The following is a 72,089-nucleotide window of genomic DNA, read 5'->3' as shown; positions in this document are numbered from 1 at the left end:
TGTACACTTAATATTTATAAAACCCATGATGAACTAACCAAAAATCATCAGACAGATAGTGAAAAGTCATCCGATGGTAGGATGTACGAAATCAAAGGTAAAATAAATATTAATGTCAAAATTAATATGATTATGAGGCGGGCATTATCTGATGACATCCAAAAGTTTTTAAGATTTGTATATATCAGGAAATTATTCAAGTCTTTAAGATAATAAATGCTGTCAATAAATTCAGGTGGAAACACTAATTTTGGGTGAACCTACTCTTCTCGTCTTAGTCGGGATGGGAAGTTTTGGTTTATCCTTCCAATTGAATAGAAAAAAATCTTGTAAGTGCAGGTTCACAATTCGCCATTTCTCCTATATTTATTATATTAGAAAAAAGATATTTTTAATGATATTTGCACACGAGAAGCTGAAGATAATTAATATGGAAAAAAGATTAAGAAAAAAGACCCAAACAATAACAACTTTTGAAAAAACTAAACAATCTTGTCTTTTCTCTCATGTCCTATATATATCATTTCTTTCTGTTTCATTATATTATTTGCATATCTCATATCTGTTTCTCAATATAGACAATATTCTTTTTATTTATTTGTCTTTTCAGGTAGTGACCAATGTCCAGTAAGGTCGTTTGTAAAATATATACGCCGTCTGAATCCAAAATGTAATAAACTTTTTCAACAGCCAAAGTTAACAACTAAAGATAGGATACATTATGACAATATTCCCCTTGGACACAACAAACTGGGCATTTATATGAACGAGATAAGCAAGGCAGCCAATCTGTCAAGAGAGTATACCAACCATTCATGCAGGGCTACACCTGTCCACATTTTGGATGAAGAACAAATTCCCAGTAGATACATTATGAGTGTCACTAGTCATAAATCAGAGGCATCTTTAAAGACATATAGTGGTAAAACGTGTGAAAAAAAAACCAAAAAAATTATGTCAGACACATTAAGTGAAAAAACACTCTGTAAAACATCAAAAGTTACAAAACCAGCCACTTTGTCTTCAAATATTGATTATTTGGTTCTTTCACAAAATAGTGTGACCGTTGAAACTGAGGCGATATCAACTACCTCATTTGGCTCTTTCAATTAACAGCCATTGTCTGACTCCCAAACTCAAAACCTCATTAATGATATCATTCCAGAAATGGCAGCTGATGATGATGGTATGGATGATTTATTGAAATCCCTTGAAGTTCCAAGATGTATACCAAAAAAGTCAAACTCAGTTAATGCTGTTAGTAATAACCAGAAAGCTATGCCAGTTCCAGTATTCAATAACTGTTCAAATATTACTGTCAATTACAATTTTATTCAGAAGAATTAATGAAAAAGTGTTTCAGAAATTTATTTATTGTTAAATTGTTTAGTCTACAAAAACAATAGTTAAATGTTTCAATTGTATTTGAATTGTTGGCATATTATTTATGAAATAACTTTTAAATTTCATGATATTTTTTTATTTTGGAATAAATAACCATGACATATTTCGTTCAATATGGCCAAAACAAATATAACATTGTACATCTTAAAAGAATTTTCAAATATTAAGAAAAGAACATATTTGGTAAACAAGTCAAAGAAACAATTAATATACTACCCCATCAAGATAAAATCTTAAAAAATACGGATTTTTATGCACCGACAATATTTATGAATTTATAATATAACGATTGTGTAGCCTTTGTATGAGGTCGATACAGGATATATCGATATACTTCTTTCAGGTCGATATATCCTTGCATCGGCCTCATACAAAGGCTATAATTGTATAATATATTATGTTTGCGGAGTCAAATTACTAACAATTGAAATGATATCTGATTAGTTTGTCACACACTTTAAAGTTCGTTTTACGCTAAAATAGAGGAAATGTAAAATGTTCTACACGAAGAATACAATTTTTCAAATTCAGTTTTCTTGATTTTCCTTTTTCGTTTTTACTTTTGGTAGGCATTCATAAGAAGAGGACATATCCTGTATCTATGGATGACAAAATGATTTTATGGGAGAAAGGAATATTTAGCACAAATACATTAGACGACCTAAGTTTGGTGGTGTTCTAGTATAATTGTAAACTCTGTGGTTTCCGCGGCATGGATGAACATCGAGATTTAGACGCTTCGCAATGCAAAATCATTATTGATAATGTGAAGAGCAAATGCTGCTTGAAGTGTTTTGATAGGGCATCCAAAAATGTACAAGGGATAATTAATCACCCGTATAATTTAAAACAAGCAAAATAACCATTGGGAAGACACTTAAAACCCAAAGTCATTGTAAAATTGTTCAGCACGTATCTGAACTATATTCCCAGTAAAATACCCCCTTAAGGTCGATAGGGTGTCTTCCTCCATCTTGGATTTTGAAATACTAGAAAACAAGGTCTAGATCTTTGATGAAATGTGCAAATTTTTATAGTAGTAGGTAATTCATGTATAAGAATTTTCATTATAATATAGAAAATGCCATGTTTGATCATATTTATGATTGTATTTTACAAAAATAAGAATTTTTTTGTTTGATTCATTTTTTCCAAACTTTGTCAAATAAGGGGAGGCAACTCAAATGCAAGGGCATATAATCCAGATAGTGTTACTTTTACAATAGAATGTGTTAGGAATTTACCCATTTTTACATGTAGCAAGAAAACGAGTCCGGTGACCCCATTTTTTCTTTTTCTTATCTGAAAGCATAATATTGAAGCTATCTTCTCATATTTTATCTCAAAATTCTATGGTGTGGTTTGCGTTTTATGGCGGAAAATGGGTTTTCCATGCATAATCTATACAAAATCTTGACAATTTTGAACAACCTGTAGCGTGAAAATAAGTCTGGTGACCCATTCTTTTTATTAATGTTTTTAAACAAGCAGGATATGAACTACATTTTGGCAAATTATTAAGATTCTATGGATTATAATTTAGACACCCCATCTACCTTAAACAGAAGATCGAGCGGGTAAATGGGTTTGAAAAACGAGTACACTAAATTGTCCGCACAAGTTAATGTTGTGAATAAACTTTTTTCATACTTTAAAAAGTAATTTTTGAACAAGCAGGAATAGATTTCTCAAACGTAACATATCCTACCATTCAGGAAAGGTATCATGTGTTACTACGTTATACAATAGTGGTTGTAATGATTCTGCAGTATAATCACGCAGTGGTCGTCGAAGTAACGCGGTTGAAACATAGAAATAAGCAGAAATGAAAGTGACGCTTTACAACTCCCTCTTCCAGCCATAAATGATGACCCTCTTCCAGCCATATATGATGACAAGAAAAAATTATCAGCAAATATGTTCGCGTCCGACGGACTAAAAAGCACAGTCCAATAATGACGAAAACTTTCATGTAGTTGTCATTTGTTGATGTGGTTCATGATGAGTTTCTCGTTTCACGTTTTATTTTATCTAGATTAGACCTTTGCTTTTCCCGTTTAAATGGTTTCACGCTAGTATTTTTGGGACCCTTTATAGATTGCTGTTCGGTGTGAGCCAAGTCTCCGTATTGAGACAGCATTTTGACATATAATGGTTTACTTTTATAAATTGGAACTTAGCTGCAGAATTGTGTCATTGGCACTCATACCATATTTTCCTATAGCTATGTACATAAGAGCGTAGAACGATTGAAAGTTATCTCCTTCGATGGTAAAGTTATGTCATTTGACATATAAAATACTCTTAACATTTATCGAATTGTGTACCATTAATCTATAAAATAATGTGTTCGTAAGACTCATGTTTTCTCCATTGAAAATCCTCTTATCAATAAATAGTAGATGATTGGAGTCATTTCATCATTACTATTAGCATTATTAAAATAACGACTGATAGATGGACTCATTAACGATTCGTTGCAATTTGATCATTAACGATTCATTGCAATTTGATATGATTTTTAAGCATATTCTTTTATCTTGTATTTGAGGGAGTAAATTTTAAATAGAATGTTTTATTAGAAATTTTAACAGGTTTAATGGAATAAATGATTTCAGAATGTAAATAAAAAATATATTCGATAAATTAGAATCAATTGCAATATCTATACTATTAAACGAGAAGACCTCATTTTGCATGTCGCTTCCCTTCCTTCCTCAATAAATTAATCATCATTAATCATGTCCTATATGTACCATGCATAGTCGCATTTGTCATTCATTCTTAAGATTTTTCAGATTGAGTTATTTTGGGAGAAAACGGTGAGAAAAGGTGTCCGGATATTGTTTCCGACATCAGACCGACTTTAAGTCATAGATAGGACTTCCGGTTTTAAACTTGGAATATAGTTCCCAATTGTTATATTGGGTCATGCTTCCTTAGTATTCTGTCTACCGTTTTCTTTGAAATAATTACTAGTTAAGGGGTCATGTCAGTTGCATATATATTGAAATAAGTAAAATATGTGGAAAAAATTATTGTTGAAAGTGAAAGTAGTGATTTGGCCAAAATGAAAGTAGGGTAGAAATTAGCCTTTCATTAATACACCATCGGCATGTTAACAAGACTCTCAAATGAAAAAGGACTAATGGATTGTCCTAGAAGCATATTATATTAGAATAATAATGGTCTCTATGCAATTACATTTATTTTATGTTCAATTTTTTTAATTTTAATAACTTGCTTTTACCAAACAGTTCATTGTAGCAAAGGGAAAGAATAATTGTAGTCTGAGGCCAGAAACGCGAAAATAATGGAATTTAACAGAAAGGAAACAAATAACAGACTGGAAAAAGGGAAAGACCTTTGATACCTTTTCTGAAATCTCCAGACATAAGATCTTTTTCAAAAATTCATCCTGCAACAGTTTACAAGCTGTAAATGCCCGCAATTTCACTGGTGTGTTCTAGTAGTGTAATAAATGTTGTTTCTGTTTGAGAATTTTTATTTTTTTGAATGGCTTTAAGGTGAAATAATTGCTTAGACATACACGTACCAGAACTTGACTTGCTTGCTTCTAAGGCAACAAACATTTGATTTTCAAAATCTGGAAAAACTTTTTAAACTTTTTTCCAAAAAAAAACATAACCACCCCCCCCCCTCCCTCAAATTACCTATTGAAACTTAATAAGAATTCAAATTTCAGAGTCAATTGTATGTACAATACAAGGTAAATTATGCATGACGAAATAAAGAACATGGTTTTACCATGTACTATGAAATAAAAGTCCTAATCAAATAGCAAAATCAAAAGCTCAAACTTATCAAACGGAAAGACAACTCAGTTTGAGATTTTAGATAAGACAAGGAGAGGTGAGTATGTTCATATTTCTTGACTTCATATATATCGTTTTAGGTTTAATCAATCATTTTTTTCTGGTAAATCAATCTCATTTACTCAGTCATTTGTATGTTAACAAAAAATGAATATGTACTAGTTTCTCTAATAAATATTTATTTATATCAAACACAAAAAGGATACTGAGTAATAATATTCAAATTTGATTGGTGTATGCTTAACTTCAAGTGGTTATATTTCATGCATTTTCAGGACGATAACAAATTAAAAATAAACTCTTGTAAAACAGGAATGTTCTGTAAGTGGGGTAGAGTGAAATCGGCTGGGACTGCTGAGTTCTGACCCATCGTGGTTGCGTAATTTAAAATTAATTTAAAATTACGCAACACCAAACGGACGTCCTATATTAGCAAAGGTTCAGTATATGTATCGTTACATAGTTGATACAAATTCTGGCTTTTATTCGACGGGAGAGAGCACATATTGAAGGTGTGGAAAGCTGTTTGGAAGCTCTTTTAACTGTCATACCGGGTCATTTAACAATAATGTATACTAGTTCAGAGTAAATAGGCGTCATGAGATATAAATGAACCATAATTAAAAGAGCACAGATATAGGAAGATGTGGTATGAGTGCCAATGAGACAACTCTCCGTCAAAGTAACAATTATAAAAGTAAACCATTATAGGTCAAGGTACGGCCTTCAACACGGAGCCTTGGCTTCAACTCTTTGGAATCGAGTGTCACTGATGAGTCTTTTGTAGACGAAACGCGCGTCTGGCGTAAATACAAAATTTAATCCTGGTATCTATGATGAGTTTATTTACAACCACTGGGTCGACTCCACTGCTGGTGGAGTTTAAATTCTCCGAGGGTGTCACCAGCCCAGTAGTCAGCACAGAGCTGACATGAATCGTTATTGATATGGTCATATTTATAAATTAACTGTTTACAAAACTTTTGAATTTTTGAAATACTAAGGCTTGTCTACCTCAGGAATAGATACCCTTAGCTGTATTTAGCCAAACGTTTAGGAATTTTGGTCCTCAATGCTCTTCAACTTCGTACTTTATTTTGCCTTTTAATCTTTTTTGGATTCGAGCGTCACTGATGAGTCTTTTGTAGATGAAACGCGCGTCTGGCGTAAATACAAATCTAGTCCCCGTTTCTATGATGAGTTTATTTACAACCACTGGGTCGATGCCACTGCTGGTGGAGTTTTAATTCGCTGACAGTATCACCATTCCAGTAGACTGCACTCTGTGCTGACATGAATTATCATTGATAAGGTCATATTTATAAATTAACTGTTTAGTAATACAAAACTTTTGAATTTTTGAAATACTAAGACTTTTCTACCTCAGAAATAGATTACCTAAGCTGTTTTTGGCAAAACGTTTTGAAATTTAGGTCTTCAATGCTATTCAAATTCGTACTTTATTTGACCTTTTAAACTTTTTCTTGGATTCGAGCGTCAAGGGCGAGTCTTTTGTAGACAAAATGCGCGTCTGGTGTAAATACGAAATTTAATGCTGGTATTATTCACACCGAACAAGGGCCCTAAAAATTACTAGTGTAAAACCATTCACACGGGAAAACCAACGGTCTAATCGATATAAAAACGAGAAAGACTTATGAACAACATAAACAGACGACAACCACTGAACATCAGATTCCTGCATAGTACAGGTGCAAATAATTGCAGCGGGATTAAACGTTTCAATGGTACCAACCTTTCTCCCTTTTCTGAAACAATAGTATAACATCAAAACATAGAAAGACACACCATAAAAAATCAATTGGAAGGCTTAATTCAATAAAAAAACGTAGTAACACAAATTAACACACAATGAACGAATAGATTTGATCTGTGATACAAGGCAAATACATAGTTAATGAAAATAAGGGATAAATAATTTAGGTAAAAAGTAAATAAATAGGTTTTAAATAAGGTAAAAGTATAAAACCGCTGTGAAATGATTTGATTTTTAGAAAAACATCAACTTTGAAAAAAAAACAATTACGTCATATTAAACACAGGTAAATGAAATAATTTTGTTGTAAAGTATACGTCTTCTGTGTGTATAACCTTCTGTTACCAAGAAATGTCTTTTGTGTCAATAAAACTAATTTGAAACTTGGTACATATGGGGTGAATATCATTAATAAAACTATACAATTGGTGCTCGATAACACTTCGTGTTCTTTGCGTACAGGTACCGGAACATACCAGAATTACAAAGGGCAGAATTATCTTTTCTTCCAGTTGGTTCCAATGAATTGCAGTCTTTACGAAGTCCTTAAATTGTTCAGTTTCGGATTGTGTTGTTTTATGTACCTTTGAATTGTTCTTGTATCAATTGGTAACTATATAGGTTCTGTCAAAGTCTTCAAAACGTTACGGCTTAGTTATCCTGTTGGTTTTGGTTTCGCTTTACAGGATGTACAGAATAACGATTAGCTGTATAGTTATTATGGGCTGCTGATTGTCTAGTTCTTGGTCAGTTAAAATCTTTCTTCTCTAGATTTATAGTCCCCTGTAATGAATCTTGCAGCTCTATGTTGGTTTCTTTCTAGTTGCTGTTTGTTATTTGATGTGTATGAATCCTTTACTATTGCTCCATGTCGCTCCATTGTGGATATTACCAATAAAATGAAAGCTGTTTTCTTGATGTCTTTAGGACATACTTGTAGATTTTGTCTGATGAAACAAGAGTTAAATTGACTTTCTTGACTTCATTTAAGATGTGGGTTGTCTATTTCAAGCCATCTCCTATTTATAGATACACATATGGGTTTTGATTCCTACAGGGGGCTGGTTAATAAACATACGGTCACTGCTAGTTTTCTGTCGTCCGTTAAGCTGTGAGGGATGTACTATTACGCTGCTACGTCGGGTCAGAATAGGGATGTTAAATCTGATGCCTTGTGTCAAACGAGTGTCAGGCTATTTGCACGCTTAAAACCCACACAAATTACTTTTTACAAAATGTTCAGATGTATAAGTACTTCAAAATACGGTAATAAAAAAAATACTAAATTATTATCAGAAGACTGTAGTCAATGTGGTACCTTAACAAATTTGTAACGGATATTTCTCGTTGATTTGTAGTAATGGGATTATGTCTTAATCCCGATCTATAAATAGCTAGGTTTTTTACTGAACAGCTGATGTACCCATATTTTGACTATTTTATTCATTGTGTCTGTTTAGTTAACGCATCAATGTAAATATAACGGAATTTGATGAGACTGTAATCAAAGTGAGAGGTTTAGCGCTAAAAAAACAGGTTTAATCCACCATTTTCTACATTTGAAAATGCCTGTACCAAGTCAGGAATATGACAGTTCTTGTCCATTCGTTTTTGGTGCGTTTTGTTATTTGATTTTGCCATGTGATTATGGACTTTCCGATTTGATTTTCCTCTAAGTTCAGTATTTTTGTGATTTTACTTTTTTTCCCATATATATATGAAAAATATAATTTGAGCGAATATAAATTGATTACGCATTTCTGAATCCAAAAGTCATACATGTACATAAAGATCTTATATGGAGACAATAATTGTATACATAATTAGTAGGATATCAATTGAAAAATGAAAACAACTGAAGTGAAAAGTGATCAAATTATCTTTATTGCAACTCCCTTACGCAAATATGACCTTTAATGGATTTGTTCTATTTCGAACATTTTAACTTTTATGCTCTCAACTTCTACATCACGTTGCCTTTTAAATCTTTTGGTTCAGAGTGCGTCTCAAAGGACTCGCTTTACGCATATATATTATTCATACCGTATTACTTTTTCAATGACTTATGACTATGTGTATTAGTTTATTTGTACACAAGAACAGTGTGTAATATCATACTTTGGTCTCTGTTGGATAATTGGTTCATTGGTTATCCTACTTCATCATTCTTTTTTGCATATTGGGTATTAACAATGCTAAACTTTTAAATGAATATTTGAATAAATGTGAATAGATACTGAAGCATAATACCAAGACTTCGCTTGATATAACAACTCGTATATATATAAACCACATATATATTTCATAGATACTGTTTTAGAATATAATAGTCAGGAATTAATGAATAATTAAACTTGAAATGTTCTGAATAATGGTCCATGTCTGGTTTTTATGTGTTCTACAAAATGTCATATATATGTAGGTAAATGTATATTAAAAGACGGATGGGATGTGTTTGTTTTAAATTTTAAAAAGACAAATATACAAACATCTGTAATTCACAACCGAAGGAGAAGTACAAAATGTTTACATATTTAAATTAGTTAAATAACAAGTTGAGATAAACAAACACCATAAGATGGTGAATGTGGAATGGCACCATCTAAAAAATGGATAATTAACAATAGGAAAAAAAATCTTCTCTTTTATCGCACATTTTGATTTTAAGCATCCCGTTAAAGATCCAGGAAAGGCGGTGTTCATTGTTTGCATTAGCTTTATCTTAAGTAAATTCAGCAGGATAAATCTCTGTAGTGTATATTCTGAAATTTTCATTATTGAGAGCCAATATGTCATCCAAATATCTAAAAGAGTTAATAGTTTTTTGTATAAGATGTTGTTTCCTTGAGTATTTGCTTATTTGCGTTATACTTATAATTCGTAACAATACAAAAATGTGTCCTCAATAAGTGGTGCACAGTTATTACACATAAGAATTCCGATAGCTTAACGATTTACGGAATCTACATAGCGAACATAAATGTAAAATTTCATAAAATCATAAATCATTTTGTACTTATATATTTTCATTCTGACATTTTCAATGCCCATTTAATTAAAATGGTGTGTGATGTTATTTCTTAATGAGATTATGAGGTAAAGTGGTAAATAGGGTAGAAAAATCTAACAGATTCGAAATCACCAATATAAGCATGCATTTTCTAAAGTACTTTCAACGAATTATTGACACCCCAAAAGTAATATATATTCCACTATTTTTAGGGAATTATTTGAACAATTAATAACTAGGTATTTGGTTGTTCCAAGTGTAAAGGTAAGTAGAAAAGACAGTTTAGAAGTGGAACCATGGCTTGAAGATGAATTATATATGTGGTTGTTTTGTGAAGCTTCGGCAGCCAGTACATAGTTGGATTCGGTTCTGCTTGTAATAGAGAGGGAGCAAAAATTTAATGTTTGTTAGAAATGTCATTTTTCCGAAAATGGAGTCGGATGGAATGTTGGGGAATTCTTGATTTCCTTTTGTAGAACCTCAATGTAAAATTTACGTCGAGCAAGATATCTCATATAATCCTATTTTATAATATGCATGTATCATATATGGTTTATAAAATATGCATGTATCATATATAGTTTATAACATATCTCAAATTTATTATAAGATATATTATCAAGATATTCTATCATATATATTAGAGACAGGATGTATGTGCCCTACACTTTAGAATTAAATTCATACTTTTTTGTATTATCAGAAATGTCAGTGAATATGTGTTCTACAAGAATCACCAGTCCTTCATCTTTTATCTGATACATCAGTTACTACAATAAATGCTACAGGTTGCATTTATGTAAATATTGACAATGCAATTTCCCATAGGAACTCCTTTTACAGCTAAATCTGTACAACTTTTACTATGAAGTTTTGAAAAAAATCTTATCCTAGAATTGAAAGTTCATATGCACCACAATTTTTTTCAAAGGTCAAAATATAGGGCTGTGCGGCATATTTTCAACGTTTATATGCCCTGAACTTCTCAGAGTTTAAACTTACACTAATTTTCTTAACTACCCCTACCTCGAATGAAAGGTTACCACAGATTTCAATGTAAACAATATGTACGTGTTTATTTACTGGTAACATTCCCAAGTTCTGTCTGCGATATGGAACACAGAGAGCATAACTGGGAACCAGTATGTAAACAAAATCAATTTTCTATGAATATTCAATTACTCCCCAAAAGAGGCGCGTTTTGAGAACCAGCTGTATTTACAAAGTGCAACCTACAGGGATTAAAAGTAACACCTGTGTGTAGACAATATTTGGTTTTAAATATGTACTACTTTACAGGGTTGTTTTTCTTTGCCCAGGCCTGATTGTTTGTTGTTTTATATTACAAACTCTTTGCAAATTATGTTTGCAAAATATTTCGCTCAAGCCGGTCAAAGGGTCGTGCTAAAATTGCAGTGAGGTGAGAGTTTTTTGATCCGTGTTAAAGGCGTCACTGTGTTTAGGGGTCACCTGAAGCCCGCCGTTTGGGTATTTGCACAAAGAAATAATTATTATATGGATCCCTGGTGTATGGAATAGTGTATAGTGCCTTCGTATTGTTCCTTACTGAATTTGTCACTATATTGGCACTTTCAAAGTTATCGATTTTTTTTTCGGTTCAAATTTCCTCTTAGGTTTACTTTAATAACGAGATTACCAGAAAATCGTTAGGATTAATAGGTGGGACCAAACCCTAAACAACTTTATTAATACTACAAGCCGTTGACTTGTTCATCTTGTCTATAGATTTTCAAGTTCTAGCTCGGCTAGCATTTTAGTGACTCTGGACCTGTAATCGCTTGTTATGAATCTAACTGTCTTACGTTGTATCCTTTCTAGTTGATTTATATCGGATTTGGTATATGGGCCCACATGCCATAGTCAATCTGTTTATTAACAATATATATGGGGTTTTTTTTGCAATCCTTTGAGCAAAAACGTATATTTTTTTCTTAACAAACCAAGTGTGGATAGGCTTTTGTAGATACTTTTAGATGTGTGGAGACTATTTAAGGTCTTCCAATATCTGCAAGCATAGGTTATGGATTATGTTTGACCTGTTGTAGTACATGTCTGTCAAGGCTGTACATGTTCTAGCTATGGTTTTCTATACTCAAAATATAGATAACATGTCTTTGCATTAAAGCGCATGCCTCGGTCATTGGCCCATGTCTCGCTGTAGGGATGTATAGTAATGGTGTGTATTTATGTTTCTGTATAGACGGCAAAGACGCTGACCAATGATTTAACTGCATCTGGCAGTTCGTTAATGTGGCCGAGGAAGAGATGGGGTCTCAGTACAGGTCCTTGTGATAAACCTGAGTCAACTGAAACTTCCTCTAATTCCCCTCAATCTACAACAATTTTCATCTTTCGTTGCGTTAGGAACATTTCCAATCATTTGTTGAATGGTCCTCTCACACCATATTCATTCATTGTATGTAGCAGTTTTTCGAAGATCAAACAGAATACTAGTTTGGATGTCGGCCCAGAACAAAAAAAAGGTCCAATTTCGATCAATGAGTTTGAATGTCCCTTTGGTATCTTTCGCCCCTCTTTTATCATGTGGCACGGTGTGAAATGCATTGGAGAAGTCCAGGATAGCTACACCAGTTTGTTGTCCTGCGTCAAAGGATTTCTTGAATTCATAAAGTGTGACTTACAGTTGAGTTACACATGAATAGCCCAACCTGAATTCATGGTTAAGGGAAGTAAGTATCCTGTTTTTAAGCATGTCTATATATACAGATGATAATTATGTACATGTAGCTTGCATGTTAATGATACTGATCTGTAGTTTTCTTGTGCGGGTTTACATGTATCTGCCTTTTTGAAGACACTTGCGATGATTGCATTTAGCCAGTCTCTTAGTAGTGTACCAGTATTTATGCATTTTTTGAATATTAATGTTAGTCCAGGTGCTAGTTGTTTTTAGCATTCTTTTAATATTCGGTTTGGTATGCCGTCTTGTTTTGATGCCTTTGATGTTTTACTTTTTTCAACTCCTTCTGAATTTATATCCAAGAGCGGTTTGGTGTTCTTAATATGCTTAGATGTTATTGGCAAACATGTGTTTCAAAATCAATTAAAACACTTCCGCCTGACATTAACAGTTAATATTCTTTTTGTTATATTATGTAGTTAATTATAATTTATAACGTTTTCTTTACAAACAGATTCTAAGATTTGATTCCCATGTTTCGTTCTATGGATTCGCGTGGTGTTTTTTTTGTGTGCTTTTTTATCCATCTGATGAGTAAATGTTTTCAACTTTGTTTTGTAGATTGTTTAGAAGTCGTGCTGTTATGTCACTGTCCAATGTCAGGGTGACATTTTGATGAATCCCTCCACTTTTTGTATGTGCCGGCCTATGAATAGTAAATAGCCTGTAATTCAACCACGCCATATGGCGTTTATTACTGTACGTCATACTTTTGTTTTGTTTATTGTTTTAGTACGTAAATCAGGCCGTTGGCTATCTCGTTTCAATAGTTAATCCAACCAATAGCTTCGAACGGTCATTTACGTCACTGATGAGTCTTTTGTAGGAGTTTATTTACAACCACTGGGTCGATGCCACTGCTGGAGGAGATTTATTGCCCCGAGGGTATCACAAGCCCAGTAGGCAGCACTTTTTGTGCTGACATGAATTGTCATTGATATGGTTATATTTCTAAATTTACTGTTTACAAATGTTTGAATCTACCTCAGGCATAGATTACTTAGCTGTATTGTGTTCCTCAATGCTCTTCAACTTCGTACTTTATTTTGCCTTTTAAACTTTTTTGGATTCGAGCGTCACTGATGAGTCTTTTGTAGACGAAACGCGCGTCTGGCGTATATACTAAATTTAGTCCTGTAATCTATGATGAGTTATTTACGTATGCTTGTAATCGTTGCTTTTTAATAATTATTTAGTGTACGAATTCAGTTTCGATATCAGATGTTGTGTTCAGTCGTATATATTTATTTAATTTTCTACTTGTAAAACTTAACGAATTAAGTGTTTTTCGTTTAATATGCACAGCTGGCATTAACACTGATAGTCTCGTGTTGTATGGAGAACTTCATTTACATATGTCTGTTCTTGATGAACTCATGTTGTTTGGTTTTTATTTACTTTATTTACTCTAAGAAAATCTTATTCAGTATTTTGAATGTGTTATTGCGATTGGCGTACCAGTTTCATAACTGTAAAACTGAATACTGTTATTTTTTTTAGTATTTTTATTATATGTGTAGTGTGATTTGAAATAAAGAACAAGTAAGTTCTGGACATGTTTTTATTGAGCGAAAATGAGAAAAGATAACATATGGACAAACTCATTATGAAAAAATAAATTATGTAAATATTTGTCTGCATAACAAGATATGTTTAATGTCATAATAATGTATTTTCTAGAATATTTGGTAGCTAGCACGTAATTATAGATGACAATTATTCCACATTTGGATAAGTTGGAATTGATATTTGCAAATGAAAGGTCCACAAAAACCTCATTTTTGTTAAATGTAAAACTAATACACGGAATGATTGCCAATGAGACAACCATGCAGCAGAGACCAAAGAATGAAAATATAACAACCATTGGCCACTGACCAATCTTCAACAATGATTTAAACCTGTATAGAACAGTAATCACGGTCGGTTTGAAATATTAATATATAATTAATTAATGCAATATGTACAAAATAATGAATTAGAACTTGATATATATATGAAGGATCAATAAATGTAAATGAATCCCTGCTATAAATTAATTAAATTATTTTGTTGTGGAGATACACATGCTCATAATGAAAAAGATGGACCCACGATGTGTACGACTGTATTGGAAAATTACGAATATATCAATGACAAGAAACGATTGCGAATAAACAGCAGTGGTAAATCGCATAAACTGCAATCAATTACTTTAAAAAAACAAAACAACAGTAGAATTTATCGTTTACCATTTCAAATGTCACTCTTGACTGGATTATGCTTCAATGAATTAAAATTATGCCATTTACAGAAATAAGTCCGTTTTCAGTTACTCAATCTGTCCGTTAATGTTTATGTACAAATGTATAATGTTCAATAAGATGTTTCTTTTTATTAATTTCTATTCAAACGTAGAAGGTTTATAATTCCTAAAATGCTGTCACAGTGTTCTTATCAACTGCAAGGGTTTACTAGTATTATGACAGAAATTCGACAAATCCTCAATGATAACGTAGTTCTAAATTTTTGCGTTGTGTGCACATCAACGATCTGCCAATAATTGATAAAAAGCATGGTTAAGTTTGACACCAAGCAAGGTAATACAAAATCAATACTTTCAGAGTTTTCCGACTCTACTGTTTCTTACTTTGTGACCTCATCACTTTTTACCCGGCTATGACCATCAACAGAACGATTGGAATTTGTATACAGTGACTATACAATAAATTTACATAATTGAATAAACTCTAATACTGCTAAATCAGCGTGTACAATACTGATCACGTGCCTGTTTTATTAATTATACATCGTATCCGCTAGTGTACCAGTACAGAAACAAATTGTATTGGACCCACCGAAAACAAATACTTTAATTCCCTTTGCGGCTGTTTTACGCATGACCAACACTTCGACTTACTTTTTGTTTGGACGAACCATCAGAAATCTCATCATTGAAATTTTAATTTTCTCGGAATTATCATTTATTTTGCATTTGTTTCTATGTATACTCATTTCAATTTTTGTAAACTTGAGTTTCCTGCGTTTTGTGTTGCAGAATATTTTTTCATCCTGTCTTATGCATAGTTATTAATTTTGTTCTTCAGGTGTTTTTTTTATAGCTATTTCAGTTATTACCAGAAGAAGTAACCATTTATTATATAAAGGTTAAAAGCAAGAGCTCGGTGCAGTACATATGTGTTATTATAATATACATTGTGTCAATTAGTGTTATTTTTTATAAATATAAAGTATCTATGAAAATGTACAACACATTAGAATATAGAGGCCCCTCATGGGGGGGGGGGGGGGGGTCCTAGTAATCACATAATCACCATTTTTTTGCCAATATAATCACATAATCATTAAATATTTGCTTATCTTTAGTAATCAAATAATCATAAACTAAAAATACAGTCCTAGGTAATCAAATAATCATGAAATATTTGGCTTAATAATCAAATAATCATTAAAAAAACGGCCAAGTAATCACATAATCAAAAACCCCATGAGGGCCCTCAATATATCAGCAGTTGATACTTCACAGCGTGATGGACGGAATTTGAAAGGCTTCCCTGGTAACATACCCTGAAACGAAAGAAGAAATATATTGAGCATATATTTTTGTACCTCTATTTTACTTTTGAAAATAAATAGAGTAGGAAGATACCAAATGAATGTTCAAACTCATAAGTAAAAAAAACACCTAGCAACGCCATTTAAAAAAGCCCATAAAACACAAGATCGAAAACTAAAAAATGAGCTAAACAAACCACATAAAAATCAAGGGTAAATTTAACTCCGTCAGTGTTGAAGGCTAAGCAGATACTACTCCAGGTGTGGCGTGTGTTGTGTTGCCCATATCATGTAGTGATATCACATTCAATTAAATTAGTACAGGATTATGGTAACAATAAATGGAAAACATCCATCGTCATCAATGGAACAGATATTCCTTGATGGTTAACTAATCCTTGAACATTTCGAAGGGACTACTTCTTCAACTTAAACCTCGTTTAAACAGCTCATGTGTGAGCATCGTCCCTCTTTCAAGGGAATCATTACCAGAATTGCAAGTTCTATTATTTTAGTATCAAGTGGAAGATATACATCATATGCAGGCGCTGATTGAATGTTTTATATGAAAATAAAACGTTTGCAGTTCGGAAGCTGAAATCAACAAGTTATATGGTAAAGTTTAAGTTTTAATTGAATCTGATAGTCTAAAGACGCAAAATATGAACGCTAAAGAGAACTAAATTACAGAAATTCATAACAGATTGTGAAATGGTGAATGAAGTCGTTCTTGTTCTAGAACACACTGGTATATACTGGGATAGACAAAAACATATTTTTCACTTAAATTTAAATAACCACTAGGTTTTTTTAAACGGATTGAAAAAATCCTGATTATATCGCGTCTGCCTTAACAAGTTTAAACCATTATATCCAATACATGATAAGTGGTAAATGTTTCGTAACGGCTTTCGGTATTTTTGTTATATAAGTAATGATATTCTTTTAAAACATCATAGCGATTACTTTTGTATGCCTGAGTGCTTTTTCAGAATTTAATTTACAAGACTATGTCTCTAATCAGGAAGTTTCTTTCATGTGCTTATTCTATAGTCTGCGATTAGAAGAAAAAAATCAAATAGGTCTTTTATTGATATGTAAATGTAACAGAGCTTTACTTGACATTTAAAGATAAATGAGCTTTACTGAGATCAAATACATTCAGGGTTGTTTGATTTTTTGTTATACATAAAAGTTAAAATAGTGGTTTTCCTTTTTTTCCCTTTCTTTGTTCATTTATCCATTCAATAAGTGCAACATTACTTAGATCAAAATCGTTGTCACAGTGATACTTGACATGTTTAGAAAATTTCATTATTTTTTTTCTTTTAGTCATAGAACTTTTGTTCTTACCAAATCGATTAACAGACTTTAACCTATTAAAACGTTTAAACCCGCTGCAATTGTTTGCACCTGTAACACTGGACACTTTTAATTTGCAAAACACTCATTTGCAAATCCGCCGCCGCCTCAAACAAGAGCTACAATATCATGTATATAACCAAAATGTGCAGAATTACATGGGATTCAATAATTTCATTGGTTTTCTACAGTTACTTTCATATTTATTTTGCAATTTGAATTATAAAAACATGGGAATTTCAATATCCCATGGGACAGGGCAAAATCCCATGGGATTTACCATTATCCCATGGGATTTTGGTTAAATCCCATGGGATTTTTTTTTGTCCCATGGGATTATTGTAGTCCCATGGGATATTTGTTGTCCCATGGGACAAAAAAAATCCCATGGGATTTTTATTATCCCATGGGATTTTTAATATCCCATGGGACAAATTAAAATCCTATGGGATTCTAATTGTAAATATATAGATATAAATAAACAGTAATGTGTATGTTACAATGTTTTCTATTTGGTAGTAAATTATTATAAGATGAATCTTTTTAATTGAATATCTTTTTTTCTTGGGAAATGTTAATTTAGCATATTGTTCTTTAACTGTTCAAAACTAAACTTTTAAACAACAAAGCAGATAATGTAAGTATCAATATATGTTTATTCATGAATTATAGAATACTTTCTTGAAACACAATTATTTGCCATTTGAAATCAATAAAAACTCTATTGTTAGGCTTAACATACTAGTAGCTATTTAAGTAAATCTATTTTTTTCACAATATCCCTCAACACAAAACATTAATAGTTTCTTATCATCCAGCATTGTTTGATGGTATAGTCCACTTTTTGGACATTCAGCACAGAACTTTGACATTATTGTGGTTTCAATATTTTTTTGAATTTAAAAGAACTTCAAATCATTGACTGAGTGATGAAAATAATAACTGATCCAACTTTTGTCTTTGAATTTATTCTGGTCTTGTTTCTATGTTTTCTCCATTTATTCTAGGTGGTGAATTTCAATCCTTCTGAAAAAGAACCAATAAAATCTAAAGTAATGGATTATACAAAATTGTTTTCATACATGTAGCAATAATATGATTTTCAATAAAAATAGCTATGCGATATGGATTTTACTGATTGTTAAAGGTTGTCCAGTGTCATCAGTTGCTAACGGCCTACATTCTTTGGTCTCTGATGGAGGGTTGTCAAATTAGCAATATACCACATCTTCCTGGTATTCTAATACCATATAACAATCAATTAATTTATTCTTCTTTATAACATTTGGGTATTTTCCCAAGTTATATACATAATATATATATATACTGTAAATTCGGAATTAATGCGAGTTTTTTTTTATTGCGAAAAATGCAACAGAGTTGTAAACGCAATAATTTAAACTCGCATTATGAAATATTTTATATGGATTAAACAGGATTTTTCTCAAAATCGTAAAATTTAAAATCGCATTTAAGTCTAAAATGACAGAATCGCAATAATAAATGCACGCAATAATTTATGAATTTACAGTATAAAGATCAATGTTAAAACTTTAGACAACTATAATAACATTCCATTATTCACAAGAATTTGCAATATATTATACAAAATGCAGACAACAGAAACAATATTTCTTTAAGCTTTTGAAGTTCAGACAGATTTCAATTTGTGTTTTATTTCAATGAAAAAATACCTTGAACATATTGGAAATTATAACAATGATACAAAAAAAATATGTATGTTTTATCCTTATTTTTTGTGTTGTTGGCTTGCTGTCTCATTTTAATATACATTTAAACATACATCAATAATCTTCTTCTTTATTAAAAGTAAAAATGGGATATTTTTGATTTTGATATCCCAAAACATTATAGTTCTATCAAACACCAATGTGTTTGATATTAATTTTAAGACATGTATAAATGTTCCAGACCATATCAGTATTCGGATGTTACTTTTACGGTCCAGAACTTACAGTCCCACCATATGTGTACAGTCAGACCATTTAAGTATATTTGTACTGTCTGGTACCAGCTCGACCAAACCTGTGTTTTTATTTTAACTGCAATTAAACTTTTTGTATTAATCTATTAAAGATTTCAGTTATGTTGATCTGTATTGTACATTTGTTTGTATTAAACTTGACCAACTTCTTAAAATTGGGCAAGCGTACAGTCCAAATACTTGTTTGTTCTGGAACATAAACATGATTAACAAGCATTTGGCAGGATGTCATGCTAAAATCCCATTAATATTAGTACTAAATTTTGAGTATATACATGTAAATCCACAAGTTACTTACTGAAATTCATGGTGAACACTCACCAAAAACTTACAATTTAGAGGAAAGACTGGAAAGATGAATGCACTAACACTATCAAAACAGAGCATAAAACTTACCGAAAAACAAGATGTTTTACATTTATCCAGGAGCAGGATAATTGAAAAGTTGTTTTTTTCTTTCTCTGCTGTCCATCATATAACCTTTGATTTCATTCATGCAAAATATGAAAATCTGCAAAGGTAAGACCTAGAACCTCAACTTATCCACATTTTGAATTTTGAACTGCATACTTGTCCTTTTCATCTTGCTGACAACCTAAACATAAAAAAATGATAAAAACATAATTCTAGATTGACTTTGTGTTTTTATTTTTGTTGGTACATGTACAAACAATTTTCCCAACTTTAAAACGAAAACATCATCACCAAAGAGGAGGTCATACTAACCTCCGAAATATTTAAACAAACCGAAATTATTACTTGATTAAGATCTTGTCGTAAATTAATGGCATAGATACTCTTATTTTTGAAAACTTGATGTCTATTGCATACTTATATTCCTTTGTACGAGAGTATGCATATTAAGATGGACTCCATGGACTTTAATGTTAGCATGATTAATTTTACAGTCACTGACAGTTTTTCAGCTCTATGTGTACATTTTGAAAGAATCTTGCAATACTGTATATTCTGATATTCAGAACTTATTGTGAGGTTTTTATTAATACAACTGAAAGCTGTATCTCGTTTTCATTTCTGATACATATTTATGAGCTGACGACCAGTGCCGAATTTTTCTCACTGCATTGAAGACCCATAGGTGACCTTCGGCCGTTGTCTGCTCTTTGATTGGGTTGTTGTCTCTTTGTCAAATTCCCAGTTTCCACTTCCCATTTTATATCATGTATGCTGATTTTTCTTAAATTACAATATTCAATCATGCAATTTTGTCCATTATTGAAAATACGATAAGCAAAAATAAATGCACAAAAAATTTAACATTGTTATATATCATGTAAAAGACTTTTTTTTAAATTCAAAACAGTTGCCTACACTGTTAATTTCCTTGTTTGATTTCATATTTTTAAAGCCTTTATAGCTAGCTAGATGGTATGCCGGGGCGGATCCAGCCATTTTAAAAAGGGGGGTTCCCAACCCAAGACAAAGGGGATGATCCTATATTCATTTGATTTGTTTTATTGTCTCATAAAAGAATATATATGGTTTGACGGTGGGGATCAGGGATCCTGAAATTTTTTCACCTAACCACTGGATGACAGGGGATCTCAACCATTTAAAAGTTTCTCAAACATGTAGGGGTGGGGGTGAACCCCATGGACTCTCCCTATATTTCCTTTTATTTGTTTTATTGTTCTATACAAGAATATATAAATATGGTTTAGGGGTGGGGATCTTGACCGTTTACAAGTTTTCAAACTAGAGGGGGTGGGACTTCACTTTTATTTTATTTCATTATTAATTTTATTGTCCCCGACAAGAATATATATGGTTTAGGGTTGGGGATCTGGATCGTTCACAAGATAATAGCACATTCTCAAATTGAACAGAGTGGTGAAACCCCCAAAGAACTCCTTTTAATTTCATTTGATTTGTTTTATCGTCCCATTCAAGAATATATATGGTTTAGGGATGGGGATCTGGACCGTTTACAAGATAATAGCATATTCTCAAATTGAAAGGGGTGGGGATTACCTCCCATGGACTCACCCTCCCTTCTTTCTTCCCCCCGAAATACCTTTTAATAAGCCCCAATGCACAGATAGTTCACAGTATTTTCCCTTGATTTACACTAAAGAATATACACTATACAGGTGTAATTTTTTTTTAAAAAGATAATACAACTGAAGACCACCCCGACCACAGTGGTGGATCCAGAATTTTTCATAAGTGGGGCCCACCGACTGCCTAAGAGGGGCCTGCTCCTGCCATGACTCAGTGATTCCATATATAATCAACCAATTCTTTTCCCAAACAGGGGGCCCTGAACTCCTGATCCCCCCTTTTTTTTCCTCATTTCAATCACCCTGATATAAATTTAGTTTTATCACTTACAATAGGAATGGTTTGAATTCCCCAATAATTCTTATATACCATTAATATCAACATATTTCATTTTTGATAAATGAAAGGCAAAAGTTTTCTATGGGTAGAAATGGATAGTGGGAAGCTTTCAGATTCACACCATGCCGGTGGCTGTGTTCAAAGTGCTGGGTTTTTATTACCCTCGTTGTTTGCGGACTAACTATTTAGGCCAGTGGTGGATAATAGTGTGCGTGCATTAATCTTCTATACCTTCTTAATCAATATATTCAAATACTGACGGCAAGTGTGTGTTGTAATGATGTATCAATGTCTTTTTGAAAATCACCGTGCTATTTACATATGGGATCGAGAATGCAGGGGAAGGAAACTTGTCAATTATGTTTATTTCTAAGCCAAAATAAAATGAGCCGCCGTAAAATTAACCTTGGGTAATAACAGTGCATGTAAGGCTCGTCTCGGAGGGGTGTCTTTTTTTCTGTCTTCTTTTTTTAGTTATATTTTTAATAACTTACACTTTTTTCCATTATTCTCTTTCTTTCACTATTCTTTATTCCATTTTTTTTCTTTGTCCTTTGTTCTCTATTCTGTTAATTCACATCCATACCCTCTTATGTGTATGTGGACTTACGGTAGTTTATTTTTTAGTTCTGGCAGAGATATTAGATACAATATATATGTCTCTGGTTCTGGTATTATACGATAAGTCAATTTCTTTTTCATACAGTGTCATGAAATATAATGGTTTTATGCATATCAGCCAAGATTGTGCGCAACATTTTAATAAACAATTCAACACTATATACACGTTTAATGTGAATTTTATTAAAATCGATGAAGAACATGAATTTGGCAGCTAGTGCCCCTTAAACAGGTAAAGTTCAATTAACAAATTCTGATCTACTGGCATTCAACACCAAATTACTTACTTGCTGTATATTGATAAATGTGATTGTATATTGTCAATACCTCAACATCGAGAATACGTCATGTGAGGTGTTGGTCGCTACGTTTGATACGGGGTCAAAGGTTGCGGCTTCGAGACAGAGAAAAACATCCAGGTAAAAAGTGTAGAATTTTGTTTTTGAAAATTTGAGTTGTTAATTTTCCTAAAAAGTACTTAATTCCGTTCATCTATTATGGGTATAAACTAAACTGAACAAGAAAAGTATTAGTAAACAGACAGAAATTCCGACGTTGAATTAATTATCTTACAATTAATTGTTTAAATATATGAGAGAATGTTTTAGGCGAATTTTTATATGAGAGAATGTTTTAGGCGAATTTTCTTTAATTACAGATAAATGTATTTTAGGTTCAGGAAATGATTTATTCTTCGGGTACGTCTAAACAACCGCTCAGGACATACAAAGTGCACTCAGGACCCATTACCGTAATCATATCTGCACACATGATGGATGTTTATATTCGTTATACGCTTCTTATTTTAGAGTTAAATTTTGGTAGAAGTTGAAATCGCAGGGGCGGATCCAGCCATTTTAAAAAGGGGGGGGGTCATAACCCAGGGTAAAAAAAGGGGGGTTCAACTACATGTCCCCATTCAAATGCATTGATCGGCCAAAAAAAAGGGGGGTTCCAACCCCCCCGGAACCCCCTCCCCCCTCTGGATCCGCGCCTGAATCGAACTTAGATAGATATGTTAATTCTTATAAAATAATGAGGGCACGTGTCACTGATTACACAACTACTGAGCCATGAATTATCCAATCAACAAAATTGATTGGATTATCTTTATTGTTTTTTAGGAATTGTATTGTTTAGTTCAGTTTTACCTTTAACATGAATTTGCATATAGAAAAAAATAAAATATATATCTCATTCGATGTGCTTTTTCAGTTTATTTTTCATGATGACGGGTAAATTAATTTGTTGTGTTTTGCAGTTCACGAATAAAGAAAATTATTTTATAGTTTTTTTTCTGTAACAAGTTCGATTTTTGTTTTTCAGTGTGATTCTTTTCTCTCTCTCTATCTAAATCAAGTTTTTAAACAAACACAATGTTGACTGAATATCAAATTTTATTACATTTGTATATCTTTATTCTCAACAAACCATTATACAAGAGAAGACAATTATGTACAATATTCAGTTTAACCTTAACGGAAATCTGTGCACGAAGACTTAGTCGTGGTTTGAACGGATTTCGTGTCAATAAACTGTCTTCGAAATAGTCTTTCTTTGTTAATGTTTGTGTCATTTTGGTCTTTTGTGGATAGTTGTCTCATTAGCAATCATACCACATCTTCTTTTTTATAATTTCTCGCTACTACAATATAACTTACATATTTTTTTAGAAATAATTATACCCAAAATATCATAATTTTTAAAAAACGGAGACGAAAACGGAGACAAGTTCATTTTCAGAATTTATTTTCGCATTGAAATTCGTTACAGGCTTGTGAAACTGGACAAAACGACTTTAATTAGAGAAAAAAAACTTAATAAAAACGGATTTCTTAAAATATTCGTATAACTCAAAAATAAAATTCCTGGACAAGTTCGATAAAAATGAGAAATAACATCTAACTACATGTATATGAGTTTGATTGTTTGAAAAGTACGGCTTTTACCGTTTAGAACGGATTCCATATACAAAACTTTAATTAATATAAATTCTTTTAAAGTATGAACATTTATTTCCCTTTTCAAACTCGTGCAAAGAATTAATTACTGGTCCAGGACATGATAATAAAATTAAGAATGAAATCTTAATAAAAGACGAAAATCTTAAAACATCGTGATATTCATTCTAGACGTCACAATATTACTTCCCGCATGGTCACACTGTACTAACAACACAATGTATAAAACAACAATAAAGATAATCCAATTAATTTTGTTGATTGGATAATTCATGGCTCAGTAGTTGTGTAATCAGTGACACGTGCCCTTATTATTTTCTAAGAATTACAAATGTAACATATCTATCTAAGTTCGATTTCAAATTCTACCAAATTTAACTCTAAAATAAGAAGCGTATAAAGAATATATGCATCCATCCTGTGTGCGATGACTATAAAGGGTCCTGAGTGCACTTCGTATGTCATGAGTGCAATCAGGAGGTCCTTCAAGCGGTGTTTAGACGTACCGTTATTCTTCTGGAAGCTTCAATTTTTTTTTATCAATAACTTTTACACAAGGAGACATTTTTGTTTTTTGACAGCATGAACCCCAGTTAATGAGCAAACACAAATTAAGAACGAAAATCGTTTACAATTAAATTTTATAGAAGGAAAAAGGGGGGGGGGTAATAAACAAATTTTATTTACGCTCACATACTTCTAAACAGATTTGCATATGTAAGCTCTCTATAGATAATGTTAAATTATTTCAGGAGTTTTGAAAAAAAGAATATATACAGTTTAATTTCGACTAAAATAGTGATTCTTTTTATAGATTTGGTACCTCAGTTTCGACTCAACATTTCATTTTGAATTGTTAGATGGCAAACTCTTTAGGCGAATATTGTATCTGTTCTTTATTTAATTATGGTGATATTGGCGATAATATTCATTATAACAAGGCCTTGTACAAATCCTTGATTATAGAATGTTTGGCAATTGAAAAAGACGAAAGTAGACAAACCCTAATTATGCAGGGTTTCACAAGTTGATCTCCAAGCGGCCCACATTTAACATATAATAAGATCTATATTTCTCAACGTTTTCAAAATGAAATAACTTGAATTGAAAATTTCCCAACTGTGAAAATTTGTTATTTCTAAACGTCTTTAATTATTATTTCGGAAATTTTTTTTTTTTAGCATATTCATATCTTTTCATAATTTTTTCCGAGGAAACCTTTTTTTTTTGCAAAGTTTACTTCTATGTGTTTTTAACCATCACCAGCGACTTATTCTCTGCCATCACCAATTAGTCCTAATTATTAAAGATCAATTGACCAAATTCAAATGATGATTGATATATCGTATTGAATATGATCATCGGTCATCCGTGACGTATCCCAAATAACGACGCATGCCGATAGATAGATCATAGTTTATTAATTAGCGTCTCGCAATTTAAATTTCATCAAGGGGACTTAATTGAACCAGTTACTATACAAATCTTGAAAAAACGATGTACATGTACTTTTTTATATTTTTTAAAACAAATTACGAAAACGTTTAGTGTAAAAATCACCGAATATAAATGTTTCTTTCTTGCAGGTTTTGGCATTTGTAAATAACATTACCGTTTTTGGAATTCTAATGCAAAAGACAGTCGATTCAAACTGAAATAACTTCTTTAAAGATGGTTTGATTTTTTCAGAGACACACATATATATATGTCTCAATACATGTATTATATGTCTCTGATTTTATCAAAACAAAAATAACAAAATTATAAAATATGTTAGTTATCGAATGTATACCCTGAACTCTTACTATTATATATATATGTCCTAAGTTACTTAATGTCCTGTGTGCAACCAGGAGATCCTGAACGGTTTTTAAACGTACCATTATTTTATATGCATATATTCAAAGCTGTTCTTAATTATATGCATACTAGGTATCAGTGGCGGATCCAGGGGGAGGGTTTCGGGGGTTGGAACCTCCCCTTTTTTTGAACGATCAATGCATTTGAATGGGGACATATGGTTGGAACCACCCCCTCCCCCTTTTGTCCTGGGTTGAGACCCCCCTCCTTTTCAAATGGCTGGCTCCGCCGCAGAGGTATATTTATATATATATGTGTGTACCAGCCCCCCTCCTAAATCTTTGGAAACAAATGGTAGATTATATAGGGAATCACGGAAGCATGACTGGACGTGAACACTCTAAGGCAGTCAATGAGTCCCCACTTATGAAAATTTCTGGATCAACCATTGCTTAGTTCTAGTTATCTTAGGTCCTAATGTGAAATAATGCCAATAGGTCTTTTAAAACACATCTTTATTCATACATGTATATATACGTTTTCTCACGGATTTGTTCATGCAATATTGGAATTATGTTTACTCAATGCGCAATTACTGAAGTTTATATTTGCTACTTTTCTTCTTAATTTCATATAAATTTTTTTTTGATTTTTTTTCTTCGAAAAATTAGTGGTGTTGAAATAGGGAATGGACACAGATACCTTATCACATTTAACCAAAGAAATGTTGTATAATGTCATCAATCTGTATTACACGTAGACAGGATGTTCTCTAGAAAACTATACGTTATACACACCCGAGAATACACGCACTGTCGAAATGGAAAATTACTGTATGTTATAGTTACCTGTAATCAGCTTTGCAACACCATGTCATGACAGTTCAAAAAGATTTTCTTCAAATCAAAATGGAATATTCATTTTTTCTGTAAAATTTAAAACTTTAAAAAGTAGACTTTGACAAAATTATGAAATAGAAAGAATTGAACAATTTAAAATCGTATTTTAACAAAGATTTAGATATAATTTTACAACGATCCTTAAAAAATAACCAAACAAACGTTGAATCAAACGATATGAACCTACGCAGTTTTATATTAAAATACTGACTCACACCAGTTTGCCATCTCAGTATGCAAGGCAAGGGTGCTTGGTGAGGTGCTGGAACTTGATGTACATGTATCATTAAGTTAATATAGTTCTGTTAGGATTGACTGCCTTTTTACAGAGACTTAAGTTCTATTCTTACTGTTATCAGTTAGTATAGACGGTTCCTGGCTTAGAATGATTCTCTGCTCAGCAAATGGTGCGTAATTAGCATTTGAATCAAATTTCTTGTAGAAGTAAAAAACACAAATTAATGTATTTGACAACTTTATTCAGGAGCACAGTCTATATTATCCGGCGTAAATAACTTCGAGATTTATGTGGAAGTTTACTCTGCTGCTCGACAGGGCCGTAACTACATTGAGGCAAATGAGGCAAATGCCTCATGTAAAAAAATTCAAAAAAAAAAAAAAATGAAACAAAAGGTTGTTTTCATATCAAATTCACGGAAAGTGTCTTGCAAGAAGCAAGACGTTCTCTTCACTCTCTGGTGTATCCCCTGGATGTTTTTCGTTATTCATGTTTCTAGTTTCATTTTAGTTTTCAGAGTTGATATCAAAGAATACAAAACAGTTTGTTTTATTGTAAATAAAACTAGATAGCTGACATGGTTTGAATTAGAGGAAGGTCACATATTTCCCGGTATCAAATAATTTGAAGAAAAAAAAAAGGTATTGCCATATATGACCTTTTACATTGAAAGGTTAAACTTGCATTAAGTCGTGTTGAGAACCTTTAACAGATAATAAAGGAGTATGGGGACATAATCGCACACAAAGTCAATGCATAGAAAAAATACAAATGATCAATGGTCAAAGTTTGTGTTCTGCTCTTCATCTTGAAAGTTGCCGGTTGGTCTTCAACAATACTTTTAAAGAATCATTAATACCGTAAAAGATCGTAAAACAAGGTGAAGATGGTCCCTAGTTTGGACTTAAGCAGTACTAGTACTTAAAGTATAATACTGCAATGTCACTATATTTAAATCTAGTCATAAAAAAATCTCCAAAGTCCAATTACAATACAAGAACAAACAGACAGATACGGTATTAATAATTATGAGAATTACGATTTTTGCTTTATCCTACATATCGGTCTTTTAATGTTGTCTCTAATACCTAAAAGTCTTAAATTACAATGAATCTTTGTTTTTGCTTTGGGACCTGATTGTCGAAAAAAATATCTAAAATTAATGCAAGAAAGAGTCTGGGAAACGCTCAGAATGCACGATTTTGCGTTATTTTTCTCAGAGCTTCTGTGGGCCTTAGGCGGCCCCCAGACCCCTCGCCCAAATTTTTTCGCCTCGCTCCGCTCGGCGAATAAATTTTGCCTCACTATTAAAAGAGGCTAGTTACGGCCCTGCTCGATCTATGCTAATCGATGTTCCAGTATATTTCATATTTATATTTATTCGTGAGGCCTCGTAATCGTTTATATTCACTAAAAGCACAGTCGCCTAAATATTTTATATGGCGAAAAAATTGCGAAAATTGGGGGAAATAATATATTTTTAGTAGCATTATTATTTTAAAATCTTAAGAGGTTGCTTGCAAATTTAACTCTAAAATGAGAAGTGTATGACGATCTATAACGAATATATACATCCATCATGTGTGCAGATACGACGGCGACTATATAGGGTCTGCCATGAGTGCACTTTGTATGTCCTGCATGTGTGCACCCAGGAGGTCCTCCTGAGCGGTGTTTAGACGTACCGGGAAAATCTTATCTGATTCAGGATCAATTCATCGGTTACACTCCCCTGTCACCAGTGATTCTTTTTTGCTGACATTCTGAAAAAGTATTGTGTAGTCCCTGTGTAAGTGTTGACTCTCAACTTGCACATGTGATTTTTTAACACTCCCCGGACTTCTGCAAAAAACAATTATCCAGTTCACTGATTTAGATGGAAGGTAAACGAACAGAAAGTCACAGGACATTCCGACAAAAAGTCACAGGACAAAAAGTCAAACACATGTCAAACTCAGGCATAAAGTAACAAAGTTAGTTGATAGGACAAAAAGTCACAAACAATTTGTTGACAATTGATTGAATATAAATGAAAAAAGATTTTGAAATATCTTCTTTTTATTACATATATTCATTTTTAATTTTAGGAAATTGTTCATAATATAAAAAAGAAGATGTGGTATGATTGCCAATGAGACAACTGTCCACAAGAGACCAAAATGACACAGACATTAACAACCATAGGTCACCAAACAGCCTTCAACAATGAGCAAAGCCCGAGGTAAAGCCCATACCGCATAGTCAGCTGTAAAAGGCAATCACACTATATCTTTTTTTTTATATTTACATGTTAAAAAATGCGTGCAAATGTAATCAAAAGCTGCACACAAACGTAATGATTTTTGTGTGCAAATGTAATGGTAATGTGCGCAAACCTAATGCACTGATTTATTTGTTTTTAATAAATTTTAATTTAAAAGTTGCTACATCATGTTCATGTATAAAACTTCAAGAAAAATACAAAAAGAGTGTTTTCTTGTTCAAAGAAAAATAATCTCAAAACTAAATTGTGACTTTTTGTCCTGTGACAGTGTGTGACTTTTTGACTGTGACTTTCTGTCCTGCATTCAGATTGAATAGGGGAGTTTGGTTGACCCCGCCTCCCTCTATCTGAGACTTAGGTACTATCTCAGTGATGAGCTTTGTGTTTCATGTACAAATGTATTGTGCTTTAATTTATGTACAAAAAAATTGAAAAACAGATATGTTACACATAAACAAACGACAATCACTGAATTATCGGATCCTGACTTGGAACAGGCACAACCATAACAAATTGGCAGGGTATAAGGAACTTTGAAAATATTTAGTTTTTGTGGTTTGGTCTATTTTCCGGATACTGTAAGCAATAAGGCCCCTTTATTTAGTGAATGAAATAATTGTAAGATGCACTTAGCTGTCTGTCATATTTTATATGAACTTGACCTCATTTTCATGCATGGTTCATTGGTCAATGAAACACTGCATTGTTTTGTCAGTTTATCATATGTTTAAAGTTACAGGTAGATTATATTTGGTAGATATGAAACAATTGTAAGGTGTGCATGTCTGAATGGCAGATTCATATATAAACCATGACCGCATTTTATTGTTCTTTGGTCTGACAATGATAAGTTTTCTTGGTTTTGTCATTTTATCAGGCCACATTTAAAAGAATGTCTGTTTCCCCTCCCCGGGTCTACCCTTTGTAAACAGACCAGGAAGGCAGGTTTTTTTTTAGCTCACCTGACCTGAAAGGTCAAGTAAGCTTTTCTCATCACTTGGCGTTCGTTGTCTGTCGTCCTGCGTCCGTCGTCCGTAAACTTTTACAAAAATCTTCTCCTCTGAAACTACTTGGCCAAATTCTACCAAACTTGGCCACAATCATCCTTGGGGTATATAGTTTAAAAAATGTGTGGCGTGACCTTTCAAACCAACCAAGATGGCCGCCATGGCTAAAAATAGAACATAGGGGTAAAATGCAGTTTTTGGCTTATAACTCAAAAACCAAAGCATTTAGAGCAAATCTGACAAGGGGTAAAATTGTTGATCAGGTCAAGATCTATCTTCCCTGAAATTTTCAGACGAATCGGACAACCTGTTGATGGGTTGCTGCCTGTGAAATGGTTATTTTAAGGAAATTTTGCAGTTTTTGGTTATTATCTTGAATACTATTATAGATAGAGATAAACTGTAAAAGCAATAATGTTCAGCAAAGTAAGACCTACAAATAAGTCAACATGACCAAAATTGTCAGTCGACCCCTTAAGGAGTTATTGCCCTTTATAGTCAATTTTTAACAACTTTTCATCATTGTTTGTAACTTTTTTAAAAATCTTCTTCTCTGAAACTACTTTGCCAAATTTAACCAAACTTGGCCACAATTATCATTGTGGTTTGTAGTTTAAAAAATGTGTCCGCTGACCCAGCCTACCAAACAAAATGGCCGACATGGCTAAAATTAGAACATAGTGGTAAAATGCAGGTTTTGCTTTATATCTTTGAAACTAAGACATTTAGGGCAAATCTTTCAAGATTTAAATGTCCATCAGAATAAGATATATCCCCTCACAAATTTTCAGTTGAATTGGACAACCTGTTGTTGGGTTGCTGCCCTAAAATTGGTGATTTTAAGGTAATTTTGCAGTTTTTGGTTATTATCTTGAATACTATTATAGATAGAGATAAACTGTAGACAGCAATAATGTTCAGCAAAGTAAGATCTACAAATAAGTCAGCATGATCAAAATTGTTAGAGGACCCCTTAAGGAGTTATTGCCCTTTATAGTCAATATTGAACAACTTTTCGTCATTTTTGTAACTTGTATAAAAATCATTTCTAAAACTACTTGGCCAAATTTAACCAAACTTGGCCACAATCATAATACTAGGGTATCTATTTAAAAAAAAAAGTGTCTAATGACCCCGCCTACCAACGAAGATGGCCGACATCAGTAAACACATTAACAGGTGAGCGACACAGGCTCTTGAGAGCCTCTAGTTTTTTTTAACTGGATGTGATTGTCATAGCATGGTCACATGAATGGTTTGACTTGTCCAGTCCAGGCCACTTATCAGTTGTTTGTGCTCAATTTGAGTGTATTTATTTAGATTATCAATCCTTCTGCTTTCAAGCACTTTCCAAAAATGGAAACAAATTATTTTCAGGAAAAAAATAATTTCGATTTTTTTGTGGAAAATAATTTTTTGACCCGGGCGCTAATTTTTGACCCGTGTGGGGGGAGGGGAAACAAACATATTTTTAATTTTGGCCTTAGATTTTTTAAGCATAGGTCTACTTGTTGTATGGAATGACTACAAGGTATCAAATAAAAAAAGATGTCTGCCTGCCAAGGTTAATTTTACTGTGACCTCATATTCATAGAATAATGATAATATTCATGATATTGAACAGCAAGAATGATGAGTAAGTTGATGTTATATACAAATAAGACAAAATTTTCAGTTGCCTACTAATTATGTAATACATGTAGTAGTTATTTTTGTCATTAAATGATGTTTACCCTTTTATGTGTAGGGCAAGAACATGAAAGATAGAGGGGAAACTATAAACAGAAGAAATTATCAACAAAATTAGATTTACAGAGGTCAACAAAGCCTAAATGGTAAATCCACTGTTATAAAAAATTTTGTCCTTGAATAATAATTAAATATTTATTAAAATAAGATGTGGTATGATTAAAGAGAAAACTATCCATCAGAGTTCAATTTAGTGGATGTAAGCATTGTAATTACTTATTAGAGGCCATTGATGACCTGTAAGTAATGAGAAAACCCATACCCTATACATGTTATAGTAATCTATAAAAGTCAACACTAACCAAATTTGAAACAGAGCATCAATTCAAACGTCAAATATACCAGACTAATTTATAAAAACAAAAAATTATGAAAAATAAAAATGACGGGTATGAACCAACATCAACCACTGAACTATGTACAAGCTCCTGATATTAGACAGGTATAATATGGCTGGGTTGATATAAAAATAAGAAACACTTAGCAGTCTGATTTCCAATGAGACATTTCTCCAATAGAGATCAAATGACATTTAAGGAGGCTCTAGGGTATAACAATTTCAGAAAAATGTTTTAATATTTTTTTTTCATAACTCAATTTATTTATATCTTTATCATATGGTACACCAAATCATTCAAAACAATCAATTCGGTTTGGCCCCAGATGACTTTTAAAATGCATATATCATTGAAAAAGCTCCAAATTATCTCCCTTTGGTGCAAAAATGCCATTTTTTGGCATTAAAAATGTAATATCTTATTTAACTCAACGGTGGCCTATATTTTTATGCCCCACCTACGATAGTAGAGGGGCATTATGTTTTCTGGTCTGTGCGTCTGTTCGTCCGTTCGTTCGTCCGTCCGTCTGTCCCGCTTCAGGTTAAAGTTTTTGGTCGAGGTAGTTTTTGATGAAGTTGAAGTCCAATCGACTTCAAACTTGGTACACATGTTCCCTATGATATGATCTTTCTAATTTTAATGCCAAATTAGAGATTTTACCCCAATTTCACGGTCCACTGAACATAGAAAATGATAGTGCAAGTGGGGCATTCGTGTACTGAGGACACATTCTTGTTTATTATAATTTTAAATAAGCTGTACTTTAACTAAACTATTATAAAATTTAAGCGATTTCTGTAATTTAGTACTTGAATATTTAAATGAAAGTTTATCATATTAATCATAAACATGATAAAATAGCCATTTTATTGATCTCTTCACTGATAATTTTTGAGTTTGTGTATTTGTAGGTCAGAAATCTGGATTTTCATGGTCATCATTCACAGATCAATACTGAACGGAAAACTTAAAGCTGATATTTTTCTCCATAGTGCGACTTTTTTATTAATTTGAAATGGAACATGTTTTTTCCTACATTTATTTGAAAGAGGAAATTTCAACATGATGACTATAAACAAAAAGGAGTCATATCATCACGATCATTGATGCACAAGAACTTGATCATATAAATACAACAATGTAATTATCAATTGAAAGATGGAACGAATGAACAAGATATTAGAATGTTGTTGTCCAAATAAACTTGCTTTGTCTTCTCATTTGAATCTCTCGATTCAATAAAGATGTACAGAGGAAGATCTTTGAAGAACAGATTGAAAAAATGTTTTGTCTAAGAATTTCAGGAATATTCTAGTGAATGAAATTATTTATTGACTTCACTCTTATATAGTGGACTGAATAATTGTACATAGCAAGTTGTGAATAAAGAAAGCAAAAACTTTAACAAAAAGTGTTTATATTATAAATTTGCAAATATAAGCATACTATTATGTACACCACAAAGTTATATATTATAATTCAAATCGTTTGCCTATACAAGTATTGCAATGAACCTATAACAAAGAAAATCTTACCTCATGAAAAGAGTGAACTATTCAGTCAGAATATGAAATATTTTTTCAGTTCTATTTTTCATAATAGAATAAACAAGACAAAGATTTCAAAACAATATTTTTTCATTTATTTAGAAATTTCATCATTTTGTTTCAGTGAAAGGACTTTATTCTTTGACTGTAAAATATTATTATTATACATTCCAAAATAAGAATAATCTTTATTGTCATATAAACAAATAAAAAACATGTTTGTGACAAAATTTTAAAAAATTTATATATATGTATATATAAAAAATATAAAAAAAACTCGTATACATTTAAAACATTTTACTACCAAACAGCATTCATTGTAACATACACATAACTTTATATTTATATATATATATATATTTATAATTTTAATCCCATAGGATTTTATTTTGTCCCATGGGATATTAAAAATCCCATGGGATAATTATAGTCCCATGGGACAACAAATATCCCATGGGACTACAATAATCCCATGGGACCAAAAAAAATCCCATGGGATTTAACCAAAATCCCATGGGATAATGGTAAATCCCATGGGATTTTGCCCTGTCCCATGGGATATTGAAAATCCCATGTTTTTATAATTCAAATTGCAAAATAAATATGAAAGTAACAGTATAAAACCAATGAAATTATTGAATCCCATGTAATTCTGCACATTTTGGTTATATACATGATATTGTAGCTCTTGTTTGAGGCGGCGGCGGATTTGCAAATGAGTGTTTTGCAAATTAAAAGTGTCCAGTGTTTTGTCCTTAGTCAGGAATCTGGTGTTCAGTAGTTGTCGTTTGTTGATGTGGTTCATAAGTGTTTCTCGTTTCTCGTTTTTTATATAGATTAGACCGTTGGTTTTTCCGTTTGAATGGTTTTACACTAGTCATTTGTGTGGCCCTTTAGTTTTCTGTTCGGCGCTAGCCAAGGCTCCGTGATGAAGACGGTACTTTGTTCTATAATGGTTTACTTGCGACTTAGATGGAAAGTTGTCTCATTGGCTAAGATAAGATAAGAAATTTTATTTCAAGTCGGGTTACATTAAATACAAACATAAGCTCTGTAGAGCTTTTTGCCGACATTAATAACAATAACAACACACATATTAAGATACATAAAAAACACATATGAGACATACAAATTATGATAGCTATATTGCAAGTAAAAAGTTCATAAATAAAAAGCATAGCACATGCAAGCAAAGCACTAAAACTGAAACATAAGCACATGCAAAGCAGAATGAAATAAATAAAGCAAACTAATGGCTCTCAAACTACATCTTCTAATATCTATTTAATAAAACATTTCATGGAAACTATAAACGCATATGCAAACAAACTTACCTTGCGGTTACCACTTCTTACGAACCAATCATCTCTTTCCTTTGGAGGCAGCAGCCGGTGGAACTGAACGAGGAGTTTTACCTCCTTCACGTAATTGTCTTTTTTGTTCACGTCTTTCATTTATCAACTCCAGCTGTCTCCTTTTTTCATTCTTAAGTCTCTCTGTATTTTCAGCCATGTTATTGAGCAGCATGGCTGTTTCAACTCTATGTTGGTGCTGAAACATTTTAAAATATCATTGGAGAGGCGAAAGATACCAAAAAGGACATTCAAACTCATAAGTAGAAAGTAAACTGATAACATCATGGCTAGTATGTAGTATATATATGTGTGTGTTACCCAATATGAACATAAATTTTACAAATTTGGTGATTCTGAAACGATTTACTGACTTTGCATCATCAGTTACGCTAAAACCCAAAAAGATGTTTAACTTATTTTTAAAATATGCGAGGAGCTATGTGTCCAATAGGAAAATATATAAAACAAAAAAACAAAAAAAAAAACAATCAAATACACGTAATTTCAACTTTGACTGAATGAGTTGGAACCTTGCTTTCCTCATAATTTTAACTGATTGTTATTTATAGTTATATTGTCTTTATATCGAAGATAATTCATTATGTCCACAGGCAGTCGCAAATCAAGTCCTTTATTCCGGTACCAATTTGATGAATTTGGAAAACAGATCCTATTTTATTAAACAAACTACAATCTATCAATCATTTCCTATATTTGTAAAAAGTGACCGTTCGTAATATCTAGAGGCATACTTATTTGTAGATCTAATTTTGCTGTACATTGTTGTTGTAAATACAGTTTATCTCTATTTACATGTATATTAACATTGAAGGTGATAACAAAAAAACGGCAAAATTTCCTTAAAATTACCAATTCAGGGGCAGCACCCCAACAACGGGTTATCTGATTCATTTGAAAATTTAAGTGCAGATACATCTCAACTTGATTAATATTTTACTCTATGTCAGATTAGCTCAAAAAGCTTTATTTTCAGAGATATTAGCCAAAAACTGCATTTTACCTTTATGTTCTATGTAAAGCCATTTCGGCCATCTTGGTTGGCGGGCATGGTCACTGGGCACATTTAAAAAAAAAAATCGTAGGGATGATTGTGTCCAACTTTGGTTAAATTTAGCTGAGTAGTTTCACAGGAGAAGATGTTTGTAAAAGTTAACGAAGACGAACGCCAAGTTATGAGAAAAGCTCACTTGGCCCTTAGGGCCAGGTGAGCTAAAAAAAAAAAAGGATATCATACGAAAAGTTATCTCTAACTTGTATAGCATTATGTCCATACTACTAGTGTTCTGGACTAAACGTTTACCCGTTATGAAACTCTTGCTTGTTCAGTCGTTAATATTGTCAGTCGTTTGATTTTTTTTTTTATATATTATACTTGATATGTTAATATAGTAATTGGTACATGTATTAATAAATACTAGATCTTCGATGGTTTTTGTTTAATCTATTTACAATATTTTTGCACTCGAGACAATTTAGATCTTGCAGGATTTTATAGATAATCGTTGTTGTAAAACATTTGTTGACAGTTAAATGTCTTTTGTTTTTTATATTCTTAAAATGCTTGCATTATTAACACATACCCTACTTCACCAGTTATTAATATTGCAATTGCAAAGACTAAAATCGATCTGAGGTAATAGATGTGCAGGTTCATTGTTGATCTTATTCGATAAAACATAATTGCGCAATTTGAAAATATGATCTATTACATATAAAATATCCTCCAAACGTTAATCTAAAAATAGTTATCTAGTTTCGATACAATTATATGAAATATATAGGAAATGAAAGAAAAAAACAACGACAATTTTAAATGTTCCAAACAAATCATATTTTCTATATTTGTTATCAGATCCCTGGCATATCATCTTTGGTTGCCAGGATGTTTCAGCTTTTGTGAATAAATAATGACTATTGATTACAATCACAAGTCCATTGATTTTATAATTTTGCATTGACGTTATTTAACATTTGATAACTTTTAAAACAATAATGGACACGATTATTTAGATATGGTGTACCAATTTAATGGTCTTTCTAAAGAAAAAAAAAACATACACAAAGAATCAATACTCGTCTGGTTGTTGTTGTTGGGATTGTTAATTGTAACATCTAATTGTGATTATATATAATTGGGATAACGTAACAGGAATTAGCTTACAAAAATAGCTTTCAAAGTATTTAGATTGGCTCTCAATTAAAGCCTAATAACTGAAAACATGTTTGTACTGACACTACTGCAAAGTTCCATTGACGCTTATTTATATTGTTTACTCTACTTCCGGTTGCCTAGCAAATTTAATAAGCACTCGAAAACATTTCTTTTTATTTCAATTAAATTAATTTTCATTTCCTGAATTCCAATCACTTTGTTTAAAGAACTCTACAAATAAGATAATAATCATACAAAATTAGGTACCGTGAAATTAACAAATAAAATAAAATATTAGTTATATAACTGTAGAATTTATGTAAAAGTTTCAAGCTACATAAAACACATAAACAGATTGTTTTGACGAAGGAGCTCTGTTGAAGTGTCAAGACTACAAAATTTCAAACTAAGTTCGAAACTTTCAAAAATTCAAGAAAATCGTCTCTGACTTGTTTACTAAACGAAACAATACGATTTGAATTTTACTGACAAAACCTACCTCCAATTCTGATATTTCTACATCAATGGGCGTGACGGATGGGCTACCTGACGATGACAATGTCTCTGATATGGTATGTAGTCTGTTCTGAGCATCAGTTGATGCTGAGTTATTTCGAGTTGAACTTGTTGACGAAACCGTTATAACGTCGGTATCAGTTTCATGGTAAACACCATTCGGCATTTCTGATTTCGGTGATTGACTTTCTTGACCGTAAGGTGGTGCCCTCGTAGATGTTATCGAGTCAAGTGACGAAAATGACTGCTTTTTGTCTTTATTTCTTCTGAACTTATCAAATAGTCTAAGTGACTTTTTACTTTTAATGAACAACTTTCTCTTCAATTCTTTTCTTTCATGTGGTGGTAGTTTAATTCGAGACTGCGCATGAGCATAATAAAGTGTAAAATTATTGACGACAATCGGAACAGTAAATGCCACAGTCAGAACACCACAAAGCACAGCTGCACAACCAATGATATAACCACCCTCAGTTTTCGGAACTTTATCTCCATATCCGACCGTCGTCATAGTAACGAGTGCCCACCAAAATCCAATTGGAATGTTTTCAAATGTTTCCGATTCAACGTAGAACACAACACTGGCGAAAATTAAAACACCAGTGAATAAAAACACGACCATCAGCAGTAATTCTTTAGTACTAACTTTGATTGTGTATACTAATATGTTAAAAGCGCTGTAATGTTTCATCAGTTTAAAAATTCTCAAAATTCGAATAGTTCTTAGCGCTAACATAGATTTAAAAAGTTGACTTGTGCTATCATTCGGGTTTATAGTAACTAGAATGATGGCAATAAGATGTGGAATCAGACATAACAAATCTATTATATTCAATGGCTGGCGGAAAAACTGCATTTTTCTTGGAGCGAAAAAGACACGAATGACAAACTCTGTTGTGAAATAAGCTGCACACACATAATCAAGAATAGTCATAACAACATGCGGTTTTGTATCTGAAAACTTGTACGCAGCATCAGTCACTGTCTCTTTAATACAGTAATCTTCATTGGGTGCCATAATTAATTCAAATTTTGTTTTATTGATAGCTTGAGCGCCATCTATGGGAACACGGAACTTGTGGTATGTCTCTAAACAAAATATAGCTATAGACATAACTACGAAAAACATGGACATAACCGCAAAGGTCTGAAAATAAACCAAACAAGTTACATAACTATTTTATTTTTAAGTCTTTACATGTAAAATTTAAACCGGTCGAAAGGTTTCTTTAATATTATAAATGGTTTAACATTTTGTCTTACTGTGGATTTTTTTTTAGCTAACTACATGTGTACTGTAAGGGTTTTGCTCATTATTGAAGGTCGTACGATAACTTGCTTTTGTTTACAGTCACCTATATCATTCGGGTCATAATAGCTTGACATGTTGGCAATCAAAGCAAATCTCCTTATTTTTATTCAAGTACATACAAAGACTTAGTGGGAATACATCGTTAAAAACTCATTTGTATAAGATAAAAAGATCACAGGAATTCAATATTGTATAATTGTATTAAATACAATCATTAACGCTCGGTGACATGTACTATATGACAAAAACTCTTAAGCTGCATAGTATTGCTGTGATCTTTGATTTCATGATAAATTCTAGTTTATATACATTTATGATTAAAATCTTAAAAAAAGTATTTGAAATATATGCGGCTGTCAAACACATATACTGAAATCGAAATCATAAAAAACACACACACAAAGACAATTGGAAGACGTTTTTTAAAATCTGTTTTCTTTGCTCACTCAATATAATGGTATTCTTTGCGACTGTCATACAAGTGAGAGGTTTTGTTATCTATAAAACCAGTTTTTTCACCATTTTCTACAGGAGAAAATGCCTGTACCTAGTAAGGAATATGACAGTTGTTTTTCATTTGTTTGATTGTATTAAACTTTTGATTTTATTCATTTGATTATGAACTTTTTTTAAATTTTCCTCGGAGTATTTTTAGTTATTTTACTGTTTTCACAAAATATCAACTAAGATCATTCTTAAAATTTTTATCTATTGTAAATACTTTTGTTTCATTCTTTGAAATTGAATTTCCGTGCTATTGATTTGTAGCATTTGTGCATATCAACAGTTTTATTATTAATAATTTTCTTTAATTCAGAAAATTTACAAAATGTAAGTAATGATTATTATCATTAAAAGATCTCACCTTTGCTCCTCTTGACGAAGAAGGTTCTTCTAAAAATTGCCATGCATGCATTTTGAATTTTGTGAAACTTGACGCATTTTCATCATATAACTCTGGTTCAAACGAAGAAGTGAAATTGTCATCCAACGCGGCCAATGTTTCTTTGTGGTCTTTGTACTTACTGTACGTGCCCCAGCAACACGGTTCTATGTCTAATTCTGTCAAACCCCAATATTCTAGTTCCTACAAGGTATAAAATATTTTGAATATTACGTAAAATAAGCATACCTGTTTGACGATAGTAGATAGAATTGCATTTAACTTAATGCTTTTTTTTGCAATTTTGTTGGGACGTGTTTACAAGCGTTGACCAAAACATATTTTGTATTAATCGAATCCGCGCTTCATAATGTTCACAAGATCAACGCTTTTACAACCCTATGATACATTAGAAAAATAAGCTCTAAATTAGTTCTCATAATAGCATTTGTATGCTACAACTGTGAAGATTAAGAGTTATATGAAATGTATATAAAAAAGAAGATGTGGTATGATTGTCAATGAGACAACTCTCCACAAGAGACCAAATGACTAACATATGTCACCATACGGTCTTCAACAATGGGCAAAACCCTAAACGCGTAGACAGCTATAAAAGCCCCTGAAATTACAAATGAAATCAATGGATATGCATGTAATTTGTTTCCCTATGCATTGTCACGGGAGGCACGTGTTGTTATGAATGTAACATTTTAATGGGAAATAAAATCTTAATTTGTAATACCTCTTGCTCTTTGTCAGCCAGTCAAAAGCACTCTGCTGAATCTACTTTTTAACACGCTAGTTCATAAGATAACAATAAACAAGACTGAATCCGATTTTTAACATGCTAGTTCATAAGATAACAATTAACAATTCTGAATCTGCTTTAATGCTAAATCTGCTTTTTAACATGCTAGTTCATAAGATAGCAATTATCAATACTGAATCTGTTTTTTTTAACATGCTAGTTCATAAGATTTAATAGTTAACCAGGCTGAGTCCGCTTTTTAACACGCTAGTTTATAAGATAACAATTAACAAGGCTGAATCCTCTTTTTAACATAACATGCTAGTTCATAGGATAACTATTAACAAGACTGAATCCGCTTTTAAACATGCTAGTTTATTATGAACTACTAGTAGCATGTTTAAAAGCGCGGATACAGCGTGTCGGTATAGTACAACGCAGGTTTTATATTCCATCATCACAATCATCATCATGATGTAAATTTGAATGAAGTCAAATGTGTCTAAACAATCACGAAATATTTTCAAGTTGGCATAAAGCAAACAACTGAATCGACCAATGTTAAAAAAAATCAGCGTTCCCTGTTCAGCCAATTGTGAATTTGCATGTCACTTTATTAGTGTCACAATTGATATTTTATGAAAAACTTTGAAATCAATGGATATTTTTATAACCTCATCAAACTAATACATGTCAACAGAAGACAGGTATCGATATAATTACATAACATTGGTTTAAAAAAATATACTAATGAAAATTTTAAACAGCATGTATTTCTCAAAGACATCTTGCTCTTTTCTATATCACGCTGTGGGAATGCAATTTACAGCGAAACAAACATTAGGCCGTACAAAACATATGCGTTTAATTTGCCTATCAGCCGTGTAATATATGCAACAAGGCTGAAATGAAAACCAAACCCAGGTCAAATTCTGTGTGTTATTTTAGAGCTTGTAAAGTGACATTTTCTCCAACATAAGCGTTGTTTTCGTTAAAATAGAAAGTACCTGAGGCAATCAACTAGCATCATTCGAAGAAACACTGACAACACCAAGAACAAAAAGGGAAATAAACCGTAAAGACAATCTACAAAACACTACGCAGAAAACTTAGAGATTCAGCAACACGTACATCGCCAAAAACAGGAAGTGAGGTCAAATGCTGCAGATGGCATTGTTTACGTTAGCATGTCGGAGGTTAAAGCAACATAAACAAAGTTTCTATTGTGTTTGTCTCTATTTCAAATCATTAGCGTTTGGCATAGTTATCAATAGCTTTGATTTGTATTTTATATTTTACTGATTCAGAACAGAATTTCGAACTTCAATCTATGTTGACATAATGATTGTAATCCTTAGTACACCCAGTGCCGTGTTACTGATGTCGCAGCCGCCCAGGTTAATTTGTTTGTGATTTTTAGAGACAAATTTCTACTAGTCCACCAGACCACCAGCCACCAGACCACCAGCTTACAAAATCATCTGGTCCTACGCAAATTCTTCTGGTCTCCGACCACCGGACCAGCGCAAATTTATACCCCTGGGGAACCAAGATACTGATTACAAAAGTCAAAAGGAACTTATCAACTAGTCACAAAGTTCGTCTTTGGCAAATTAGTCAAAACCGGAACTAACAAACTAGCCCAAAAGTTCCTCTCATGTGGGTACTTTTAAAAATATCAATTTCAGATTAATGTATAACAATAAATTAGAACTTTTTCCGTTATGAAGGCAACATTCTGACCGAATTAAATAGTTGTTCCGTTCCGCCAGAACTATTCCAATAGCTACATTGTTCCTGGACTTTTCAACTAGCTACTTTTTTCCGGAACTTTTTGACTGCACTCGGAATAATACAACTACATGTAATTGGAAAGTTCCATCGGAACGAAATAACTAGTTGAAAAGTTCCGCCGGAACAAAGAAACTGACAGAACATAGTGGCTGTTACATAATCACATCTGAGTAAACATTTTTTATAAAATTGGTGCTTTTATTTTGATTTAGAATTTTTTGTAAAAACCTGAAGCTAATTTATTGACGATCTAACCCATTTTACATTTAATATTTTATAACAGAAGACTAAAATCATTCGACTAAAGTTTTCAGATACTCTTGAAATTTTAACATAATTTTATTTAGCACCCAGATCAATTTTTGCTTATTTGATTTTGTTTATTTTGGAATATTCTTTTCAATTACAACTCATAAAATTCTATATTTATTATCGAGACTTTTAACAGACGTCTACAAATTTAATATTTAAATTATGTATTTGGTGCCTTTTAACGAACAAAGGTTTTTTTTAAACGTGGTGTATAAAATTACAATTACGAACAGGTTGCACGCGTACCATAAAATGTGTTTTTTTTATAAAACGAACTATTTATTGACAAAGATTAAATTATTTAAAGCCTTTGTATTTGAACTTTTTTCGTTTTCCCTATGGATTTACAATTACTATATATGTAACCATTGGATTTTTCCAATTGTAGTTTACCCGTTTAAATATTTGATATGATACTCAATTGTCACAAACCGTATCCTGAAATAAAAATGAACAAAGTGCATTGAGTCTAGCGCTTCGTCGGATATGCAATTAAACTGTAGATCAATCAGATTTAAAAATAAACAATTTCATTTCGAATGAATTTAAAATGCGTTAAAAGAAAAATTCCCTTGATGGCAATTCTCAAATAAATTCCATTAATATATTATCAATTGTTATGGTAACTATCGGAACAACCATAAACTATTACCTTTTGGCTAGAATTATATAATATTGGATGTCTGTATCTGAAACTGTCATACCAATTCCATTTGATAAATTACTATGTTAAAGATATGTCATAGAAGGAAGTACCATTGTTCTTCTCAAAAGAATTAAGTTCCAATATCAAATATTATAAAAGGACAAAAGTGTTAGCTGTCGTTTCCATGCACATTTTAGTTATTGATAGTATATCAAATGAGTAATGTAGCCATAGACACGGGCAATCAACAGATTTGTATAGTACTTTAAGTTCAACTAGAGCATTTTCTTTTAATCGTTAATTACTTGTTTAGTTCAAATTGGAAAAACAACATCATTCTTCTGGTGTTTAAGTTTTACAGGCAATTGCAGAATGTCGTCCGTGATTTTTCATTATAATCTAGTAATTAAAACAAGTAATCTAAGATCACTTACATTGTACAGCTATTCGTGAAAACAGTTGACTAATATCAGAAAGTCCGTTACTAGACTAGTAATGGACTTTTGCTAGTAGATAATGTTATTTTGGCTACGTGTACATATATGCCAGTCTGTTAGGGAGAAAAGGGGCGGAGTGGTTTACCAATTTAGAACTGTTTAATATTTAACTGTTTTTTTCATAATATCTAAAGACATGTATGATGTTTAGTTAACGCATCAATGTAAATATAACGGAATTTGATGAGACTGTCATTAAAGTGAGAGGGTTAACGATATAAAACCAGGTTTAATCCACCATTTTCTACATTTGAAAATGCCTGTACCAAGTCAGGAATATGACAATTCTTGTCCATTCTTTTTTATGCGTTTTGTTATTTGATTTTGCCATGGTATTATGGACTTTCCGAATTGATTTTCTTCTAAGTTCAGTATTTTTGTGATTTTACTTTTTAACCCGCCATATTCTTTAGTTGGGAACCTTAAAATTTAATGGATGTTGTTGTACATGTATGCTGTCTGCCATACTAATTGGGTTTTGTGTTTTATTCATTCTTGATTCAACACGTTGGTACAATTTCTAGTTCTCTGCAAACAAATTTAGATTTCATGCAACTCTTATATGTACCAAGGGCGCGATTGTTTGGTTGTGCATGATATAATATACAACGTTGGAACATTAAATCTAAAGACATGTATGATGAACGTCTTACGAGTCTCGCATAGGGGACGGGACACATGTTTTACACTTTATTCATAAATAAATTTTAAAAAGCTGTATGTTTGGGGTTTTCTTTTCTTACATACTTTTTGTAAAAATGTGCTATCAACTTTTAAAATATAAAAGTCATGAACATTACCTTCGCCCACAAGATTTCTTTTACTAATTCTACTAGACTAAGATATCTAAATATTGTATTGCATTACTTCAAATAAACTGCACACGGAAGTTCTTAAATGTTGAACACTTCTAGGTGTGGATTGTTGGCTTCATTCTAAAACACTTGAATTATTTTTATTGCTTTTCCATGTCTAATTATGGTAATTTCGCAACAATAACCTTTTACTTGTAAACCCCGAACGTATCACGCTGTGTCATTATGTTTATGGGGGAACGGACTAACATATCTCGTCAATTAAAATGCATTATTTAATATCAAGTAAGTTAACAATTGTATAGGCTTGAATAAATAAACACGAGTTCATCGCCACTAGAATGGAAACATGCAAGTACAGGTTGTTCTCATAGATTTATTCTTGCAAGGTCACATTTTCCAAACGAAGCATATTCATATTGAATGTCATTTCTACAAAGCAATGCATAGTGCTGATAACATTTTAGATATTTGTAAAATATTGTAATAATGTTGTTTAAAATGTTGGAAAAATCTTCAAAGTATATTGTTTAGACTCTTGATTCTTCGAATTATAGTAATACAAAATAAGCATTTTGACATTGTAATAAATCAATTCTAAAGGCGGCTGGTCATAATGCGGTTATAAAAAAAAAACGCGAAAAGAAAAAAACAATCGTTTTGACAAAAGTCATTTGTGTATGGTCATCTGGGGCACAGATATTCGACATATTCAACCACAGTTCGATCGTTTCATGATGTCGACCGCAAAGTTGGCAGAGATGAATTCAATTATAGCTTGTTAAATTTTTCTTTTATACAGTATTCCTTTGTCTAGAAAATTCTAAGAGGTACGTGTCCCGGAAAGGTAATCCAGGTCTGGTCCACCATGCAGTTACATTCTGTTAACGTGTTAAAATCTAACAGAAGAATTTATCTTGGTTTACGCAACAAGGACAATGTCCATCGAACGTTGAAACTGCTACATAAAATGTAACTGAGTGTGAGTTTAACCAAGGTTTCCCAAAGAAATTTTTTAACACGGAAGCAATAATACCATATTAAACTGAACGATATAGAAACACGAACACTTATGATATAAAAACAAAAACACACACATTGGGAACTAGGTTAATGCGGAAGAATATTCATGTCCTGCATTTTTAGCACTCCAGGACAATAAACTCTATCGATAAACTCAGCAATGTCGTAAACGAGTTCAAGGGGACGGCATTTTTACTACGACGAATGGAACTTGTAGTCATAACGTTTTCGGCTAATTTTGAACACATATATATATATATAAGGCTCTTACTTAGTATGCAAGGAGATATAATAACTATGTTCATCATTTTTCAAGGTAAAACAAGATGCATATGTTATTTTAAATATTAAGAATGTTTTCATTTAGTTATTATATCCAGTTTTCTACTCCCATCATGGTGGTTGTTATTGTTTACAGGTGTGTGTTTACAGACTAGACGACTATGCCTAACCCTACATGTAAGTTATGATGTAATTCACACATGAAGTAAATGTCAAGTTTTCGATGCCTGATTTTGATCTTTAAATATCTTTGAGGAGTTTAGACAAATTATCATTTTTTGACGACACAGAATTTAAACTTTGTTTCTTTACATAAAGACCAAGTTTCAGTAAATGGGAATTAACAGAGTTTCAAGTGTTTTGCATTCAAAATGAACGAATTATCTGTGTCAAAATACGTTTACATATATAAAAATCGTTTCAGTACGATTAGTCAATCTTACATTGTATATGCAACATCTAACCAAAAAATTCCGTGATCTATTCCCTTTCTTGTCCTTGTTTTAAGACATCAGAATGAATGAAAATTATATAAAAATATTCAACTCATTAAAGAAATGAAGCATTTTTACCTCTAACTTGAAATATTTATTGATTATTCGTTAGCGCAAAACATCTGGGGCCGTGTCATTGAAGGTGTCTTAGGACTAAGATATGTCTTAAGACCATCTTAGGAGAATTTTTTCCTCTTAGCCTTGTTATCGAAAAGATTTTATCTTAGGATATGTCCTTATTTTGATCCTATCTTTAGGACTACTAATAAGATGTCTTAGGATGGTCTTAAGACCATTTTAACTTTTAGGATAACTTGGTAATGCCCCAACATAGATAGATCTATTATAGAATTTTTTTGTTTATTCTTCTTAAAATTAAAAAACTAAAATAAGATGATAAATTTAGTAGATTTTGAACTTCTGTATCTTAGGACTTCTCTTCTTTCTTATTGTGTATGGTTACATAGCCGGATCCAGACTCCCACTTTTGTGGAAAAAATGGTTGATGATATAGGGAATCACTGAAACATTACTGGAGCGGGCCCCCTAAGGTCAGTCAGAGCCCCCCCCCCCCCCCCTTATAGAATTTTCTTGATCCGCAACTGGGTAACAGTAAAGCAATACATAGTTAATAATTATGTCCTGTGTTTTAATACCAAGATACCACAAGATTCCACTTTGAACTCAAAAATCTTAACAGTTTGGCAATTTGAAATCGTCTCATCTAATTATTTATAATTATAAAACATACATTTTACCGTACATGTATATGCATGTGAATACAATTAAGGATAATATATTGAATTCAATTAAATGACATTTCTTGTTAATTTTCTTCCTTTTTTATTTAAAAATATTTTATAAACTATATTTTTAATATAAGACTTATGTTTAAGCATAGTATGTGTGCAAACCTAATGTAGCAAAACAAAACATTCAAATCCTACTTTTTTGTATATTCTTGTTAAAATGATTGCATCGTTATACGAGAAAATTGTACTTGGGACTACGTTAGGACATCTTTGTTAAGATTATCTTAGGATACCTTCAATGTATAGTCTGTGATATATCATAAGACCGTCCTAAGACTATCCTATAATATGTCCCAAGTCATATCTTAAGACAATTCCTAGGACACTGTTGATGACACGGCCCCTGTGTCTTGACGAGTAAATTTAAAGATTTAAATTCATATATACATGGACTGCTTTTCGCTAAATAACTAGAGAATCATATTATGTTCATACGTTACGGTATATTTTGTTTTATTATTTCCTGACATAGTTCGCATAAATAGTCCAAAATTATAGAATCGTCAATACCCCATGTTTAGAATTAAAACGTCTTGAAATGGCATTGCCTGCAATTCAATAATGTTAATACATAATTATAAATCAATACAGATCATTATAAATATCTTTTTCAAGGAAAAAACAAAACAAAGCCTACGTGTCTTTTTGATATGGCAGTTTAGAGAATAAATGTCAATATGTGTGCATTATTAATGTTGATAAAGAGATTGTAACACTCATTTCTTATTTTTGTCCTGTCAAGTGGGTTGAATAGTCGAGAGAAAAGATTACTATTTTGATCCGCCTCCCGGACTGGCATAATTATACCTTACTTCTAGTTAAAGTATAGCATGCATGTATAGAAGAACAATTCAATCTACTAACAACGGTTAGTGACCTAACTTTTTTCTTAAATTCCTTTTTATATTTGGTGACGAGTAAATCCCAGATAGTCCACCTACAGAATTGTCGTCTGCTGTGAAATTGTCAAGTAAAAACTTTGTGAGTGAGTTGAAATGGTACATGTTTGAGAAAATGTCAGTTCACATCTTTGTCTGGGTTTTTTTTTTAAATATTTGTATCAATGGCAATTCTAAATTGTAACAGATTTTTTTTATTTTCATGTAATTTAGTTTAAAAACACAATGCGCATCGATCTCACATCATGATACCTCACATACAAAGAGTTCTGTGTTTACCTGACAACTAGAATTAAAGAACCTTAGTGAGCACGCTCACATACCCCACGTCCCCACATTGTCATTGGAGAAATTAAATAAGTATAAGAAAAAAAAATTGTATAAGAAAAAATATTGAATAATAATTTCCTGTCAATATACATAGTATGTCCTTATTATCTACAAAATTTCATGAAATTCTGTTGTGTGTTTTCAGAGGAGTTGAGATGACAAACTGTTGCAGAAGTACATTGAAGCAAATAAGTTCAAAGGGGCATAACTCCTAGAAAAAAAATTGAATCGCAATTTCCCGTCGATATGCACAACTACATAGTATGTCCTTATTATCTGAAAAGGTTTCGTTAAATTCTGTTGTGTGGTTTGAGAGAAGTTGCGATGACAAACTGTTGCAGTAGTACATTAAAGTAAATAAGTTCAAAGGGGCGTAACTCCTAGAAAAAAAATTGAATCGCAATTTCCCGTCGATATACACAACTACATAGTATGTCCTTATTATCTGAAAAGGTTTCGTGAAATTCTGTTGTGTGGTTTGAGAGGAGTTGCGATGACAAACTGTTGCAGTAATACATTAAAGTAAATAAGTTCAAAGGGGCGTAACTCCTAGAAAAAAAATTGAATTGCAATTTCCCGTCGATATGCACAACTACATAGTATGTCCTTATTATATGAAAAGGTTTCGTGAAATTCTGTTGTGTGGTTTGAGAGGAGTTGCGATGACAAACTGTTGCAGTAGTACATTAAAGTAAATAAGTTCAAAGGGGCGTAACTCATAGAAAAAAAATTGAATTGCAATTTCCCGTCGATATGCACAACTACATAGTATGTCCTTATTATCTGAAAAGGTTTCGTGAAATTCTGTTGTGTGGTTTGAGAGGAGTTGCGATGACAAGAAACAGGACTGACGGACTGACGGACGGACGGACGGACGGGTCAAAAACATTATACCCTCCACAACTTCGTTGCGTGGGGTATAATTAGAAAGCACGACAACTAGACAACCCCACAACTAGACAGCACGTCACAATTCCTTAGGTTGATTACCTGGGACTTGCAAGTAACCTGATATATAATATCATTATTGTAATGTTGTCTGTTTAATGTGTAGATGTGAAGATAATGCAATGTTTATAATTTCCTAATGACTGCAATTGCAATGGCAATCAGGTAATAGATTAACATAGAAACTTTTGGGAAAACACATCAAGGATATTTGTTACGTGATATTAAAAAGATATAGAACTTACAATTGATACTATGTCAGAAGAGCATTAGTTAAGGAACAAAATAAACAAAAAAATAGATAGGGTTTGGAGCGTCTTGTCAAGATATTGAATATTTATGTTTTTGTTATGGCGCAAGATATTATCTATCGTAGAAAAAGATAACCAAGGAGTCCGAACATCTAAAAATTTCTTAACCTCGTGTCAATGTGTTATATGTCTTTGAAATTTTCAAAATGTCTATAATTGCCCTCAAGACAGTAAAAATCCGAAAAGCCAAAAAAAGTCTTCCAGAACTAATTATATATAAAAAGACACTTAACAAAAATGTCATTTGTTATGTATGAGTAGATGTTTCATCTTAATTGCTTTTGATTTTTCAAAATGGCTGCAGTTAGCATGAAAAAAAATTATAGTACCCATGGCCAGTTCTTTCATATTTCCACTTTCGTTATACTAGTGATTATAAAGATGATGTTTAATTTCCTTTAAGTTAAACCATTACATGTAGTTTGTTAAAAATTGTTGTATACTGTTACATCAAGTTTTATTTAGAATGAGCTAGAAATGAAATAGATAAATATACACATAACGTCTTAGGTTGTGATATAGTGAGTGAATGTTCCTTTCGAATTTGTAAAAAACTGACACTCAGTCTAAAATGACATCAACATTACAATAATAGTTTTACAGTAAACTAAGTAATCACAAATGTACCCGTCTTCGTTGTCAAGTGAGTTCTAAAACTGGTTCATAATTTATTTCCTGTAGTGCTTTCTGTTTAACTTGCTTTAACCCTACCAGAATTAAGTCATTGACCCTTGATAGCAAGGAAAGATATCAAATATACTTGCAAGATAAACATGCCCTTTCGCAGTACATGTGCCTATCACTCCTTATGGTCTTGATTGCAGTTGTAATCGCCAACATTGGCGATTACAACTGCAATCAAGACCATAAGGAGTGATAGGCACGTTGGCGATTACAACTGCAATCAAGACCATAAGGAGTGATAGGCACATGTACCTTTTTACATTTTTTTTCATTTATCAAATAAATGTGATCTCCTTCTTGCTTTTCAACTTTGTGTGACTATTTCGTGTATTGTGATTTTAATTGTTTCTTTTTTCACTTTAAATGTTGTTTTTACAGTTTCTTCTACTCAATATTTTTTTTTATATAAAGACTAATTAGACATATTTCAAGTATTAAAACCAAATAAAAATAAAACTATAACCAAGATACGACCTAACTTTTGAACTGAAATCAAACCATTGAGGTAGTATGGCATTGTTACATTTGATTGGTTGCAATCATGTAATCCTTTCAAAAGTTACATTGATATTTAACGATCAAACTACCATGCCGTGAAATTAAAATAAATGACATTTGTTACAATTAAAAGCAATTTTAAAATGTATTTTCCACATGCAACAACAAATGCATTTAGATGCTGTTCATAAAATCTTTTCTAATATAAATATGCAGTTATTGCACAGACCCTTGTTATTGACAAGAAAGAAAGTAAAGAACGTATGCTCGGCTGGGGTTATTTCCGACCGTGCAAGGACTGTATAGCCAGTCAAGGTCATAAAAACTCCCATCATCATCATGAAGTTAATAAGTAAACGCTACAACATATAAACTTGAGCACAGTAATTATAAGTTCTATATTCAAGAAAATTGTGAAATTCTTTTCCCTACAAGAATTTGAGATAGATTATACTGTTTACCTTTTTTTTTTTTTTAAATAATTTGAATATTTAAGACTTTTTCCAGCATTTCAATCCTTTTTATTTTAGTCTCCTTAAATTTGAAAATATATTGATTTTCGAAAATTTAACAAATTTATTAAAAAAAACAACTCCAGCATGAAATAACTGGAATGAAAAATCTCCATAATTTATATTTTTAATATATTTTGATGTAATTAATCTTAAATTTCTCCACAAATAGTGTACAGCTTCATGTATTATAGAAGAGTGTTGTGTATACTTTTTGTCTCTTTTGTGTGTAAATAACGCAATATCACTCCTTATTCCATCTTGTATGTGTCCTTTATCATATTTATGAATCGGTTTAATTTTTAACCTTGCGACACTTCAAACTTTTACAATAAACTTTAATAAAACTTCTAATTATTGGAATTGAGATATATCTGACATTGTTTGAGGGATGTATACAATTTGATTGTTCAGTTCGCATTAATATTAACAATTAATACTGTTTATTATATTTGTTTCGTTTTGTCTGGCGGTCAATAAGTTATTTTAGTTGAATATCAAAGTTATTCAAGTGTTATCATAATACTTTTATTATGGAAATCAGAGGAAATCTATATTTACTAATGGACCAATATTCCCTTGGTAAACAACTGGTCATCAAGTAATGGCTTGTTAATTGAGATTATATTTCTCGACAAATTTTAATATAATAATTATTATTATAAAATTGTATTATTAAGATAACTAGTTGACCAAACCGTTACATAGTTTTGTTTGAACTAAGTTAGATTAACCTTGAACTTGAAAAGTTATTGCAGTTTATGATTATTCAACATGTAATCATGATCCTGAATGGGCATACAACTATTTGCCACTGGACGTTATTCAGACATTGACCTACCAGTCTATTAGTAATTAAAAGTAACGAATTACTTTAAGTTATTTTTCTTTTGATATCAAGCTAGTTTAATCAAAAGGTCTCACTTTTAGAGAAAATTGTTAAAGATAACATTAAGCTATTTCAATTGATATTTTATAGTGTGTATTCTATGTTGTGATGTTACAGTATTGTTTGGGATAAGGGTGAAGTTTTGGTACCATTAAAACGTCAAAGCCCGCTTCAGTCGTTTGCAACTGTCCTAAGTCAGAAATCTGATGTTCAGTAGTTGTAGTTTGTTGATGTGGTTCATAAGTGTTTCTAATTTTTTTTATCAAGATTAGACCGTTGGTTTTCCCGTTTTAATGGTTTTACACTTAGTCTAGTACTTTTTCGGACCCTTTATAGCTTGCTGTTCGGTGTGAATCAAGGCTCCGTGTTGAAAACCGTACTTTGATCTATAATGGTTTACTTTTAAAAAATTTTACTTGGATGGTGAGCTGTCTCATTTGCACTCATACATGTACCACATCTTTTTTTATATCTGTTAACTCCATTATGAATTATAATATCATGTTTATTAATTAAACTGGGCGCTTGATTATAAACTGCACAAAAAAGGGTGCTTATCAGAAATTTTAAACTTTTAAAGATGTTGACAAGTTACAAATTGGAAAGAAACGGGATAATATTTGGAAAAATTGCGACCTGAAATTAGACAAAAAGTGTAAATGATCAATTTCGTTTAAGCATATTAGCTTAGTGTGGTTCTGGTTGCTTAGTCTTTAGTTTTCTTTGTTGTTTCTTGTGTACTATTATCTTTCTGTTTGTCTTTTTTCTTTTTGTTTGCCATGACGTTGTCGGTTTATTTTCGATCTGTGAGTTTGACTGTCCCTCTGGTATAATCTTTCGCCACCCTATCACCATGATCACGCTGAATACAGAGAAGACTGTGATATTGCTTAGATATACTGTTTTTGGTTCATTTAATGTTTACTAACTTTTGTTTTGTAACAACTATCAGTTGTTATCTTATTATCTTAAAATTTTCATTTCATTCTTTTTTTTCTCCATACATTTTACTCAATTGAAATTCCATTTTGTTACAACCCTTCGCATAACACTGGAAAAAAAACATGGCTAATAAACAAGATATGGACTTTTTGTACAGGTACCATTTTCTATTATTGAAAAATCACTGCGTTTAGACCATGACAAACAAAAAAGACAGGAAACAACTAACTGGTGAATAATAATGTTTGTCCAATTCTTGAACCAATGCATGTATATATCTTAAACTTAGTCTTATGTGCAAGATTTTATCATTTTTCACGCAAACATTTCGTATACTAGTAATTGTCAATTTACTTCTCTCTGCCTGTTATTGTGTGACAATATGGCAGCTACTTAATTGTCGTGTTTTAAAGCCGTAGTTTACCGATTGTCAACTTATAGTAACCAATCAACAAAGAAGCATGGATATTGAGCACGTGTATAACATGTCCAATCAGATAATAGTTTATTTAAAGTGCATTTCTTTCTAACCAAAATTTTGCAAACGTTGTGTGGCGTTTGTTGTTGTTTTCTAAACGCTACAAACGTAGAAACAAATACATGTACATTGTTAAATCAGTGTTTACTGACCCTGATTGAACTTTCAATAATGCATGCACATGTTGTTGGTAAACAGACTTTTTAAAAACGTAGAAACAAATACATCGTTTAATCAGGTTGAAGTTAGAAACAAATGTAGCGTTTGTACTAACAAACGATGAACGACAAACTTTAGACGCATTTTTGGCGAGTGCATAGTTTGTCAAAGTTTATGTAAAGTTTGCAAACGTATGTTAGAAACATATGATCAAAACATGTGCGCGCTTATGCGTTTGTATCGTTTGTATTAGTAAGAAATGCGCCCTTAAATGACAGATCCAAGTGTAATGCGCTCACCGAATTTTTACGAGAAGGGTCACATGCATACCGAAAATATGTTGGCGAATTGCTTCCTGGAAGCAAGCAATTAAAAAAAGCAAACTTATTCTAAATGTGAACAAATTAAAGAATTTTCTTCAGAAAAAAGTATATATACATAAGTTTTATCATGTTAACTATCCATTTTGTTATAAAAAAACATATGTATCATTTTTTTTAAATTTGAGGTTTCATATGAATGTAAACGTCCTTAGACTGAATTCTGAATCTCAAAATTCAATTACATAATTTATATGAAAGCAGGTATCATTTTTTGTGTGATAATTAAATTGCCTTCACAAACTTATCATAAACTTTACTCTTTTTAAGACGTGGAAATTAGTATTTGTTGATAATGAGCAAAGCGAGCGGTATTCAATGAAATACCAAAGTCTGTCCAACGGCTCGGCTTCAGAAAAATGCTTTAATGTATAGTGGCATATATATCTATGGATATTTACTTTGTGTTCTAACATATTAAAATAACATTCTAGTACCAAAGTTTATATTTATTTCACATTAACATGTTCTCGTTACAAACATGCATTTAAATTGATACTAGACGTTAAACAACAAATCAATCACATTTTTTAAATGTTTGTTGGACGATACTAAGCCGAGTAAAATAAGAATGTTTACTTTTCATGTTTTCACGAGTCCTTGGTATTATTTTTTATTAACTCGTCATGCTTTTGCTTAAACTATCCATTTAATTTGTCGAGCTACAAAAAACACTGTATTTCTCAATATTTTATCAAGCAGGCAGCAGATACCAAAGGGAAATTCCAAGTTCATAAGCAGACTATATTAAAATGACGTTTCCGTCCATTAAGCACTCAATAACTAAAACTGGGCAACGCTAACAACACAGAAGTGTATGAAGACACTTCTAAAAACAAAACCTGCATTTCTTGATAATTGCATTAACAGTAGGTAAGGCTTTTATTAGAAACTGCACCAATTTCTGTAGCGTGCATTACATTCATTATGGGTTGAAACAGTTTTAGGTTCTAATATTCCAATGCATTCTATTTGGGGGGGGGGGGGGGGGGGGGGGGGGGGGAGTAAGGCCAATATTCAAATTTTTGAATCCAAAAAGAAATAAAAAGTAGGCAGAGGAAACAAAATAAAATAAGGTTATGTGGTATTTTTGACAATAAGACACACATTCAACGGAGTCCAAATGATACTGATTTGAACAACGAAAAGACACTTTATTTTTCTATAGCTGTTTTCTATAAGATGTTTTACACTTATATATAGGACACGACGACATTTATCGTGGCTTAACCTAAGTCTGTTCCAATGAACTATAATTAGTCTTATTTAGCTTTATCTTCAGTGTTTGTATCCGATTGTGTGCTTTCAAATATTTTGGCCTCAGGAATAACTGTAGAGACATCAACTGTCGACATGCGCATTTGGTGCAGTAAAATTGGTACCATTTATACATGTGCATGTTTTTATGAAAATTGTAATTCGGTGGTTGTCGCTGGTTGCTATCTGCCATATTTGTTTTTCATTTATCTATTTTAGCATTCACCCGGTAGTTGGTTTACCCTTTTGTATAATATAAATTTTGTTGTGCCAGTGCGTTATATACGGTATGAATTTTGCTAATTGTTGAAGGCCGTGCAACGGTTGACGTTAGTTTATATCTTCCTTTGGTCTGTGGTGGATATTGGTGTCATAGGAGTCATACAATTTCCTATTATTCTATTGCTATTTTTAATTATCAAAAGAAATAGCTAAACATTTTCTCATAAACATTTTGTAAGAGGGACTAAACTAACAATGAATACAATTGATGGGTTGTGTTAAATGGGACTACCGGGATGAAAGCGGGAAATTAAGTTTTAAAAAGTTTTTCAAAGTTTTATTATTATCCTCAGACACAACAGTGTACAAGAGGTCAATATACATACATACATAAATAGACGAAATATCTATACAGTAATTACAATACAACTATGATAAACATGTATATATATACGACAACAGGAGCTACATGTACATGTACCAGTGTGGATATAGGGGATGTTGGCAAGTGGCAACATTTTTGACTAGTAAAAAGTAATTAGTAATACGTAGTATTTGTATTACTGGACGTTTTGTCTGGTTTTAAATGTCTTAAGTTCATTGTCTTCGAATTGGAACAGAATTTGCAAAATCACCTTGTACAGTATAGCGTGAGTTTAGTCAAATATATCACGTTATAAATCAATAAAAAAAACTTGCTGCTTGTGATATCGACCAAGATATTTAAAAGGAACACATTTTAGATATATGTACTAGTATTAGAAAACAATTTAAATGAGGAAGATAGATCCGGAAACGATCATAAACGCACGAAATTATAAATTTAAAGTTATTTTCACTCCGTATCTTTTCAGGTCGCGATATTCATCAGTAAATTTGAAACAACATGATAATTAAAGTCGGATATCAAAAAGTATTATAGATAAATAAATAACTTAGAATAGAGACAGCACTAACAGCTTATTATAAGAGCATTTATAATAAGACGTATAATGTGTTCAATTCACAAAATTAAAATTAAATAATATGTCTTTATGTGATTTATTATTACTTAATCGATGACAAGTAACATTTTGCACTTAATAGTTCTGAATATACTTCTGCTAGTTCGCGTAGGTAAAAGGTGACTGAACATTCCTACAATACCCTTTTATGATAAGTTTATAGTATCTTTATTATCGAAATATATCAATGCATTTACGTTTAAAAATATAACTCCAAAAAAGATAAGAAGATGACTACGCTTGACGTAGATAAATCTTATTTTCCATTTCTTTATCCTAGCGGAGATCGCTTGTTCTTTATTTTCACTCCTGCTTCTACCACCAATTAGAAGTATTAAACATATTAATGAGGTGGACATTTATTTACTAAATACAATGTTTAGTGTTTAATATGAATTTGCTTTGCAAAAGTTTTGATTCGAGCACCACTTTGAGTCTCATGTAGACGAACGCGTGGTGTACCCAGTTATCCGCATATGCCAGTACAAAAAACACTGACTACTTAGTGGATGGTATTCATACGAAAGATAGTTACACAAGCACAGATACCGGCTTCCAACAGCGGTTGCGTCTGTCTTAAAAAGTTTGGTTTGTGTATCTCGGATGGTTTACACTGAATGGATTTCTTGTTATGAATTTGAAGCGTTTTGATTTAGAAAATACGTTGCGGGTACATGTCCTTCGTTGAAGGCCACAAAGAACACAACCGTTGTAGCGTGAGGAAAAGGATCGTTTAAGCTTATAATTGAGCACATGAGATCACCCCTGGTTTGTCGTTAGGTTTGCGTTTCTCAGTCTTTGTTGTTTATGTCGTGTTGCATAAACTGTTGATTGTCTTTTTTATATTGTGTTTTTGCCATGATGTTTTTTATATTGTGTTTTGCCATGATGTTTTTTATATTGTGTTTTTGCCATGATGTTTTCTACAGATCGTCGACTTTTGATTTTGATTCTTTCTTTAGTATCTTCTTCGCTTTTATAACTCCATGATAGGGTTGTGTGGGCTTTTATATCATATCTCATTTCATCTTTCATATAAATCTTGATTTTTGACTACGAAAAAAAAATCTTATTTATATCATTTAGTGCAGTGCAGTGGATATTTGGATATTATGAACAAAATCATATTTTTCAAGAAGATTACCCAATGGCAACAGAAATGAAAAAAGATAGAAATATTGAGAGAGAAAAATGTAACATACCCCTCTTATAATATTTCCACAAATATTTTGATCAATGTGTAACTCATCAGATCTGTAGTAGTGAAGTATTGTGGTAAAAGCACCTGGATGTCTGTCGAAGAAAAATTCCTGTTTTTCCTTGTCCCAAGACTCGTCTGCTTCTTTCAGATGAGCCAACAAGGCTAATCTGGTGCCCTGGATACTCTCAAGAGTACTAGCCCATGTTTCGAAAATAACTCCTCCAACATTAAGTTTAACTTTTGTATCATCTGATCTCTTTAGTTTTTCCTTTCGTTTTATGTATTCCATTCTTTCACGACTTTTTTGCGGTATTTGGAAATTCGATCACATAGCGTCATATGCGTTAATCCAGATATCATTTTGAATGTCATGCATCACTGATAAAGATCACTTTTTTTTTTACTTTATTGTAATTACTAAAAGTGTATGAATTTGTCTATTCATACATTAAGTCCCCATAGTGTAATTGTTAAATATTTATCGCCTTCTAAATATACTGATAATTAAGAAATGTCACTATATTAAATTATGGATACATACATATATATTCATATGTATCAAGCTATTTCCTCTGTCCCATTTGAAAATACCACGCTACTTTAATGAAACTTTACCTCTACCTGCGTCCCAGAACTCTCCAGTTTTATAAATGAAGCATGTATTGTGAAATTGTCAATAAGTTCGCAATCAATAGATAATTGTAAAACTGATAAAATAAGCATCAAACATAATGAATTTTAATTCATTTCGAAGTCTTGAAATATTGATGACTATTTTCTATAGAATAATATCAGTTTACCTGCGGATTGAAAACAAGAACTCTTTTGATAGACGCCGGTAAATCGACATAAAATCAAGAAACACAGATAAAACTATCGCACTTTCATTCCGCAATGACATCTCGTAATGGTTCGCTTTTTATTGTTTGTAATATAAACTGTCTCTCAGATTGATTCTGATCCTTTTTATCGACTTTTAATTCCGATCATACATGGTATGGTGATAGATTTTTAAGTTGATTCGCATGTAATATCGATCTAATTTATATGTCCTTATAGAATTACATTCACGGAATCTGTCAGCTTCAATGTTTTATATTTCGTTTTTTCTTCATCGCTTTATTTGATCAAATAAACAGGTATTGAATATGTTTTTTTTTGTGATTATCCATGCGTGAAAATGTTGGTTCAGTCGTCTGCAAGTCGAGAAATTGATCACGGAAACTTATAACTGACAAGAAGAAGTTCCATAAGCCACAGTCGTCAATTTATCACCGATCTTCGAACCCCGGTGCTTCTCTCAGGGCTCTCCGGCTTTTTCCACCAATAAAAACTGACCACCACAAAAAAGCATACAAGTGTTGAAAGTGGCGTTAAAAACCAATACATTAATCAATTAGTCTTATCGTTGATACATGTATATCATTGCATTTTTAAGACATGAGAAAAGTTGTTAAGATAGTTTGAGACTACTCTCCCATTATTAATCGGTCTAGATCATTTTATTACCGAAGTAAGCATAAACAATAATGTTTCATGCCGAAAAGCCACCAATTTGTGAGATTTTATTATTGTTATATTATGGCAATAAAATTGTATACAAATGCCAAAAATTAACCGAAAATGTTTTTAATTGCTTTAAAAAATAAAACTTTGCTTTGTATATATGGATTTGAACTCAGATTGGTTAAAAGATGTAAAGGCAAATGTATACTTTATCTTTTGATGTAGCAAGATAACAAATCAGCGACCCAATTGTATTTTATAATGCATCTTGAAGATTGTATAAGGTAGTTTTCGTCGATTTTTTCCCCTCAAAATTCTATCATTTGTTTTTCATGAAGACAGATAACAGATTTTTTTTGTCGTGTGTAAATCTTACAAAATATATTCATTTGCCTAATTTGCATTACATAAAGCTTGAAATAGTGACCTACTCTTTATGTTTAATGTTTAAACACAAAATAACGATCTAACAGAAAAAATATTATCGTGTATGTGTATTACCCAATACAAATAAAAAGAACTCTTTTATAGTTGACTATGCGGTAGTGGTTTTGCTCATTGGCACTTATATTACTTCTTCTTATATCTATATAGAAGACCACACAATTACCTATTATAGTTATTAACTCTTACGTCATGGTGGTCTCTGGTGGATAGTTGTCCCATTTGTAATCATACTGCATTTTATTAATTATATTTTCTCAGATACCTTGCTTTTAAACTTGTAGTCCAAGTATGAGTTCTGCCTATTGTTGAAGGCCCTTCGGTAAAACAAATCAACAAGGATAATAAGAGTTGAACGATAAACAACAATCTGATACAAAGTACATCCGAGGAGTTTGAAATGTCGCAATATCAATGTATAGAGAAAGCATGAAAAATATACCGAAATTACCAAAAGAGGTAGAGCCGATTTTGATAAAGATTCAAATGACATCAGAAGATTAACCAATAAATCAAGAGAACTGTACTGTAGTTAACTATAAAGAAGAGGGGAAATTTGTATAGATGGTATATTCAGATGTTGCCCAAAGTTTCTTTATCAGTTATAAAAACATGTATGTTGAAATAGTAAAAGTATTACATCTATCTTTTTACTTTTTTTTTTATCTACATAGACAGACGAAGAAAACATAGATACAAGTAGATATGGTATAAGTGCCAACGAGACAACTCTCCATCTATTTTGGTAAATAAAAAAGTTTTCCGTTAAGAAACGGTATTAGAATAAATTAACACTATTATTTTAAGAATCAATATTATCTGTATATCTATATATCTACAATGTATAGGCCTATATCTTTAAAAGATCTAACTTCAATTAAAAAAAAGTGATTGCAATATCAAAATTTGTCTCGACTTCTCTAGTGTGTTATAGCGATAATTAGTGTTATTATGCATCTTCATTTACAACTATTTAAATGATAATTTTTCCTAAATCTGATATTTTTGAAATTTCACTGACAAACTGCTCGATCATAAATTGTCATTATACATGTATAATATTGTTAGTATTTTATTGAAATAATTTATTTGCAATATGTGTCCATCAAAGTATAAAATCCATTCGCATGCAACGATTTTTCTGTATAAAGCTTTTTGTGTTATAAGTAACCACTGAGTATCATTTGTTTCTAGATAATTTTTTTTGTAAATAATAGATGAAGCAAAGCTTTACATAGATCTTACGTTTTCTTATGTAAAGACTAATTAATCATTACGTTTTTCAATTAGCGCTATTCAGCCTAAAACTCAAGCGACAGATGTTTGTTATTAAATATTCTTACATTAATCCTCTTAGTGCTAATTGTAATTTTTCATTGTCATTTGATAACCTTGTTTCTCTAATTTTTGTGCTATTTTCAGATTTCCTGACCGGTGTAAGAAAAATATTTCAACTCAGCAGTGAAAAAGCGGTTCTCGGCAATTGATTGGTTGAAATTTCATTGTGACGTTAAATTTTCTTGTTTTCTTTAGAATTTTTTTTATTGTGACATCATGAAAAAGGCGACCATGCCTGATGACATCACATCAAAAGTACATAACTTTCCTCAAATCTTTGAAAACGGAAAGATAAAAAGCATTAGAGAAACAGATTCCACCACTGTAACTCGTGTATCACGTTATTTCTCCACTCTAAACAGTTAAATTTTAAATAATAAAATTTAGCTGTCTCGAGTGGAGAAATATCGCAATACACATGTTGCAGTATTGGAATCTATATTTCTATTATGAATTCGTACCCTTGTAAATATGCTTTCTGAAGTTCTTACATTAGTGAGAGTCAGGCATTTGTATTGACACTTCTACCTAAATTGTAAATGACTTGTGTCTTATTCTACCAGTGGAGTGAAAACGAGTATTCTCAGTCAAGTGACTAGGTTCTAGTCTCTGTCTATCGTTAGCATCGCCATTTTCTGCAACCGGTCGACGATTGCAGCTCGTTATCATTGTTAATCCATTAGCCAGTCTCACGGTTACGTTTTTATGTTTGTAAAATTTGTTAACCTTATTATTATATAATCCTTATGCTTTGTCAACCTGTAAACATCGTCTATCTTTATGGTTTGTGGACTGAAGTCAAGTCTTCAGTCAGAGTCAGTCTTTTGAACTGACACCATACGTTCTTTTAAAGTGAAAATCAAATTCCGTATTTAAAGTCATCGTTAGTATTTGCTCAACAAGTCTGTTCCGCCAGTAGGTTTGTGTTTTATAGACAGAGAATTAGTCGTCGATCGTTTTTCTTTGTTTTTGTATCTTCGACAGTTTCAGAACATGTTGCACAGTATCAAACATTCCAGTAACAACATCATTGTCACAAGTGCTCAACAAATGTATAACGTTAATAAAAAACTGCACCTTTTTACTCATTTATTATCACCGGAAAAAATTTAATAACGGTGTCTGTTCGTGCGCAATGTTAAACATTTGAGAGCAATACAAATCATAACAGCCATACTGGAATAGCCAAATGTAGATTCTTATTTTAACAAACAAGAGAATCGAACAGGTTTGCCTGGTTTTCAAAAATCATGTTATTATTGAAAATATTCTTTTGGGAGTTACATTAGTGTTTCAAATTACCAACTGACCACCAGTTAACCAAAGCTCGCTTTGATATATATATATATATATATATATATAGATCCTCGTGTCATGTCGTTAAAGTCACATACTAGTATTAACAAATGGGTAAGGCTATCCGAGGATTTCAAAAATGGCTCAGTATAAATAAGATGTGGTGTGATTGCTCTCTACCAGAGAGAAAATGACATATACATGTATAGCAACGATGAAAAAAACCATACCGCATAGTAAGCCATAAAAGGAACCGAAATGACAAATGTAAAACAATTCAAATGGTAAAAACTAGCGATCTGATTAATATGAATGAACAAAACAATAATTTAAACGAAAAACAACCATAAATACAGATAAAGACGACAACCACTGAACTACAAGCTCCTAACTTTGGACAGGCACATTTAGAATGTGACTGGGTTAATCATGTTTTCTAACGCCAACATTGGACAGTGGTGTTACAGTACGACAGTAGCAAACCTAAACATTCAGTTGCAAAAGATTAAACTCACCATATCTATACAAAGCACTTAAACACCATAACAAAGTTACAAAAGACACAAAGTACAGTCATAAAAATACTCGCATTAACTGGAAGTTAGTTCAAAGCCAGTACTCACTAATAAAAGTAGAAACATGTGTCTATACGACTAAATATAGCATTCAGTACATATCCACCATTTAATAGATTTAGTAGCTCTTCAACGATTTTCGGAACTTATCCATCTTCGGATTTCAAATTTTTGGCTGTGAGCGTTCCTGATGAAGGTAAATCCAGAAAAGCGCTTCGGACGCAATAAATTATTAAACATGTTGTTTTCCATTTTTTAGTGTAAAACGTATACTTCATCTCGTCATAACGACATGCCATGGTTTTTCGAATACATAACATAAATATATAATTTTACGGTGGCACCAATCGGCTTCCATTTAAAATAAAAATTGCGTTGATTAAGAATTCATATATGAGCCAATTAGATTTTTATAATAATGACAAACAGTCTTTTAATTATAATAACAAAATTTATTACAGTTTTGGGATTTGAGACCTTTCCAACGAATATTAATTTAAATGTCAGTTCAATAGTTTTGTTATTTACTGTTCCCTTAGGGTGCAAATATTAATAAAATTCACACTTCCCTGCAGAATAAATTAAATAAATATGTGTCTGTCTAAATATCAGAACTAATCAATTAAACAAATATGAGATACATTTCTGTTTTGAAATTTATAGAATTGCAGAACTTAAGTGATATAATATATTATTACACCATGACCACAGTTTAGTTATTACTTTAAAGGAATATGCTTTAATTTTGTCGAGGTTCTATTGTTGACACTACAATATATTCCATTGCAATACATTATTTACGTTTCATATAGCTTATACAAATATACATAACAATCACCACACAAATGTAATATTTGTTATACAGAAGCGAATATGTTCGGATTGATGAGTAAAATAGCATTATACTGAGAGTTAAAAAAATATACAGAATAAGAGTGATTTTATTTTAAATTTAAAACTACTGCGATTTTTAGACAGAATAGATTTCACGTTTTGTAACAGTTCCATGGAGTGAAGTTTAAATTACTCCTTCGAAATGTTAACGGACGCTATCCGAGTTGATTAACAATTATGGAACATTTGTTTTACAGAAGACGACGGATGATATGTTCAAAATTAATTGTCGTGTCCATAGTCATGTCCTCGATTCCTCGAATGTACCTTACAACATTGAATTATCACTACTCTGGTACTTATATGAACAACACGACTGGTGCCCCCCTCCCCAGGCTGTTTGGTGTTGTTCAGTCTTTGTTTTTTATGTGGTGTTTTGTGTTTTGCGCATTGTTGTTTGCCGTTTTGGCGTTTTCCGTTTTTTAAAAGGGAATTTTCGACTTATGATTTTCATTCATCATTTGGTAAATTGTGTCTCTCTTGAGCATACATATATACAGTCATACCACATCTTCCTATATCTATTAATCTAAAAATATTATGATTCTCGAATACTAATACTTTCTTCTGACAGCTAGTCTGTAAGAATACTAAGCGTTTTATCAATTTAAGAGATTCGGTAAAACATTTTGTTAAAGATCATTAGAAACAGAATAATTAAAATACCTTTGTATTCATCTTCAACAACATTAAAACAAATAAACCAACTGTTCTCTTCAAATCGCAAAAATTCATACATCCAAGTTCATAGATGAGAATTCAACCAATTTCAAGGTTGTAAGTTATTTTTTTTTAAATTTTTTAGCCTAGATTATAAGTTAAAATGTGTAATCAATGATAATTCAGATTTAATATGTTATTATGTCATGCGTGAAAAAATTGTTATATAATTTGTTAATTAGGTAAATCAAATTATATAAGTTCATTAAGATATTTATAAATACGTGTGCGAAATTTAATGGAGATTAGGGAAGTAAAAATACAGACATCCTACACCACAAAATAAATCTAGAGGTAGCTATATTCAATATTTATGTATCAGTCATCGAACGTGTTATCTAATGTCTTGTCTTTGTTCCGTTTCAAGTATAGTCGTCAATGCTTATATGGTGGTATTCTGAATCATACATCTTCCGAATCACGGATTAACTCCGTGCATACTAAGTGAAATAAACAAAAGACGCACCACGTCATCTTTCCAAGCCCCCTTTTGTCCATTTTAAAATACTGATACACTCTCAATGTAGTTCTAAAATATGTGTCTACATACCTCTCGAACAGTTTGATCTACCATCGACTGTTAAATGGGTTAGCAAATTTCAGAGTCATTTTATGTGTTTATAAATCAGTTGGATACGTTTTGTCTATTTTTTTGTTCTCTACAAATAGAAAATGTATCTATCGTGTATTCATTTTCCATGAAGAGAACACACATTAGCTGTAAAAATGCATGTAGGGAATGTATTACTAAGATACATGTATAAATTACAATACTTATGTATCAGTCATTGAACTCGCTATTAAATGTCTCGTCTTTTAATCATTCCCGAACTCCAAAACAACGGCTACGTCCTCTTTACTACGCTACGTTGACTTTAAAATTTAGCGAAGCAACGTCACTGTTTCGAAGTTTATATCATTTAAAGGATAGTCGTCGGTATTTATATATCTTCCGAATTAAGCATACTAACAGTTAGTACAATATCCATAAAAATAGATATTTATGCTTTTTATATTTCACCCAAGCTACCACTTACTTCCAAAATCGACTGACCCGGGATGATTATTTGAACAATTGTGAAATGCTGATTAGAAAACAAATAAATGAAAATGATTATTACAGTGTTATGTCTGATCAAAGCGTATATTGCAAATATTTGTATTTGTTTAAAACGGAAATCGTATTTTGTTCTATTAAAAGGAAAAACCAGAATCATTACCATTTTGATATGTCATAATGTTTGAATTTTAATCTAAGTTCCATATTTGCCAATGATTAAGGATATTTAAGGACGTGTCTTTTACGAGCCGACAATGGTGTATAATGTCTAGGCATTATTCCAAAATAGATTTGTTTGGTATGAATTAAGATCAATATGACAATCCCCTAAAAAATCCAATTTTATTTGAAATGGTCATTTTGATTTTATGATTTTAACAGTCTTTACAAACTGAACATCATATTATAAACATGATAAAATCATTTTCAGTCCTGCGATTAATTTTCGTACTACGCTAAATATCATCGACAGTATTATTCAGATATTTCTCTCGCAGTATACTTTAAAAAAAAAAACCAACAGAACTGTATGGAAAGCTCCTGAACAGAACTGAATTGACATTGATCAAATTACAAAAATACTGAACTCCGGGGAAAATACAAAATTAAATGATAAAACACATCAAATTAATGGACAACAATTGTCATATTCCTGACTTCGTACAGGCAGTTTCAAATGTAGTAAATGGTGGAATAAACCTGGTTTTATAGCGCTAAACCTCTCACTTGTATGTTAGTCGCATGAAATTCCATTACATTTACAACGATGCATGGACAAAACAGACGTAATAGGTAAAATTGTCAAAATACGGGTACAGCAGTCATCACTGTGTCACAATCTCAAAACAAACAAATATTTAACAAAGAAGCACAAGAAACATCTATCAAATTTAACAACCACATTCATTGCTTCGCGTGTTTAACGTCATGTTCAAATAAAGACACCCGTCATGAAAATACTTTGTGTGCAGCACAGTAGTGGAATCGTAAAGGGGTCTAGTGTATAGTTAAAAGACTGATATGAATATGACGTAATATATCATCAGATGATGAAGATCAAAATAGGTAAAGTTAATGCCATCTGTTCAAAAGTTTTACTTTCGCCTTTATTATGTGGGTTGATCTTAATGATCAGATCAGCACAGATAGGTTTCATATATTTTTGTTCGAAACCATGCCGTCCTCCTTGTCTTGTGTGCTACATCAACCTATGCAACTTATTGTAGAAATGTGTATTGTTATTAGCAATAAATAAAGAAAGTACTATTCACAAGTCAAAAAACACATTCGTTAATCTCTACTTTAGTTTTAGAGAGATTCGTGGTTCATTTAATTTGGATTCGTCTTTTGTATTTTGTTCGATTGTTTTTTCAATTCATGTTCACGTGTTTTTATCTACCGGTAACTGTCTTGAATGTAAAAAACAACAACTTTTCCTTCCAAATGTTCACATTCGGCAAAGTTTATGGTTAGTTAGAGTGCATTTCTTTCTAACCAAAATTTTGTAAACGTTGTGTGGCGTTTGTTGTTGTTTTCTAAACGCTACAAAAGTAGAAACAAATACACCGTTTAATCAGTGTTTACTAACCCTGTTTGAACTTTCAATAATGCATGCACATGTTGTTGGTAAACAGACTTTTTTTTACAAACGTAGAAACAAACACATTGTTTAATCAGGGTGAAGTTAGAAACAAATGTAGCGTTTGTTCTTACAAACGATAAGCGACAAACTGTAGACGCATATTTAGCGAGTGTATAGTTTATGTAATCTTTGCAAACGTATGTTAGAAACAAATGATCAAAACATGTGAGCGCTTCGCCGTTTGCATCGTTTGTGTTAGAAAGAAATGCACCCTTGATAAACATGTATCGATGGTTTATAAATTGTGTTATGTTTAAACAGGTCGGGACCACTACCTTATATGGACATGCATGAATTAGCATACTTATGTTCTCGCACATGTAATTGTTTATTTACATGTGACGCAATTTATTTTTACCTAGGTTTTTGACCAATCCACTCAATGAGTAACAATGCATGATGGACTACTACGTGTTTACAATCAACCAAGAACACGTGTTATTTACTGAAATACAACACATTTTTTCGTGCAATGCAGGATTCACAATTTCGCTTAGTTTTTCATTTTGTGTATCCTCATTTACAGTTCATAATACAAAGTATTCCTTCCGTGCTCAGATTAACGAAGAGTTGCTTCTATGCGAAGAAAAAAAGGTTTGAATTACCCGATATATAGCCGTTAATATGTTTGATGATGGCACGGAGATTTCATGTATTCGTCAACCAGACAACAAAGAAAAAACAGCGAAAAAACACAATTACCCATGAGACAATCTTACTTGTGTAAAGTAAGGCGTCGATAACAGCCGGTGCTAATATTCACGAGTACAGCAATTTCCGTATTGATAATTAAAACCAAATGTGTTATCCTTGAATTTTGTGTTCGTAAAAAGGCGAAGAAATATTTACAGACATGGCAGTGTTCACAAAATCTATAAGTACAAATGTATTTATTTTTGTCACATTTCAGTATATGAGACTTCCAAACTGTTCCCTTTGTTTTGAAGGTAGTGAAGTCAGCAACTGTAGTTTCATTTTGTTTTCGTTTTTTAACGGGCTCGGACATTTTCCAAACTGAATAAAATCATTACAGCTGATTTCCTAATGCTTGCAAAGTAAAACTTTGGTTGGCTTGCTTGCTTTGTGTGTATAGTTGTTTATTTAAGCTTTGAAAATAAGATTGACATCTTTAAACAATATATATAAGCATAGTTTAACTTGTATATTTTATATTTGAATTTAATTGGTTGTTATCCTAATATAATTGTACAATCATATACAAACAAACCAAGCAAGCTAACCAAAGTTTTGTTCTACAAACCATCGGGAAATAAGCTGTAATGATGTTATCCATATGTATGTGCGACGAGGTGGAAAAGTTGATATGTTTTGTGAAAATTGCAGCGTTGGATCTAATAAAAAAAAAAAAAGATGTGGTATGATTGCCAATGGGACAACTGTCCACTATAACTTAAACAACGACTACGTCTTTGTGAAGAGTCTATTATATACTTTGAATTGTTCTATTTGACCAAATTTGCTATCTCCCCTATATAGACCATGTGCGCTGACATAAATTAATTATACATTAGTCAATCAACCTTAGAGGGGTTTGGCTAATTTTGAATGTTCTGTTTAGTTATATAGTTCTTCGACTGTTTTTCTACATCATTGGCTTACACATGCTCTGCTCTGCGCGTTCCTTGTAGTGGTAAATCCAGGAGAGCGTTTCGGTCGCAAGAAAACTATAATATAAAAAAGAAGATGTGGTATGATTGCCAATGAGACAACTATCAACAAAAGACCAAAATGACACAGAAATTAACATTTATAGGTCACCGTACGGCCTTCAACAATGAGCAAAGCCCATACCGCATAGTCAGCTATAAAAGACCCCGATATGACAATGTAAAATAATTCAAACGAGAAAACTAACGGCCTTAACTATATGAAAAAATGAACGAAAAACGAATATGTTACTGAAAAAACAAACGACAACCACTGAAATACAGGCTCCTATATATATACAAACCTATATACGTTTTTATTTATTAGACATATTTCTTCTTCTTATATATATTATATTGGGCCGTTGTTTTTTTGTTTGTTTTTTTTTTTTTGATTGTTTTACACAAGTAATTTTTGGGTCATTTATAGCGTGAATCTATGACTGCTTACTTTACTAGATTATGTTTTTTTTTTTGAAAGATGTCTCATTTGGCACTCATACCTCATATCTTCTTATTTCTACATACAAAGCACGTTTTAGAATAAAAATAATAGGTAATATGGCACCTACTGTGATCCAGAGGCTATGAGGCTAAATATTTGAGATCTTTCACATACGTCAACATGACAGCAGCCGAACGATAAAAACCTCTGAGGTATATTTTGTGATAAAATTAGCAACAAACGGACTTTATCGATGGATGAAGCTATACAAAATGTATTAATCTATATACCGTACCCGCTCAGTGGCGGATCCAAGGGGGTGTTCCGGGGGTTGGACCCCCCTTTTTCGGAACGATCAATACATTTGAATGGGGACATGTAGTTGGAAGCCCCACTCCTTTTTTGTCCTGGGTTAGGACCCCCCACCTCTATTAAAAATAGCTGGATCCGCCCTGCCGCTTTCATAACACTGATTTTTAGCATTCTAAATATTATGATGTTCTTACTTTCAGTTCAGGTCCTGATAAAAATTTTACACATCCAGTAAATAAAGAAGTGTTTCAATGAAAGTTTTCGTGTTTTTCTAGGCAGAAATGAGTTTGGAATGACATTATACAGGTTTAAAAGAGCTCAAAAAATTTCATAGTGGACAGTGGTCATTTCATCTGAAATGTCACTGTTTCAGGTCGTAAAATTATTGCACAGGTACAATGCATAACAATGGAAAAAAACCTGTTAAACAACTTTAACAAGGCAAAAAAGAAAGTTGCATAGTGGAGCCCGTAAACAATACATTTTTAATCTGAGCATGAAAATTGAAGATTATGTTATATATTTAACAATAATCACATTCGCAGAAAAAAACAGATATTTTGAGAATCCCAGACACTATATTAGTTGACAGTTCTTCCACTAATTCCACGTGTTTTCCAGTTGTAGTAAACTCGTAGTAGCCCACAATGCATTGTAGCTCATTGAGTCGATTGGTCAGTTTTTCAAGGCCGTATTGGCCTTGTGTTTGGGAAATTACTACGCAAATAAGTTCCGACGTAAAGAAATCTAGAGTTCTCGACCTGTTAAAGGTAAGACAAGACCCATTTACGATTCCACTACTATGTTGCACACGGTGCGTATTAACCTGATATAACTCATGAAGTATTAACATGCAGGGTGTCTTTATTTGAACTTGAACTACTGAAAATTCAGATCACCTTGGCTCTCGGTCATACAGTTTTATTCAGTAGGAGTACAAAGTTTTATATCAAACACCAAATCCAGTATTTTGATTGGTTGATTTAAGAGTTTGTGTATGATAATCGTGCTCGTAATTTTGACGACCGCAATGTATGATTTGTGTTGCTAAAAGTTTTCTTCCCATGCAACATAAATTATTTTGCAAAAACATTTTCATTGAAGTAGGAATGGCTTGCGATTAACAGTTAATCGACAATTAAAAAACCTCAATTGTGCACAAAAGATAGAATACCTTGGCATCTCTATTCAATGCAAAACTATGTGTGACATTCTACAGATTATGCAAATTCAAGGTACAGAAAGTAAACAGGAAAATGTCATTAATATTCAGTTTCCAAACCAATTTACTTAAACACATTTCGAAAGGACATTGATTCGTCACCGAAACATTCATTATTTGAAAATATTTTGAAA

At 32.0% G+C, this 72,089-nt stretch overlaps 2 protein-coding genes and 1 long non-coding RNA gene across 3 annotated transcripts in view; 2 read left to right on the top strand and 1 right to left on the bottom strand.

Annotated features, from left to right (window-relative positions):
* Positions 1-1,335, top strand: part of LOC139518452 (uncharacterized) — a 1,536-nt gene extending 201 nt beyond the window's left edge. Inside the window, exons 1-2 of the mRNA XM_071309990.1 lie at positions 1-97; positions 611-1,335. The exon at positions 1-97 is cut by the window's left edge and continues 201 nt beyond it. Of these exons, the coding sequence (XP_071166091.1) occupies positions 1-97; positions 611-1,113 (600 nt within the window). The 3' untranslated portion in view covers positions 1,114-1,335. The remainder of the gene's footprint in view (positions 98-610) is intronic.
* Positions 1,336-15,250: 13,915 nt separating this feature from the next.
* Positions 15,251-59,899, bottom strand: LOC139519768 (potassium voltage-gated channel protein Shaw-like). The gene is made up of 6 exons (XM_071312020.1): positions 58,836-59,899; positions 40,677-40,898; positions 38,483-39,646; positions 35,790-36,006; positions 16,255-16,316; positions 15,251-16,013 (listed from the first exon to the last, which is right to left on the bottom strand). The coding sequence occupies exons 1-4, from the start codon at positions 59,121-59,123 to the stop codon at positions 35,818-35,820; spliced, it is 1,863 nt and encodes a 620-aa protein (XP_071168121.1). The 5' UTR covers positions 59,124-59,899; the 3' UTR covers positions 15,251-16,013; positions 16,255-16,316; positions 35,790-35,817.
* On the top strand, positions 28,889-34,629 carry LOC139519767 (uncharacterized). Its single transcript, XR_011663680.1, has 3 exons — positions 28,889-29,434; positions 32,569-32,656; positions 33,820-34,629. It is a non-coding gene; the product is annotated as an uncharacterized lncRNA (long non-coding RNA).
* Positions 59,900-72,089: the final 12,190 nt, after the last annotated feature.

Source organism: Mytilus edulis, chromosome 4 (genome assembly GCF_963676685.1).
Source record: "Mytilus edulis chromosome 4, xbMytEdul2.2, whole genome shotgun sequence".
NCBI lineage: Eukaryota > Metazoa > Mollusca > Bivalvia > Mytilida > Mytilidae > Mytilus > Mytilus edulis.
The sequence above is the reverse complement of the archived record's forward strand: the minus strand, read 5'-3'. Positions and strand labels throughout refer to the sequence as shown.

Excerpts from the sequence above, each read along its gene's own strand:
- LOC139519768 (XM_071312020.1), bottom strand. The coding sequence starts at position 59,123 with ATGGAATACATAAAACGAAAGGAAAAACTAAAGAGATCAGATGATACA. Across the intron at positions 40,899-58,835 it reads GTGGAAATATTATAAGAGGG|GAACTAGAATATTGGGGTTT; the intron begins GTATGTTACATT and ends TATACCTTGTAG. Across the intron at positions 36,007-38,482 it reads TAGAAATATCAGAATTGGAG|CACCAACATAGAGTTGAAAC; the intron begins GTAGGTTTTGTC and ends AAAATGTTTCAG.